The sequence below is a fragment of the Podarcis melisellensis genome (genome assembly GCF_964234715.1).
Source record: "Podarcis melisellensis genome assembly, chromosome: 7".
Classification (NCBI taxonomy): Eukaryota; Metazoa; Chordata; class Lepidosauria; order Squamata; family Lacertidae; genus Podarcis; species Podarcis melisellensis.
Window position 1 is genome coordinate 59,498,959 of NC_138539.1, and position 72,089 is coordinate 59,571,047.

At 42.6% G+C, this 72,089-nt stretch overlaps 2 long non-coding RNA genes across 3 annotated transcripts; one reads left to right on the forward strand and one right to left on the reverse strand.

Moving 5' to 3' along the window:
• The first annotated feature begins 811 nt into the window (after window positions 1–811).
• Window positions 812–50,219, forward strand: LOC309374599. The gene is made up of 3 exons (XR_014170643.1): window positions 812–852; window positions 13,085–13,174; window positions 50,176–50,219. It is a non-coding gene; the product is annotated as an uncharacterized lncRNA (long non-coding RNA).
• On the reverse strand, window positions 21,628–57,197 carry LOC309374598. 2 transcript variants are annotated; one of them, XR_014170642.1, is made up of 5 exons: window positions 57,039–57,197; window positions 48,510–48,682; window positions 27,321–27,445; window positions 23,244–23,326; window positions 21,628–22,416 (listed from the first exon to the last, which is right to left on the reverse strand). It is a non-coding gene; the product is annotated as an uncharacterized lncRNA (long non-coding RNA). The 2 variants fall into 2 exon arrangements; XR_014170641.1 differs by lacking the exon at window positions 48,510–48,682.
• Between the last annotated feature and the right edge of the window lie 14,892 nt (window positions 57,198–72,089).

Sequence of the window (72,089 nt, forward strand, 5' to 3'; positions counted from 1 at the left end):
AATGCTCCTTTCTAGGAAGGTATACCTTCAGTATCGGCAAATTTCTGAATTGATAAATAAGACACTATAAGACAGAAGTGAGGTAACGAAATATTTTTATTGTGTGGAAATTAAAAATTAATGCAATTGTATCGAAATGTTTACAACAGATAACACGATAAAATGGAAGATATATTGTTATGTATAAAACAAGTCAACAAATTGCGGAGGTTTTGGTTACACAGGGAATGCAGTGCTTGGGAGATGGGGGAAGTCCATTGGATCTACGGAAATATGTATTTGAAAGTGGAAATTTGTTTATTAAAAACCTAATAAAATATTTATAAAAAAAAAAAACAAAACCTTGAGCAGGACTAGGGATAGTGGAGGCATCTACAAACTTGGATTCCAGAAGATCTGATCAGGGCACATCAGGGCCTGCAGCAGATCATGGAGTACAATTTAAAATATAGGGTTCTGTGGATCACTTTACCAATCCAAGGCTTGCAGCGCTGTTTGCTTCTTCTTGTGAGCAGCTGGAAAAGTTCTGCTAAAGCTTTATAACAGATTTTTTTTAAAATAGATACTGTCTTATAAGTGCTTTTGTTAACATTTGAATTTCTGCACTAAAATCTGCACAGAAATGCAACAGGATGACCTTAGGCTTGGTGGGTCTGTTCATTCCTAAGTAGGACCCATAGTATGGTGAAAATAATACACATAGACAGTCCCAGATTTAGTTCTGGCATCTTCATCTGAAAGGATCTCAGAAATAGTTTCCCTTGAGATCTTGGAGCAGCTGCCAGTGTGAGTTTATCAGAGTGGGCCTCATTGACTACAGACTGGCTCATTATGAAGCATTGCTATTTCAAGGTAAATATTGGAAACCTCCAATGGGATCTGGAAACCAGGAGTCTACTTGCCCTGTTGTAACATCTGGAGAAAGTGAAGAAGTGAGGTTGCTATTTCCCCCTCATTTTCTCCCTGTTAATCCTAAGAGTTTTCAGTCAGAGAAAAGGTAAGCACATACTTAGAAAAACAGGAGAGAGAAAAGAAAACTCCCAGGGTTGTTCACAATATTTTTCAGTGTCAGTAGGGATATGCGTATTTATACATTTTGGTTTATCTCAGTTTCTCATTTTTTAATTCAGTTCTACACATAGGCACACCGGTTTGCAATTTTTGTAAGCTTTCGTGAAAATTCATCAGCATTGTATTGCAGATTTCTCCTAACATACACATGTGAGCAAAGCAGTTTCCCCTATTGTAATGCGCTTGGATACCTTTTTTAAAAAAGAGGTATATTTGCATTTATATGCACAATTTAATCTGGATTATGAATTTTTCTACATTACTTGGCTAGAGAAGTGCATTGCAAAATTCAGAGAAGTGTGAATTTTGAAGGATGGCTGTGTTTCAGTCCCCATCTTGTTTTGGAAATTGTGAATTCAGGAAGTTCACCTGAATAGTGAGCCAGATCAAATTTCTCCCCATCCCTAAAAGGCTCATATTGAAACAGTTGCTTGTGGCACTAGCACAGCAAACAGTCACAAAAGCAAGACTTGAACAGTTGTGGTTGCTCACATCAGAGTTGCCACTTTCCAGCTTCTTGGATTGGTGCTTTGAGTTGTGATAAACAGTGATTTCTCCACAGTGGGAAGATTATAACCGGATGTTTCAGTCCCTCTGAAGAAACTACATCTGGAAAAGCCCTTAAATTGCACCATTTCCTGAAACTTAGTTTCTAACAATTATGATCTATCTTCCTCTTAATGAAAACCTGTTTTAAACTAATACAATTATTTTAAAAGAAAAGGGGGGATGTCTGTGATCAGAGGGACTTATTAAAAAGGGGAAATGTGTTTAATTATTACTTTTCATGCACAGTGCTCAAATACAAAACTGCAGTATATATTCTCTGTGGAAATGATGTACCTCACACAACAATATTTTGTGTCTTTTGAGCAAAGTTATACATTAACGTATTTCTAAAATGATTTCTGAGTAATTTAAATCACAAATAAAACTGCTGGATGCCTTCAACATTTCAAACCTAATAACTTTAGTATGATACTGTAGGGTACCTCATGCTGTGGAACTAAGAACTCTTAGATTGTTCAATCTTAGCTCCTGAATTTCTCCATTTTAAGGTCATGTTGTGGTGAAAAGAGTCTTTCTTTTAATGAAATAAATATTTTCTGCTTCATATTTCAGCACTCAGTTTATCAAGTAAGCCTTAAGCTTTTTTACCAATTAATGCTACAGCCCAAATCACACAGATATGTTAGTTCCTGAGGCAGTATATTCATGCCTGATACATTTTCCAGTCTAAATACTGACTAAGCCTAACTAGGGAATGAGATGATGGCTCCAGTCTAGGAAAAGCAGGGACTCATAAAAATGACAAATATATTATTTTTAGTTTTCTTTTTGTGTTTTTCAAGCAGCAGTTGAAGGATTCACAACTATCAGACATTGCGTACCTCCAGACTGTCACTATTTTTAGGTAGGATTCAATCACGTATCAGCAAATTCAGGTTAAAGCCAACTAGGAGGTTTTGCACAACAAACCCACTTCTGCAAAAAAAAAAAAAGGATTTATTTATTTATTTAGCAATAAGGAAAGTGTTTGGGGAAATGCATAAACTGTGGTAAAACACTTGCGTTGCCTGATCTGAAAGCAGCCCTGTATCAGTAAGTTTTTAATGTCTGCTGTCTCACTGTGTTTTTATATTATAGTATATTATGTATATTATTATTTAACATTGTCTAGCCTCCTTGCAAACAAATCAAGATGCTCAATAGGTTCTCTGAAAATGTTTGTTCGGAGCATTATTTTACTGTCATATTTGCAGCACACTTCTAAGCATATTTACTCATTAGTAAGCCCCAACATGTCCAGTGGGATTTGCTCCCCATTAACTGAATTTAGGATTGTAGCTCTAGTCCCAGATAATGGGAATCCTGATGTGGCAGGAAGTGACATCACACGCACCATGTGATGCTGCACGTCCATGTTGCGGCTGCAGGCTCCCACAATCCTTAGGGCGAGATGGGCGCCCCTGGTAGGGTAAAAATAAAACAAGAGCACTTTGAAAATCCAAAGAGCTTTGTGTACATTGATAAGTAATCCTCACAAAGTTAGTCAGTGCAAAATTAGTCACTTTAGACAAGCTAATGACTTGTCTGATGCCACTCAGGGTGTCCATGCTTCATGAGGCCAGAACGTCTTAGTCAACATGCTTATAAAAAATAACCAAGTCAGAATTAACCTGAATAACCTTATGTATTACATGTTTACCTTAACCTTCCTCCATGGACTTCAAGGTGAAGTTGGTGGGTTCTTCCTCCTGCCACATTGTGTCCACACTGTGTGGTAGGTTAAGCCGAGAGATGGCAATGGCCCAACCAATGCCTCATTTATTGAGCGTTGTGGCCGCAAAGGAATTTGAACCTAGAGCATCCCACTCCCAGTCTAATAACACTCCAACTGGCTCTCCCCTCCTATGGACAATTCCCTATACCTTTGAAGGGTGCAACTGGAAGCTATTTTGCACATCCCATGCATGGGTACATATACCACATCTCAAAATATTTCCGACTAAAAACTTGCATTTTAATCCATTTACCAGGCGGGCGGGAAATAGCAGTAACTTGGTTGCAACACAGCCTTGTTTTCCAGCATCAGATCGCCTTTCTCGGCTTGCCTGGCCTCATTGTGTATGTGTGCCTGAAGCCAATTATCCTGGTGCCAAGGGAAAGTGTGCAAAACCGTATTGGAAGCTAATGCAGCACAAAGGGGTCCTTCATCCCGTTTATGCCTCTGGAATGTGTGTGGGGGGGAGTGTGTGTGTGTGGGAATAAGGAGACAACTTGACTCATGGAGCCAAGTGTAAGTGAGTAAAGGTGTTGTGGCAATGATCAGAAGAACATCTCATAATCTTTAAATGAGGTTTTGTGCAAAGCATTCTCAAGCCAACGAACTACTCATGTTTATTCCGATAGAGAGCTGTGAGATGTATTTCATCCATACTATGTTTTGCATTAATGTTTTTTAAAACAGAGTGCCGATGGTAAGAGGTTCTGTTTCACATGCTACAGATTCATATTACCGATTCCAACTTCTCATTTTGTGTTGAGCCTAAAACATTGCATTGTGCAACATGCAATGTCTGGCATCCAAACACTTACAAGCCAAAGAATAATGAAAAAAAGCTCTCTGGATCTGAGCTCACAGGCTGCACCATCTGCCATAAATTTTAAGAAGTCAATTAAAAAGTTCTTTAGCCAATATCAGTAATGGGTAATGGGAGCATTTACGTGATTGCTAATGGCTGGATTTACATGATGCCTCAAAGTGTTGGTTATGAGGTTTGGCAGCAGTACAAAATTAGCCCTGTGATTATCACTACAAATTAAGTTTATGTTGATATAATTAGCAGTTGCAGGATAAAGAAATATTTATGCTGATACTAAAAAACAATAACGTCTTGATGAAAATGTACTTTCAAAAAGACTAAGCAGCCTGTGTAATCTGACTCCAGATGTTTTATTGTCTTTCTTCCTGTACATAAAACATCTCCTAGCAGCCTTGCATGGACACCCTTCAATTCTTACTTTTCAGAAGTGGGGTGGTTGTTGATCCACATCCTTGCCCATGCTCAACTGTCTGATAACATCAGAATCAGGCAGTTCGTATGGGAGGGTCTAAAGCATGCCATGTGATTTTCCAGAATCACATATTGCCAAAGCGGCCTGGGATGCAACGGAAGACAGATCTAGCAAAGAATATTAGCCATGACACGCCAAATGGAGCATTCATGATTAGAGCATTATACCTTTCTGTGCTGGATGTTGGGGGCTCTGTGAGCTTTCCCCAGCATATAACTGGCCACTGCTGGAGTACTGGAATAGACTAACTCTTGATATGTTCTGGCAGGGCAATTATTATATTCCTGGCTGTGTACCTGTTCCCGGTTACTCTGGCTGTTCCCGGTTACTCTGGCCCCCCACTGGTGTTCAACACACGGCATTAGCCACAATCCATAGGTATCCTGTAGATTCTTGAGAAGAACTCTTGCTTGTTGTGCTTTCCCTCATATCAACTTTCATCCAATTGCAAAAGGAGGCAGCGGTTAAGCTGTGGTGTGTACATTTCAGGCAGCTGTTGCACATGCTCAGAGGACAGCCTTGGTGAATTGGGAGTTCATCGCAAGGAAACAAATCAGGTAATGAGCATCAGGCGAAGATATCCCTGAGGGAAGAGATACACATATTTTGTGCATACCTTTTCAGACGATTCCTTTGCCCAGCATGACATTTCCCCACCAAATAATTCTGAAGACATTTTGAACATAGATTTATTCAAATGCTGGGAAGTGCTTAGGAACATGCAAAAGATGGGGCATTGTTGTATCTTGCCTGCACCTGTGTCTAATTAAGTCGAGCTGAAAGTTCCTGAAATGGAATAGGTTGCTGTTCTGATTTCTGTCACCCCTAGGAATACTTTCTAGTGAACCTGAAATAGTTTCAAGAGCATCCAGGTGGAGAGCCACAACATGTCAATGATATGCGAACTATTTGTTTTACTTTGGGCTCCCAGAGCAGTGGTAGCATCACTTTATACAGGCTTAATTTATCTCTTCCCCACTCCTACCTCTAAGCTAAGTAACAAATGGTGTACAAAGTAAGGCTCTATATGGAGAAATTGGATAAAGAGAAGTTTTTCCTCCTTCTCGCGTGACACAAGATCCAGTGAAGCAGAATGGTGGAGGATAAACAGGGCAGACAAAGGAAAATTGCTTTTCATAAAGCTCATAGTTGAATTATAGGATTTGCTGCCATGAGAGGCAGGGATGACCGCCATCTTGGATGGCTTTAAAAGACATTTGTAAAAGACAAGGCTATCAGTGGCTACTAACCTTGATGGTTATGTTTCGCTGTTGATGGCAGTATGTTTCTGAATACCAGTTGTTGGGAATCAGAAGTGGTGGTGGTCGGCAGTGGCGTAGCGTGGGTTGTCAGCACCTGGGGCAAGGCAAGTAATTTGTGCCCCCTAACCCATGGATTTGTGCCCCCTAACCCTAACCCCCAGATGTTGCGGCCGGTGCGGCCGGCCCCCCCTGCACCCCCATGCTACGCCACTGGTGGTGGGGAGTGCTGTTGCACCCAGGTCCTGCTTGCAGGCTTCCCACAGGCATCTGGTTGGCCAATGTGAGAACAGGATGCCACTGGCCTAATCCTGCAGACTCATCTTATGTCCTTACGGCTAAAATGTTTTTTCCTCGTCAAGTGTGCAACCCTTTGCTCACTTATTATTTGTTATGCAGCCTAGGACCGAGGTATCTAGGACCGCCTCTCCTGGTATGCCCCACGAAGGACCTTAAGGTCCACAAATAACAACACTTTGGAGGTCCCAAGACGCAAGAAGGTTAGATTGGGTTCAACTAGGGCCAGGGCCTTTTCAGCACTGGTCCCGACGTGGTGGAATGCTCTGTCACAAAAAACTAGGGCCCTGCGGGATTTGACATCTTTCCGCAGGGCCTGCAAGAAAGAGTTGTTCCCACCTGGCCTTTGGTTTGGACTCAGTCTGACCTTTATGTTTCCCTTCCCTTATGGTCTTGAATTATCAGCTACTTTAAAATGAGGCTACATTTTAAATTACATTTTAACCTATATTTTAAATCCCCCCCCCCTCTTCCCTATTATGTTTTTACTGTGATTTTATTGGAGTTAGCTGTCCTGAGCCCCGCTCTGGCCAGGGAGGGCAGGGTATAAATAAAATTATTGATTGATTGATTGATTGGGCTTATTACCTACCCTTCATCATGAAGGCCCTGGGCAGATTACAACAAAACAGTGGTACAGTTGAGAATCAAATAAAAAAAAGCCACAAAACAACATAAAAATGTCTATTTAAAATGGAGAATAAAGGTAGAGCCTAAAACATATCTCAGCAGCTAAAAGCAAAGGGGAGGAGTAAGTAAGTCCCATGGAATGCAGTGGAATTTACTTTCAGTCAATTCACATAGAAATGGGCTATTAGTGTTACTTCTCTACCCATCCAATTTCACAACTGGTTCCTATTATGTTAACAGTCTTTGCAAATCTCAGGATGGGAAGCATCAGTAGCAGGGGAACTTAAAGGATGTGTTAAATTCTGCAGGAGCCAGAAACACTGTGAATAACAGGTCATTCTCTGTGAGTTGGGCTGAAATGGAGAGGGCAAGAAATTGGGCAGCTGCACCAAGTTTTTTTTCTTTCTTTCTTTCTTTCTTTCTTTCTTTCTTTCTTTCTTTCTTTCTTATTTAAAATATGCTATGCCACCTCTGAACAGACTTGTGTGGCTAGCAAATCAATAATTTAGAAAACTCACTAAAAACAAGTGAAATCCCCCAAACTCACTGTGCATTGGGCCCAGTCAGGAAGGGGGATCACTGTGGGCCTCTTTTCCAAATATCCCCCAACCTGTAGCCAGCAAGATATTTAAGATATTTAAGACGCCCAGTTCCTAGCTGGTGGAGATTCTGCATGACTCTATAACAGTATTCTGCCATTTATGCCTTAACTTTGTACTATTTTATTCTTGCTGAAAGCAATAAAAGCACTATCTGAAAGCAATAAAAGCACTATTTCAGACAGAAATTTCTCCACCAAACAAAGCAAAAACAAAGGAAAAAGGACAGCCCGCTCAGCTGTTTCCGAGGTGCAAGAGCTCTAAAGGGAGCCAAGTCAGACTAGGTTGGCCATTAAAATGGCCAAACTAAACAAGCCACAATTAGAGAAACTGCTTCCAGATAGTCTCCCTCGGATTGCCCTGGTTGTGGAGTTAAGAATCTGAAGGGCTGAGTCATCATAATTGTCTCTTGTTTAACCTGGCCAGTTATAAACACTGGGTTGTATCCTGTGCTGTGCCAACAAGGTTCCACTGGAGCAACAGGGCTTCAGTTTCCTCTCCTCCCTCTACACACTCTCAAGGGGTGCTCCAGAAGATCCCCAAACTAGTGAAACTGGCTTTGAACTGCACGCAGGGCAGCAGGAGGAGACAGCAGAGGGAGAGGAAGTTACATCGCATGTGCAGAAGTTATTTGCGCCAATAGAACTAAAGGCAGAAACAATCATATTTCTCTAAGGAAGTTGAGGGGCCTGCACTGTAAAGGCCCTGTCCTATGTAACTGTGGTGGTGGCCTAAAGGGCCACAATAATTATGATAATGTGAACCCCTATAAATCCTTCAGTGTGCTTCTAATAGAGAAGTTATGGTAACCTGTTGCTTTACGAAACTGAAGATTTTGCAAGTTGCTGCCCCCCAATGGGGCAGAAGTACAGCTAACATGTGAATCACAAAGATACAGCTCATAAGCTAGAACACGAATTGATACATGGTGCAAATGGCTACGCGTAACACAGGTTCCCAACATGCATACTAACACAATGTAACAGAAATTTGAAGTTTAACAGAAAGCGCTGGGAATCAGAGCTGAATCAGCAGAAATTGCTAACGTTTATGCGCATGTGTATTATACATGAAATGAGGTAATGATGTAACATGATTGGTGAAAATTGAAATGCTATAAATACCACCACCCTTGGGTGGGGTTGCAGTTTTGCGAAACAATTCGACTGTAACCTATTGCCTAGCAATAAACAACAATAGACTCCTAACTCCTCTTGTCTCTGAGTTTTATTGGCGTAAACTGAGAAGATAAGTCATCTTTCTCTCATAACATAAGCACCCTCCTGCAAGCCACACCTTGTAGCAGCTCCACAAATCCCCCCCATATGCAACCAAGTTTTGAATTTTGTCTTTCTGAAGCTGGGGGTTTCTGAGGGTTGTGATATATATATATAATGTGTAATATCACCCCTATGGTATATGAAGCCAGAGCCCATTTCCAGGTATGTGAAGAAACCAGCCTAAATGCAATATGCAAGAAGCTGTGGGTTACTGAAATCATGGGGTCCTAGCCAGTGTTAATCCTACTCAGTGTAAACCCATTAAAATTAGTGGACATGACTAACTTAGGTTTATTAATTGCCATGAGTCTGTTCTAGATATCATTTAGCTGGATACAACCCACGGGCTGTTAATCCTGCTGTTAATTTGGTCCAGTTTAATTACCTGAGCAGTCTTAGTCTACTCAGATCACCTTACATCAGGCCAGGGAGATGGAAATTGTTCATTTCCCTGGAGCAGCTATGTTTGCAAACAATTTGCTTTCTGCGAGAGAACCTCAACATTTCATTTGTCATGCTTCCAGTAAATATGACAGAGTTGCCAGACCTGCGTATGTAAATCCTAGCAAAGCTGTATTTCCAAATTGAGTGTTTTCAAAGGTGTGTGTGGGGGGGTGAGTAGGTGGGTGGAAATAGAAAGCACTTTTTAAAAACCTTGTTAACACGGCTCTTATTTAATTCCTTTTTGCAGCAGCGTGTATCTTGTAGACATTTGTATGACAGGATGTAATTAATGTTTTGTGGAATTAAATGATCTTTTTGGGGGGTGGGGACAGGGAATAGGTTATACATAGGTTTTCAGTTAAATAACAATTAGGCCTCATTAGGAGACTTTCCACTTGCTGGTACTTGTTTTAATCTTGGTTCCAGAAGCCATCATTTGTTGTAAGATGAAAAAGCAGATCCTGTGAACATAAGTGCAAATTGGAAAAGGTGTGTGTGTGTGTGTGTGTAAAAAGAGGAGAGAGATAATGAGCAGTTAAATGTTCTACAGAGCCCAAGCACATTTATTCCTTGCAATTCCATATGCTCAAGCTGTTCCTATTTACCTTATTCTAGAAATATACTGTCTAGAATAGGTGGCAAGGTGCTCCTTAAAGATGTCATTAACGTGGGCACTCTGGTGGATGCAGCCCAATGTCTGAGCGGTGAGAGATTTTGGGGTTTCGGCGCTTAGCCAGGGTTTCCTTGGAATTAAGGTCACTGCAGACTGTGGTGCCTTTCGGATATATGATTTTATTTACATATCTGTGCAACCTGCACATAATTTTATTTATTTAATTTCTCTACTGCCCACCACCCGAGGATCGCAGGGCGGTTTAAAATATAAAAACACAAAAATGAGTAACATAATGACGAAAACAATATCCCACCCCACAGTTTAAAAGGCTGTAGATTGATAAATTAGCCAAAAGCCTGGGGAGAAAAGGAATGCATTTGCCTACCATAAGATCGCTGTAGAGGTGCCAACTTGCGAGGGTGACGGGGAGGGGGGGATGTTGTACAAGCAACGCATGATGTCATACCATGATGTCAGGACATTGGGAGGAGCCAGGGGTTGAACCCTGTGGCAGCATGGCTTCAATAGTCGGTGGCTCCTCCTCTCAGACGTTCAACCTCCTCCTCCTCTTCCCCTTGCAACGAAAGAACCGGAAATAGATTTGCATATGAAAATTCCTGCTCCAGTGGTTCGCTGAGGAAATCATGTTGTGCATGGAGCTTGCACGCAAGCAACACTGTCTTGACTCATAAGTGAATGAGAGGCCTTTTCTTGCAAAAATGAGCTCTGTATATGCCCTGGAGCTCCTGAAGAAAGTTGTCCCAGCTGTTAGAGCATTATGAAAACAATAATCAGAGGCAATATTCCAGATTGCAGGTTTGCCTTTTCTGGTTTTGTTCTAGTACATTTAGATTTCAAAGATAAACATGGTAAAACGAGCTGCAGCTGTCTGGAGCGTGTATGTAATACCCATCCTATGGGCTTCTAGGGAACTGTACTCTTTTAAACGGGGAGCTATATTCTGGTAATCAGAGACATCTTGGTACCTTTGATATATGTTACATACAATATAGGCTCTCGGGGTGTTGTGTGAGAGGCCACGGCAAAATTCCCTGGATTTAACAAAAGCCAAAGTAAGCTCCGTGTGCAGCACAGCAGCTGGGGAAATGCCTGGATCAGTTCCCAGCGATGGGGAAGCGGTGCAAATTATGCCTTTGTGCCAGTAGCAGGATTCTCTTTACGCAGGATCCTATGAGCTGGTCTTGTTGAAAAGTAGCTCACAGGATTAAGTCTTAAGGTACAGCCACAGCTTCACTTTTCAGGGGAAAGGAACCTCTTTTCCTTTCCAAGGCACCATTCCTAACTCTGACGACTCAAGGATTAGCAGGAGAAAGAAAGCAGATTGCATAATGACATGTGCTGAGTCACCAGAATGCTATTACATTTTGGAAACAGGACAGGCCAGGCCAGTTTTTAAACTGCAAGTATGCTTATTTCTCTAAACAAGAGGACCACGCAAAACATAATATCCATGCCTTTCTTGTGTGGTATCTGTTTGTTTTGCTCTGTCCTCTTGCATATATTTTTTTTTCATAACTCCAAATGTGAAGCTGAGCTTCCAAGACCACCTAACGAGAGACTGAAATATGTGCCTTAAGTGCTTTTGGCCAAGATTTCAGAAAACACTGGTAATAAATAACTTGGAGCTGGTGTAGCTAACAAATTTGCTCAGTGTCCTTGTAATTTTGTGTGTGTGTTACCTCTGGCACGGTGGTCCTGTGGTTGCATATTAGTTAGGGCAATAAGCCTTCCTTTTGTTTTTCTCTCCCCATACACATTTGACCATTTCCTTTCGCAGAACAGGCCACACTCTTCAGTGTCCACAGGTGCTGTTCAGCAAACCATTACATCCTCTTTTCAATTTTGAAAAGCCAACATTTCTGGTTCAGCATACAAAACAGGCCATATTTAATTACTTTTTCAGTGTTCATACTGAGTTATATTTCAAATGTACTATGTGTATACACAAACACACACACACGCTGCCACTTTATATTTCTCTGGAGTATTTTGTTTGCTTGAATTCAGGATTTATTTTCCCATTCTGCTTATGTAAATTGTTTGTGCATCTGTGCATTCTGAATTCATTTTATTATCATATTCGAGTCATCTTTGTTTATTTGCTTCATGACAGGAGGAGTAAAATATTAAAGACCTATGCTGAAAACAACTGGTTTATCGTATTCCTGCACTTCTAGAGCAGATAAACCAATTATCAGAGCAGTCACATGGGGTAGTATTTTTGCTAGGCTACACAATTTCAGACTACGGTGGTACCTCGGGTTACATACGCTTCAGGTTACATACACTTCAGGTTACAGACTCCATTAACCCAGGAATAGGGCTTCAGGTTAAGAACTTTGCTTCAGGATGAGAACAGAAATCGTGCTCTGGCGGCGCACCAGCAGCAGGAGGCCCCATTAGCTAAAGTGGCACTTCAGGTTAAGAACAGTTTCAGGTTAAGAACGGACCTCCGGAACGAATTAAGTACTTAACCCGAGGTACCACTGTATAGTTGAAGGCCTGTGCGTTTGAATGCTCTCCCCTGCCTATAATAAAGAACCTTTCTGGGAGACGTTTGTAGACGTATCTCTCAGGGCCGGCTCTACCATTAGTCTACAAGGGGGCTACCTAAAATGGTAGCTTCTAATGGCACAGCCAAGAGCAGCAGCAACCTACTAACTCCCCCAGAACCCACTAAACTAGTATGCTGCCCTATGGTGCACTGAAGGCTGATGTTCCACCCTAAGTGTCAAAGTAAGATTCAATTGCCTGTACTTTTGACTTTTGCATTTTTTGGGGGGGGAGGGGCACCTTGTCCTTTGCCTGTATGTGTATAGATATTGTATATATAAAGGGCCATCAAGTTTTCTAGGTCCATGGGCACATAGAGCTGAAAGAAGAAATGGAGGAGATGACCATTCTTTCCGCTGCCTTCTTCAACTCTACTTTTCAAGGGATGAAAGAATCATAGAATTGTAGAGTTGGAAGGAACCACAGGGATCATTTAGTCCAACCCCCTGCAATGCAGGAATCTTTCACCCAGCATGGGACTTGAACCCACAACACTGAGATTAGGAATCTCATGCTCTAACGACTGAACTGTCCCTCAGAGTAAGCACCATAACCAGTTCACAACCAAGAGGGCAGTGAGTGGTTGGGCTCACAGGCTTCGTGAGTGCTAGGAGAAGACTTCAAGGGTGGCATGGAACTCATGGTACTCCTGCTGTATATCGGTGTGTGTTGGGGAAAACAAGGGGACACTAATCTTCCACTCCTATGCCTGTCACTTGAGACACTTCATTATAGGCTCAGCCCTGCTATTCAGAAGAGAGACTGGCATTGAAGCAGCATTCATCAGTGACAGCCCAGGTCTTGACCATCACTGGAATGAGGAAGGTAAAAAATGTTCTTTAAAGTTGGGAAAGAGCCTGCAAACGCAAAGTTCACAAGACATTGCCAAGTGAATAACCAAAATATTTTTTTTAAAAAAGAGAGTGTTTCAGTACAGCCCATTTTAGCCTTTAAAAACAAATCTTTACACTTTTGTTCAACCAACTGCTGCTACTTGTGTGTCAGGCAAGGTTCACCTTATTTGCAGGTGACGTGGATGGGCTTGGCAGCAAGCCAGGACAGAAGTTGCCTCAACATTGTTATCACCGTTAAAATGTCCAGAATAAAGTTCAAGTAGGTTTAGCTTGGAGGGCTGATTTCTAATAACTTTGCAACAAATCTTTTTTATCCTCTTGATTAACAGTCTGTACTCCCTACTCCTCACCCTGCAAAGCAGCCTTTTCCATTTGCCCAAATTTGTTACAGGCACCCTATAGATCTGCTCCAAATTTTGACATTTGAACCATTTCTTAAAAGTGGCTTATCGGATCATTTGAATAAGAGGAATGAAATTACAAAGGCTTAACCCCCCCCCCCCAAAAAAACCCCAGCATAGCTCTGCTGGAGTGCAGGCAGCACAAAAGGATTTCAAAGTCCCCTCAGCATTTTCTCACCTCATTTCTAATTATCTGACACTCAAACACCAGAAAATCTTCAAATAGTTACAACAGGTCTACAGAAATGTAGAAAGGGGCCAGAGGAGAATGGGCCCAATCCTTTAATAGGACCATGAATTGCAGATCATTTGAGAATGATTAAGAGAATAAGAGGAGCCTTTCTGGATCAGACCACAGACCCATCCAATCTGGCATTTTGTTCTTACAGTGGCTGGAAAAAATGCCCTTGGGAAGGCTACAAGCAGAACCTTAGGGCAACAGTGCTTTCCCCACTTGTGGCATCCCATTAACTGGTATTCAGAAGCTTTCTGTCTGTAACACTACAAGTAGAAAAAGAACTAATAGTCATTGATAGCTTTATCCTCCAGGACTTTGTCTAAGCTCCTTTTATAGCCGTCAAAGCTGGTGGCCATTACTATTTGTGGTTGCGAATTCCATAGTGTACCTATGTGTTATGTGAATAAATACTTCCGTTTGTCTGTCCTGAAACTTCCAACATTCAGTATCATTGGATGGTCGCAGGTCCTAGTATTATGAGAAAGGAAGAAAAACTCTGTATCCACTTTTTCCATGCTTGAATGATCCTGAACAAGAAAGACCCTAGACATACCTTTGCATCCGCAGAGATCACTGGGGTGGGGAGGGGAATAATTATCTTATAGTCCAGATCATGACCATCTTAGATCTGAAAGAGACTTTGATTGATCAACATGTTTTATTAACAGTGGAATATTAATTAAATCAGATTTTAATGGGCTGTTGAGGCTGTGAAAGGACATTCATTGTTCGTGACGTGACATTTGAAAACAAAAAACAAACAAAGTCCTAAGTGCATTTCTCGATTCAGAGAGGAGCCCTGTTCCAGAGTTAGGTGCATGTTGCATCAGTGTAAAGAAATGGGTGCCCCAAATGGCTCCCTCCAGCCAAATGAGTCTCTGTATGTATAGGAGTTTCCTGCATACGACCACAACCCCAGGACATGCTATAAAGATGGATGGAAAATGTTCTCTTACTCTGTTGTACATGAATATTTCGCTTCCATTCCTGGTTGTCCTCAACACCTTGTCATTTTGCCCAAACCATCATTTCACTTAGTTTCTCACCAAGCTTTTTAATATCTTTGTTCTTTTATTTCTTCCCATATCTTGTTTGTTTTGTTTTGTTTTGATTCTCAGTCTGCTGCCTTCCAGCATCCTGAAACCGATGCAGAAGCAAGACGGCTTCTATATATCATACGCTAAATTAAGAAAGGCCAAGACCTTCAAAAGCACATTATGCTGCTTGCATATTCTCTCTTTAAAATATATACTCTGAGAAGTTCCTAATTGCTAATTTAAACAGTAGCACTCTCTTTTTTTGTCAGTCTTTTTGCTTCTCCCACGCTCTTTAAATAATTAAATGGCTAATTCCTCTTCTCTCCATCCCTGCACAAAAGGAAAGAAAGGAAGGGAACTTTTTACTATTTATGTTACAAATGTCTTTGGCTGCCAAACAGTTTGCTATTAGGAAAGCACAGAGGGTTTTGCTGATAAAAGCCAGGAATTTCACAGTTCCATCTCACACTTCAGGTTGATAATAATTGGTTTTAATTTGCACCTTTTTATTTCTGTTTGTTGGCACAGCAGTCCCAGCTAAGGTCAGGGTGTCAAGCTAGACTTAAGCAATAACTGTCTCTTTGTTTTTGTGAATTCTTTACTGGAACCACCCAAGAGTGAATGAGAATGCATGTTGCATTATTCACTGGGAAGGCTCTTCACCGTGAATGGACGCAACATTGAAAAATAAGCTGAGTGGTATTGGTATACTGCACCCATTCCGAAACTGTGTGTCATAATCCATCCTCACAAAAGCAAGCGCTTCCTAGTTTGATGAAAGAACCTATTTCGGTGGTAAACGCTTTCCTGCAGGAGGTCCCAAATTTGGTCCCTGGTAATTCCAGGGAACCTGAGGCCCTCCATGTTAAGTACAGCAATTTAATTTACTGAAATTGAGAATTCTTAAATGCATTATTGTGTGTTTAATTCTGGATTTTTCTCCAGTAACTCTCGTGTGATTGGTTAAATCTGGTCACATGAGAGGTATCCTATTCCATTTGTTTCAAGGTTTAAGGAAGAAGCTGTAATCTTCAACTAAGAAAAAATAAGCCCATGCTTGGATAAGGATGTGAATGCAGATACTTTGCATATATTCTTCTTTAGTTATATGTTCTGCAAGGAAAGGTTTTTTGAATGTTTTAACAAGTGTTTGGGCATTGTTTTAATTTCAAGAAGAGTCAGTATTGCACAGGGTGTTGGCTTCCTAGCTGAATGTGGCCATGTTATCTGGGACTGATGGGAGTTGGAGTCCAACTATATCCTGAGAGCCACACATTCCCCAACCCTGAGGTAAAAGAATCAGGAAGTAGGTGATGGGGGGAAGCTGCTGGAGGTTATAATAGACAATACTGGACTAAGTAGACCACAAATAGACTGACCTCAAATAAGGCACCTCTCTATTTAGCACAAGGGATCCAGGGAGGTATAAATGGTTTTCTCCCCCCGCCCTGCCCCACCCCTCATGGAAACTGTGTGAACCAGGCTGTTTCAAATCAGTCTTCAGCAGGGGATAGGATGTTCCTGTATCTGGTGTGAGGACTGGATAATTCAATTGCTTCCAGTCCAGATATACATCACAGTAGAGACCCACACAAAACAGTTGGCTCCTCTGTCTGAGGGCAAGTAGTGCATCATTCTGCACACTCCAAGCCTTCAAATGTGCATCTCATGTTAATACAGTGGTACCTCGGGTTACATACGCTTCAGGTTACAGACGCTTCAGGTTACAGACTCCGCTAACCCAGAAATAGTACCTCGGGTTAAGAACTTTGCTTCAGGATGAGAACAGAAATCGTGCTCCAGTGGCGTGGCAGCAGCGGGAGGCATCATTAGCTAAAGTGGTGCTTCAGGTTAAGAACAGTTTCAGGTTAAGAACGGACCTCCGGAACGAATTAAGTACTTAACCCGAGGTACCACTGTATGTATAGGGAAAAGGGTGCATCAGAAGTCTGGGAAACACTGACATTTCATGACAAACAGTGTTTTCAGGGAATCGTATAAGCGTTTGGCAGAACTGTTAAGGCAATGCTGAGCCTGAGGGATTTTTTATTTGCTCTACATAGCCATTTGCTGGATCGAGGTTCACTGTGAACCACTTTGAATGAATGCTTCATCTGCTGACATTCCAATTCACACTGACCCACTTTTTTATTTTTTACACACATACATAGGTGTGTGCGTTAGTCCGAAGGCATGCATTCTGAAATACCTGCTGGTCATTTTTTCATTGAATCAAGACTAACCAATGTTATGTTTATTGATTGCCTTCCAGTTCCTAAGTCCTTGTACGAAGGACATTTTGCAAATGCAAATGTGATTGATGGACAGACACATTTATATTCATGAAAGCTAAGCAGGTTAAGGTTATTGTACACTCTGATGTTGTCAATAATAATCAGGAAGAGGAGGGATTAATCAGAAAAAGTGTAAATGAACGAAGCCCTTAATCTGATTGTCTCACTTCAGTTCCACTAAGCAGACAATAAGGAGAAAAAGTTTTGTCCACAGGCAGAAGTAATCTTCTTCTAATTGTTAATTTTACATTTCTTGCCAGAGTAACTCTGCATACAAGGCAGAAACCCTTGTTTGGTCACTGATAATAGGCATCATTTCCTCAGTTCAATTTTTATTAATTACAAAACACTATCAGGAAGAAATGAAAACAAATTGAATTTGCTTTTGTTACCTATTTATCACCCAGACGCTTTTCAGGGGACACTGTAGGTCCTCTTGGTGGCTTCATCCTGGCAACAGTCCTTTTATTTTTCCCAGGAAAGCCCACCACATGATTCAACGGCCTTCTGAAATTAGCTCAGGGAAAGTTAAAAAAAGAAAACGACACCCGTGAATTAATTTTATTTCATAAATTGTTTTATAAAATTTATATATGGAAACAAAAACAAATGTGGGTAATGAAATGAATGTGCTTCTGATGCACGGAGCAGAGAAACAAGCAAGGTCTCTAATAATGAAAATGAAAGTAGATGTGAAACACCCTCCTCCCCCACTTCCATATCCTAATGGTGCAGAAAAGTCGTAGTTAGTCAGTGGTGGGGCAAGTGAATTCCACATGTAATCAGAGTCACCCTTCTTTACTGTTGTTTCATATGATCCAGAGTAGAGCTGGGCAACCTATGCCCTCCAGATGTTACTGACCATTGTCCACGTTGGCTAGGCATGATGGGAGTTGGAGTCCAACAACATCTGGAAGCTCACAGGTTCACCATCCCTATTCTAGAGCCAGACACACCTAGATTATTTTGCCCACCTGGCCAGTAGCATCTCTATGACTGGCAAGGGCTCTCTAGAAGAGAGCAGTGGTGGATTTATTGTCTGCAGAACCCTGCATACAACCTTTATTTTGGGGCCCTATTCATTCACCTAAATAAATGCACCTGTGTCCAAAAATATGACATGCATAAGAATGGTTTAGTTAATAACATGGCTTGTCTTTTTTAAACAAGGCTTATATTATTATTGTTTCTGGCTGGAACCTCCCACCACTCCTCATCGTCCAGCCTGGCCCTGTCACTATGTGGACAAAATATTTCTTCTACGAAGGCACCCTAAATGCTCAACCTGGGATCTCCGAATGACAAGGATGGCTCTGCACATCAGGTTGAGCAGCTGAGTTGCCAACTGACCAAAAAGAACCCAAATTACCCAAATTACAAAGAACCCAAATTACAGCCTGCGGATTAAGCTGTTGTTTGAAGCACTGGAGCAAGCTCCGACAAAGAATCTGGCAACCTCATTGAACAGTTACTCCACTGCAAATGCAAGTTCTTCCACAGAGAAGAGGTGGAGCATCTGAGGTGCGGCAACAGCCTCTGTGGCTTTGTCTGCCTGAGCTCTTCTAAAGCTGCAGTCATTCTGAACTGTTCCAGCCCCGCTTCTGAGGAACAGTTTGCTCTAGTCTGGAAGGTGCTGCGTTAGCATTCCCAGGTGCCCTGCCTCATTTCAAGAGGAGCTTGGGGGTAAAATGAAGGAAGAAGAAAAGGCAGGGAGCTTGGGGGAATAGAGGCTCTTGGGTTTCTTCAAACTCTGGTTCAGATCGGGTTAATTGTTTGTTAGATGAACAATGATCACCCCAACCACTTAATTCATTGTTTAAAATTTGTTAACAAAGGAAATTTAACGATATCTTAATTGGGAAGGATTTCTAATTTGCATCAAGGGCATGTTAGACAAACAAGACACAATTCTCCCTTTTGTTTCCCAGCACTGCGGCAAGAAAGATTACATGATATGACACAACATGTTCCACATTTGCCATTTATCATTCTATAGCCTTTACACACTTGTGCTGTATAATTAGTGCCTTGGCTAATTTTACCTGTGTTGTTGTTTGCCCTGTAATTTAGAGAGAATAGGCTGCGCTGACGCTTTGTGATTTAGGCTGGGGCAATCAGCTGGCATTTTGCCACAGGCCTGTGGTGATATCATGTGACTGCGATGAAGTACATATGCTGCAAAAACGCAGGGAGGCTTTAAGGGCCTTGATTTAGTTAATTACACTGTGCAAGTTGAGTAGCTCCCCTCAGTTTCCTTTTCCCCCCTTTCGCTTTTCACTTCTTTTTTACTAATAAGTGAGAATCTAACCCTCTCAGGCTCAGGCCTATCTCAAAAGCCATTGTACATCACTGGAATAAAACCCTCACATTATCTATTACTTAATTATTTAAAAGCATCTACTCTGTTTTCATAAATTATCTATGTGTCACAGACATTGGCATACAAGCATGTCAGGAAGGGGGAGAGAGGGGTGGCTGCAAAATGTCACCAGTCTCTCAAGGGACTCTGTGTGCGCACATGCTAAGAGACCATAATTTAAACCAAATATATATATTTTCAAAGCCATTCAGCATTGCAAAGCACAGCCCCAAGCACTGGAAGTTTTCTCCTAGATATCCCACTGACTGAGTTGATGCCAGACCTGGAGCACATAGCCCAGGCACCTCATAAAACAGGACTTATCGGGTAATACTGGCGAGAACAGTCTTACTGTGAAGGAACATAGAATCATAGAATTGTAGAGTTGGAAGGGACCACAAAGGTCATCTAGTCCAACCCCCGGCAATACAGGGCTCGAAGCTACAACCCTGAGATTAAGTCTCATGTTCTACCAACTGTTATTCTAGCAAACATGAAGCAACAGCTTCAAACATCAAATACTGAAAGAAAACTCATTAAGGTGCCTACGCTTTCTGGGTGCTTCCAGACAACCTGATTTTTGAGAATTCGTCTAGATTTGCTTTGCACAGAGGTTGGGCAAAGTTAGCTATTTAATGAGCATTTGTTTGCAGGGAAGCTAGATGACATCATGCCAAACCAAAATGCTTTCCAGAGCATTTCCCCCATCACTTTTGTTATCACAAAAAGTTCAGTCTTCTTGGTGAAGTGAGTTTGTTGCACAAAACCTCCTATCAACTATAAGCTGAATTTGCTGGGTTGTGATTGAATCTCATTCAAAAACAGCGAGAGTCCAGAAGTATTCCCTCCCTCTCTCTAGATCCCTCCCCCAAACCCCTTTGTGCTCCGTTTCAGAGCAGTACTGTGCACTACTGCTGCTTGTGAACAATCAGGGGAGAACATTTTGACTAAAAAGGTTGGAAGGCCACTTCCTGTAGGCAGGCAAACCCACGTATAGCAACTCAGAGCGGAAGAGAGGTCACTTTACTACAGTGAGCATACAAGCCCACCGGGTACCTGTTATCTATACTGCATGCCCAGTATACTGCATTTAGTGAATAAAAGCATACCTCTCTCCTTACCCCTTTTCCCACACATTTATCCTATATGTGGATATGGCCTAGCACTAGTTTTATTAAAATTAAAAAAAAACCTGTAGTGCATTATTTTATGAAATGGAATTTTTTTGAGGCAATCTCTGTCTGCACAATTTGTTCCCTTTCACAGAGACAGAGAAAATTGGTCAGTGCCCATATTAGTAAATAATAGTTAACAACAGTTCATTTCAGTTAGTTAAATGCCTTCCCTTCCTCGGTCTGAGTGCAAGGGTTATAACTTCCTCCCTTTACTCTCCTTTACAAAGCAGGTCCCAGAGCCTTTCTAGCATTTTCTAGTCTCCTCTAGTGTCCCGGTTCTCCTCCCTGGTGGTAGCTTTAAATCTCATGTGGGCTGTCTCAACATTTCATCCTTGGCTCTTTTCCTTCTGTCTGCTCATTTGCTCACTCTAGGATACCTTTTCACTGCCTAGCCCAAGTAATGATCATGTCACTCATTTAATCTTCGTTCCCAATTCCAAATAGCATCATCAAGTATATAGGGTTCCCTGAGATACATTAGGACTGTCAAGAAGGACTCTTTGCTCTGCTTCTGATGTTACCATTTTCATTCATGGGAATGAGCCCATAAATGATTCCCATGGAGAAAAATGTAATGTTAAACAAATTCTTCCCCTCATGTCTGCTGCTGCCAAGACAGAAAATATGACTTTGCCTTGTGTTGCCTGTTATTGGGACATTTACATGGACAATGTTAAGTGCCTTCTTGCATATGCCGTTTGGGTGGAAATGAGAATGCTTCTCATGCAAGATAAGTCACTCTAAATTCTATCTACTGATTTTCCATTCAAATTGCAGGTGCAAAACTTGTATTGAGCGTTCGGTGTGAAAATTGCACAGGGCCACGGGAAGTTGCCTTATGCAGAGTCGAACCTTTGGCTCATCGAGTCCTGTATTGTATATACACCGACCAGAAACAGCTCTCCAAGATTTCAGGCAGGGCTGGTGGGACAGAAAATAAACAAGAATAAGGACACAACTCTGGAGCAAAAGGGAGCCAAAGGCATGTAGAACATGTGCTGCAATCCAAAAGAGGTGCTTCTTTCCATACATCTGTTCACCAAATGACAGGAATCACTTCAATTTCTGAAATTCCAAAACTTGCATTCAAAACAGAAAGGGCAACAGGTGAAAATAGTGCCCATTTCAAATATTTGCAGGTATTTGCTTCTGGTTGTCTCACATAGTGTTGCCATATTTCAAACCGTTGCCAAAGTTGTTGAGCTTTTTTTTCTTCCACCCAGACACTGCTGCAGACTGCGGTGTTCTGGATATTTCCGGGAAAATCCAGACAACCCTATCTTACAAGTGCTCTGCTCTGTTCACACCAAGTTTCCACGATCGTTCAATGTAGTAAAAGCAAGAACAGAACAGTGTTGTGCTTCTTGAAGCTATATGTAGACGTATTTTCAGGCCATTGAGCTGTAGCGCAGGTCAGGTTGACCTTCATTGCTGCAGCAACTGTGAAGACATTCCAAGACATCTAGCCAGATACTTCGTTCCAATGGAAGCTGGAACTGAATGAAAAGGAGCAGCGAGTTTACTGCCAAAGGACCCAACCTTCACACTTTTATCAGCTCATGGCTGCTTCTAAATGGAAGCAAGAGGAATTTACCCTTGTAAACTCTTGAGTATCTGTTGCAAGGGAAAATGTTTTCCTCTACACGCATCCTCACAACTCTCTTCAGAAGGAAAAAAAAACCTGTTCCTGATGAGGCAGCAAATGTTTTCTATAGGAGAAAGAAAATTATCAGTGCTGTTTTGGAGAAAAGCAAGAGTGAAGAAATGCAGAAGAAAAATTGATAGAAGATAGTTAGATATAGATGATAGATAGATGATAGATAGATAGATGATAGATATAGATGATAGATAGATGATAGATGATGATAGATGATAGATAGATAGATGATAGATAGATAGATAGATAGATAGATAGATAGATAGATAGATAGATATAGATAGATGATAGATGATAGATGATAGATAGATAGATAGATAGATAGATAGATGTCCCCCTCCCCGTGTTTTACATGCCAAAAAGGACTGACTATAAATTGTGTTTCTGAGATTCATCCCAGAGCCACTTTAAAAGCAGCCCACAGCCTCATCAAGGAGACAGTAAACACTAAGTCATAATTACCTCATAAAAGCAGGGAGCCTGTGTTTTCTGAATACACCAAATTTGGTCTCATCTCACTGAAATAAAGTCTGTTAAATCTATTATGTGCTACCCTGGTTTGTTTAAACCCAATTAGTGCTTGTGTTAAAAAGAAATTAAGCCAAGGGTAGGAGCACCAAAGCTTCTCTTTTCTAACTTGATTGTCTTTTTAGCAGAGGTATGAAACGCTGAACTTCAGCTCTCATTAAAAGGACCGTTCATTCCAGGACAGCATGTCTTGTGGTAGTGAAGGCTTACACTAACAGTGAACTGTGGAAAAATCTCTCCCCTTTGGCAGCCTGCATTAACGTTTCTCCAGCAAAGGGATTTCTCTTGAACTCAACAGTGCTCTATGAGTTACTGTACAGTAAAAGAAAATATTTTTCAACACGATCTCACCTTGGTTTTAATATCCTACCAGGTGACATCTGACACCGTGCTGGGGAGAATAACGCCTCTCTAGGTAGTCTTTTCAGCATCGCCTGAAAATGAACAGTCTGTGCCATTAATATGGCCAATGTAATTAGCAGAAACAGTGCGAGCCATGTTTAAAAATAAAGATGCTGCCAATGTTTCCTAAAGCATTTCCAGCAGCTAACATTGCATCTCAACCATTGCGGCTGGTCTTATTAGTCGGCCAGAGAGGAAATGGAATGTGATGCGGAGATTTACGGAGTGACGGGCACAGTCGGAAGAGTCCACTCCATCTGAGATCTGGCAAAGAATGTTGATTCCTTCGGATGACAGCCCTGGTTTTAAAATCAAGTATTAAGCCCTCATGGTTACTAAGCCCAGCTTTGCAAAAGGACAGAGCAGGGCTTTGTTTCCCTGTTCTTTTGTTCACAATCTCAAAATCATATACATTTGCCAATACACTCCTATTTCCCCTTATTTACCTGTACCCTTTCTTATTTGGCCGTACTGACCCTCAATAATCATTTCTGTTTACATTTTTAAACATACTAACTGCTTTACCAATATTACTTCATTTATTTTCACAGCAACCCTTTCAGATAGGCCACTATTCTTCTCATTTTATGGATGAAGCTGTAGGGCTAAAAGAGAATGACTACTAGCCAAAGGTTTGAGTGTTTATGATTTTGAAGCTACCTACCCTGGGATTTAGCTGAACATAGTACCTTTAGTCTGCAGTAAAAATCAAGTCAAGAAATTACATAAATCGGGTCCTCCCTTAAAGAGGGCACATATTGCAGTGAGACCTGGCAAACCGACACCCTGTATTGTGGGTGGGTACGATTGGTCAGCCACAACACCCGGTTGGTAGGTCCCTCGAAGCTGGGTACAATCTGGCCAATGGGACGCAGTCCAAATGGTTTAAGGGACCTTTATGCCCATGCACGTGACCCAGAGATTCCTTTTTCGGCGGGTGCATTCAGAACATCCACCCACCTCTCCCTACTTTTAGGGCTTTGTGCTTGACCTTGCTATGCCGTCATGTGTCGTCTGTCATTGGGACAGGGGCACGGCAGGAATTTTCCCCACTTGGCTGATTGACTGTTGCCATTTGGATTTCGCCTGCTGCATAGCAAATCGACACAACTTGTAAGCTTGCGGATAGGCCCCATCAGGTGATAGGGATGGGAGAACGCTTTTGCCATCCCTATGTGACGGGTATTCCGTTAAAGGAATCTAAGGACTCGATGGTTTGGCCAACCCCTGAGAGGGGGTTGTGCCCGTGCCTGAGTCCAGGGGGACATTTGGGTGGCGGAGTTAGCCCGTTCCTGGATTTCTGCTTATCCAGATGTTCACCCTTGGCTGACCTATGCTGGAACCCTGGGTCAGCGCTACCTGCAGGGAGCTAGTCAAACCAGAGCCTATGCAACCAGTCACTTTCTGTAATCAATAAAGGTGTGGCCTAAATTCTGCCAAAAACCAAACCAAAATTTTGAGTCATGTGTGAATTTATTTAGGGGGGAGGTTTCAGGGTCTGAACACGTAACAACAGTTCTTTTCTTTTCTTTTCTTTTCTTTGCAAGCAGATGGAATCACTCATGAATGTAACATTCAAGCAGAAACTCTGGGCGTTCCTGCCATTGTGCATTCCAATCGTAGCAAGTTTGGCCTGAGAACTGACTGTGAATGCACAATATATACAATACAGAATAAGTAGAGAACTCACTTAAAAGGAATTTTGCCAGATTAATTGGCCTGTGCTAGAGCAAGAGTCCCAGCTGCACATAAATACGCATGGAGTCAGAAAACAAGTGCCATAAATTAAGACGAGAAAACTGACATGATGGGACTATTTTGGAGAGTGGCTGTGGACATATTTTTGCCTATAATAGGACTGAATTTGGCAGCCACATAGTGAATTCATTATGGAGCGCTGAAAGGAACTAGATTTTGATGACAATTCCCGCATGTGCACTGTGTTTGACCTAGCTTGCTTCTAGCAAAGGGAATCGCCGAGGTCACGGTGCAACGTACAAAGAAAGACTCTGAAAAAAGCTGGTGCAATCCAGAAGAGATGGTAATTAGTGCTGAAATAGATTTGCACTCGCAGATGTTTCCAGGCTTGGGTGTCAGCTCTCCGACACATATTTGAAATTCAGTATTTGGCATCTGATACCTGATATCCAGTATTTGTTAATCCCGTGAAAGAGGAACCTGCTCCCAACAGCAGTGTTACACCACTTTGGGGCAAGCGCAGCCAGGACATCCTTGTTCTGCCTACGAAATGGTACTGCCGTGGAAGTGCTACAATAGCAAAAGCCCTCCAGGCAGGCCTGTGTAACCAAGTGGCGATTTTAGGCTGTGTGTTTTGTGAGTGAAGAAGAAGAGTTTGGATTTGATAGCCCGCCTTTCACTCCCTTTAAGGAGTCTCAAAGCAGCTAACATTCTCCTTTCCCTTCCTCCCCCACAACAAACACTCTGTGAGGTGAGTGGGGCTGAGAGACTTCAAAGAAGTGTGACTAGCCCAAGGTCACCCAGCAGCTGCATGTGGAGGAGCGGGGAATCAAACCCGGTTCACCAGATTACGAGTCTACCGCTCTTAACCACCACACCACGCTGACCAGGACTGAAATAACCATTGTGTTGTGTACATAGAGGAGGGCAGGGGAAGGGACTGCAGCCCAGTGGCAGAACATCTGCTTTACACAAAGAAGGCTCTGGGTCCAATCCCTGGCATCTCCCAACAAGGCTGGGAAAGGCTCCTGGCTGAAAACTTGGAGAGCCACTGGCAGTCAGCTGGATAGTCCAATGGTACAGTTCTGTACCAAGGAGCCTCCTGTGTTCCCTAACCAAACTGAGTCCCTGGCCTTGTGTGTGTGTTTTTTTCAATCCTCCAGTGGGAAAAGTATGCCTACCATACAACCTTGACCCCAAATTCTTTCAAATTCCCGAAGCTCATAAAATAAAGGTCGCCCACTTATTTATTAAAAAACCAGGAGAGTGCTGACCACCACACCCCATTCTAGGAGAAACAGATACTCAGACTCTGTGCCATACCAGACATGATGCTAGTCACATAACCAGCAATTCCATGGTTGTTTGGTTTTTTAAAGTGAACAGCGGGTATTGGGGCCCCAATCCAGACCAGAACCCTAGGAAGTATACAGGTAGGAGGTTTTAACCTTTTGTCCCCTGCTCTGATCCTGATCTGGTTCTCCAACCTCTCCAGCGCTTACTTGCATTGGAAGGGCAGCTTCTGCTGGCATGAAAGGGAGCTTTCCTTCCAATGCAAACTGGCAAGGCCCCAGTTTGGATTAGAACCCCAACTGAAGACAAGAGGTTGAAAACCTCCTACACCCCTACAGCTGGATTGGGCAACCACTCCACCACTGCTTGCTTTTAAAAAAGGAAGCGTTCACAGAATTGCTAATTGCATGAATGGTGTCTAGGGTGGGGTGGACTTCTGCAGGGTAGGACTGCCACCAAAACTCTGAATCCTGCCAGGAGGTGGACTAACCAATGACCATCTGAGACAGTGTCATGATTGCCATGAAAGCCTGGGCTGGCCCTAAGGCAACCAAGGCATAGGTATTGAAGTCAACCAGGATGAGAGTCCTAGGTTCCTCCAAAACCACATCAAAGACCGCCTTGGCCAACTCAGTCGGGGAGGCTGTAGGGCAGCAAGGTGAGTGGTGCACCAACAGTACCCTCAACCTGTCTCCATGACCCCATATCAGATGCAGGCCCTGCAGTTCAGGTCATTATCATCAGTTAGCAGCTCCAGTTCTGGCCTTGTGATTAATCAATCAATAGCTGCTTGAGTAGTAGAGGCAACTGGATCACACACACACACACACACACACACACACACACACAGAGAGAGAGAGCATGTTGCAGTCCAGAGGTTTGCCGAGCAGCTATTGATGTTTATACAATGATCTGTACATGACGTCAGACAAATGAATGAGTTATTCTGTCTCTTAAAAAAGCTACTCAGAAGAACCAATGCCCAACAAAATTTTAAAAAGAACAGGAGTTATAAGCCAGTTTTCCCATTCTAACCTTAGCGCAAACGTTGCTTTACTCTGGCTTGTCTTCCTCTGCAAAGGTGAGAAAGGAACTGGCTTGCTGTTGTTTTTTCCCTTTTGTTTTCTATCTTTGATGCTGTGGTTGTGCAGGCCATTATCCTGTAATGGAGAGTTTAAAGCAAACTCTTAAAGCAAAGGCAGTATTGAATTCTTTAGGAAGAGCCATAATCTCTGTGCAGTAATTGAGGCTCATTCCACGCTAAAGTGACAGTCAATTATGACCTGAAAATGTTGTAAAACAGCCCTGCCAGCAGTCACAGTATGATTGGCTATCAATTCTATAAATGGCCTGTTTACTTGATTTTGGCTGTATACCTTTGCATAATCCTCAAATGAGAGGTTTTTTAATATTTCAGAGCAGCATGTATTTATTTATTTAAAGCATTTCTTACCCGCCATTCATTGCCAGAGATCCCAGAGTACAATAAAAACAAACAGTGGCACCTATCAGCGCAATAATACCATAAAACAAGAGTAGATTTAAATAAAAAAAAATCAACCAACAACAATAAATAAAAAATACTATAAAACCTGATCTAGAACATATGACCTACAAATGCATCTGTCAGTTTATTACCATGAGATGAGTTTTTTTGTCATTATCATTAGGAGCAAGTTCACATATGCATGTCAATCATTTGATGACCGCAACATTGTGATGACTTCTGTGTGTGAATGCTTCATCACAGAAAACTATGAAGACATTTACTCTGGTTGTTCAAGACCAGGTCTTGAAGATCCATAAGAAGCAAAACATCACCAGGATGTGGTAAATATCATATATATTAAAGGAATACCTTTTGTCATGCTAGATAGAAATAGATATGTACGCTAATGCCACATTGCGTACGAAAAATGTCTTCCACATTCATCACTTTCCACTGTCCAATTTAGCAGGAATTTCTTCATTGTTCATCTTGGGACCATCTCTGAAGTAGAGTCTGGCAGACATTTAGGAGGGAGCATGTAAGTGCCTCCGTGTCTGACGCAGGATGATTTAGAATACCATACACTGGAAGCTGGTCTTGCATTTAGGCCCCACTTGTGGGCTTCACATAGACATCTAGTTAAGAAAAGGTTGCTTGATTAGACAAGCCATTTACCTGGTCCAGCAGGCTCATCTTATGTTGTGTGGATACTTTGCATGGGGATAGCAAGATTTTCTAGCTGTATCTATAAAATGGAGCTTGGTTTTTCCCTGGCCATTGATAAATCCCCAGAAACTTTGCCTAGATAACCACCGTCCAGATAATGGAAGGAATTTAATGTAGTGCTAAGGAAATTGTACCACCAGTGCAACCATGGCAGCTTGCCAGATGGAATGATCTCTCTCTCTCCTCTCCACCCTGTTCTGCTGGTTCCCCAACACACACTCTTAAGCAAATTTGGATGGCACAGGACGGTCAGAAAGCTCCACTGCACCAGTGGAAGATGTTGCGCTGGCTTTCTATAGTGGGACTCATTAGTTGAATCCAGCCCTAAGTCTCCACACAGAAACATTGCACACACCAGATTGTCCTGCACACTAGCTTTTAAAAGTCTAGTCATGATTTCCAAATATTAGAATAGAAAACGGTCTCTTTTTTAAAAAATAAAAAAATAATGAAAGCCCTCGTGAGGTATTAGACTTAAGATTCACATCAACAGAGATAGATGCAAATAACTACTGATTGGACCCAATTTTCTGTATGAGAAGAATTGTGTTACTCCGTTCAGTCTGATCATGCAGTATAGCAGGATTCAATGGGCTTGAGGACTAGGAGAAGGAAGGAGGAATATCAGATTTTTATTGTCACTATTATGGCAGAATTAACTCTAGACGACAGTTACTTGGATTAGAATATCCATTTCACTCACAAGTATGCGCTGAATAGCAGCCTAGGGCACCACCCTTGGGGGGGGGGAGTTACAGAGTATCTAATTTGCACTAAATCATCTTGAAGTTTTGCTCTTTGGGCTCATCTGCCCTTCGGCTTTCCCCAACCCTTTCTTGATTCCGCCTCCTTCCCCTGTTCCATCATCGAGAGGCCCTTCCCACATTTTTGCAACTGGTTCCATTTTCTTTCCTGAATGCTTCCTGTAGCAAGTTGAATAGGAAACAGCAGTAAATAATGGTACCTTTCATAAATTTATCTTTCTAGTACAGCTAGCTTCGTGACCAGAAATCCATATTGGCTATCGAGCAAGCGGAACAATCTGCTCCATCAAGATGACTGGACATTGTCCATAATTGATGGCACAGAAAAGCATGACAGATGGAGAGCTGCGAAGCAATAGCTGGCTCTCTGTTGTTCATGCCATCTTCTGTTTATGAATCTACTATCTACTGTCTGGAATATTGCAGGTGTCAGGGTCCTCTAAATAGATTCTGATATATCCATAGGAAGCAAGGGCCTCATGTGATCCCAAATGGCAACTTCATCTCACCCGTCTGTTAAACGAGATTCTTAATCCTACTTTCTTTCTACTGAGGGATAGAACAAGACGGCTTTGAAGGTCTGCGCCTTTGGCTAACAGAAAATATGTCAAGGTCACCAAAGGTCATATTATGGACAGCTGTTTTATTAATTGCAAACAAATGGGCCCAGTATTAATGATCCTCGTGTGTTCTGGTAGCAAATGTGATGGCATTTTACTGCAGTATTGTAACTACGTGAGAACCTCAGCTCAGTTGCTCTCAGGGTTTTTCTATTTGTATTTATGTGTTTGTTTATCTTTTTGATTGTTCATATTGAAGATGTAATCCTGAATAGACAAAAGGCACACCAGCAAATTAAATATGATCAAACTTTTATCATTCTTCAAATGAAGTTGAAATCCTTGGGTGCCTTCACATTATTATTATTTTTTAATGCTAGGCATTAGGCGGTATATTTCTGCTTTCCTCATCTCTGTGTTATCTTTTGATTAAAAACTTCGGTAAAGATCAGGACAGAAACTTCCCCTACAACCCACCAATCCTACATGATTCACCTGTCAAACATTACTGATGCTATGTAGGGTCCAATCACAGAGTACTGGAAACCCACTTTTTACTGGTTATCTACGGATTGGATTGTTGGCTTTCCAGAAAACATAGAATCAGAGATCTGGAAGGGATCTTGGTTGTCATCTAGTCTAAGCCTACCATCCAGGATGCAGCTCCAGTATGCCTGACACATGACTGCCCAGCCTCTGCCTCCAGGGAAGGTGAGTGTATCAGCTCCCGCGATGGTCTGTTTTGCTGTGAATGGCTCTTGCTATTAGAAAGAAACACTTGCCTAATGTTTACCCTAAATCTGCATTCCCACAATTTCTACTCATTTGTTCTAGTCCTGCCGCTGGGGCAACAGAAAAGGGGTTTGCTGCATTTTCTATGTGACTGAAAGCCCTTTCCATATCATACTTCCCCTTAATCTCTTGCCTAGGCAGTTTCTTCCCCATCTGAGCGCTTGCGGTGGAAACCAATGCTTATACAGTTTTGCATACATTGAAAGGGTGCACTTTTTTTTTCTGGAGCAGAGATTAATCTCTGTGTGACACATAAGAAACAGATCTTAGCAGATGGATCTTCCACATCTATTAAATTCCTTCCAGTTTAGATTTTGAGCAGCATGCGGATGATCTCTCCAGGACACACACGGAAAACTGCCTTCAGCAGGGAAGGACAGGTCAATTGAGCCAAGCATCTTGGGCCCAAACCCATTAAGAAAATCCTGGTTTCCATTTGAATAGAGGAAGGCATTCAACAGAAGGAAGAGACTTCGGTGTTTCCAAAAGGTTTAGGGCCAGGGTGTTAGTTTCAAGGATTCTGCTAACGAGGAGGCTTATTTGAACTTGGCACCAGCATGGATCAAAAGCAAGGAAACAAGCTCTAAGCAGCCGGATGAGAGGCCACTGGAGGATTTGGGCCTGGCAGATTTATGGAAACTTTAGTTCAGTGTGGATCAGTTCTGCTGTCTCCAGGGCTCCTATAGCAGCAATCAATGAAAAGACTACCCGCTCTGGCAGATGTCTGCCTGCTTAAAAAATGTTTTTACATTGAGACTAAGTAAACATATATAGAGGACTCCAGTGGGTTTCTCGCTCACTAGCCACTACAGGATTCAGAGCCCTATACTTGTGGAAGGAATCAAAAGAATAATCTGATTTACTGTGTTATGGAAACAGTGACAATCCCTGCATGAAAATAAAAGGAAAAACATCTGGAAGGAAAGAGAGGAAGGCAGGGGGAGAGCATCATTACTGCTATAGTTCTTTAGTAATACTCAGGCAGATTTACACTGAGGGCGGGAAGTGGGGGCGCTCTTGCCATCCTGTTTTCTACGTATGTAACAGCTTGCCACAGTACATCATCATGAGCAAACGTGGCAGAGGTGAGAGCCATTTCTGTCTCTGTGATGGATACTCAGTTTGTAAAAATAATTAGAAAAGTAGATGGAATTATCTATGTAACTAAACATTCCCCTTGCCTCCCTCTTCCAGCCTGACCAGATGTAAACATGGATGAGCTAGATGTGGATCACCGCCATGGCAGATTGGGGGCATACTTCAATGTTTACTGTGGCTGCAAAAGAGGGAGCAAGGGTGCAGAACAGCTTAGAGTGCAACAGTATTGGGAGAGACGTAGCAAGAGATCTATAGCAGGGGTGGAGAACCGTTTTAGCCTGTCCGGTCAGACCTTTAGATCACTCATCCCTGGTGGGCCACTTTGACAGGTGGGCAAGGCCTCCCAGCTGTCAATCACCTTCTGTGCCTACCTGTGAAGCAGGCCTGGCCTAGGCCTACTTTCCACAACTGCCAGCACAAAAATGTCTTAAAGCTACTTACAAAATATTTAAAAATACTAAAAAAAGCTTGTCAACCATTGAAAAAAACCAGATACATAGGGTTTTACTCAAGAGTATATCTATTGAAATTAATGGACCTAACTTAGTCATGTTGATTAACTGCAATGGATCTATTCTGAATAAAACTTAAACTAGACTTGCCATACATCAGGAAAATCCCTGACATGCCCTGGTTTTCGGGTGTAAAAATGGCGGCGGGGGGAATTTTGCCAAAATGGCAAAATGTCGGTGAAAACTCGGATGTATGGCAACGCGATGGAAAAAGCAGCAGAAACAGCTGCTTTTGGTGGTTTCCTTAAAAAAAGCTGAACAATTTTGTGGGTGTTAGGAATTTCACTTTTTGAAATATGGCAACCCTAATTAAACGCACAGGGGTGTGTGTGTGAAGGACATTTCTAAAGGTTTTCATGCAACAAGAAGAATGTAAATAGGCCATAAATCATACTGCAGTATGATTTGAGTTAAGAACCAAAAGCCTGGTCAGTTTCAGGTTAAGAATGGACCTCCAGAATGAATTAAGTTCTTAACCCGAGGTACCACTGTATCACTAACACCCAGCAATGTGGGTACTTAGAGAGATAAGCAGACAGACATCCAGACAGATAGCTACATGCATGAAACAGGAAGTGAATTAACAATAGAGAAGCCAATTTTTGACTACCCTCGCCATTCCGCATATGTTTATGTTTGCATGATAGATTTGCCTCCATCTAAATCAAATATTTGCAAATAGGGTAGGGGCCTTAAGGGTTCCAAGATAACCCATGTGTAACCAAAATGTATGAGCTTACATGCAAATGTTGTATAAGTAGCATATGTTTTACATAATGGCAAGAGCATGGGTTGACCAATCTGAAGCCATTCATTTTCATATGTTGCTCTTTAAATTGCAGACAACCTGCCGTGACTCTTCGAGATGCCCGTGGGCCTGTTATTTAGGCTTGCTGCCGTTGCAAGCAGATCCTTCCCAAATATATTCTAAAAGCATTTATTATACTCTTCCAAGGCTCTTGACATTTTAAAGTTATTCAGGGCCCGAATGCTAGAGAGCACATCTTACTTATTTCAAAGGAAAATACTACCAAGTAAGTTTAGAATTGCAGACTAGAACTTTGTGCCTAAATGCATACATTCCCTGATCCATTGGATCCCTGATCCAATTCCCTGATCCATTGGATCCATTGGCCCAGAGACAGTATGAGCTTATTTGCCCCAGCATGTTGGGCTTCGGATGGAAGTAGGGTGAGGCCAGACCTCTGCTCCCTCTCTTGAATGGTTCATATTGTAATGGTCTTTGGCCAATAGAATAGTGTTTTGTTTTTACGAAAGATGCTCCACGCACAAAGCGCTGTCTCATGATTTGGAGAAGGGAGCCATCTGAGCAGCAATTTGAAATTTCTTTTCTTTTCCTAATCCTCATGAAAATTCGTCAACATTTTAGTTTGCTTTTCTCCATTTTAGTGTGGTTTTTTTTATATGCAGTTTTGAGTAATATGAATATTTTACAAGCAGTTTTCTCTATTATAATGCATTTTGAATGTAATCTTCACTGATGACCATTTTTATGAACTCTCCCTTCCACAGTATATGCATTTTTGGTCATACTGTTTGGTTGGAGAACTGTATTGCAGAATTCGGAGAAATGAAAATTTCAAAGAATAGCTGGGTTTGCGTTTGCCTATTGGTTTGAGATGTCTGAATTAGGTAGTTCTCATTAAAATGCAAGCAAAATCAAATTTCTCCTCCATCCCTACCTGCAAGTAAAGATACCCTGAGCTAGTTTAAACATATTCACCGGTCCACACCTAAGGGCTTGGCCACACTTATGACCCATGCATGAGAAGTAGCAGTTCTTCTGCAGAATCTTCCACACAAGTTGATCCAATTGTGTACAATGTTAGTGTACACTAGCACCAATTACCTCTGCAGGACAATCATATGCGACTGCTTCCTCATTATCAACATCATAAAGTGCTTAAGCGTCCTAGAGACTTGTACAAAGATTTAAAAACAAATCAGCCCTTCACTGCAGGCTTACAATCTAATAGACATGATACACAAGGAAAATGGCATGAAGAGGGAACAGGAAAAGATGCACACTGAGCCCCCAGTTTTTCAACTGTTGAATGACCAGGTGGAACTTGCATTGAACAAAATATACACACAAAAAGTCATTATTTTTTTTAGCTCCCTCTTGAATCATGCAGAGGACATGGTGAGAATCCAAAGACTGTGGCAGAGGGCAAAGCCTAGGCAAATGGCATTGAAGGCCATGCTGGGCAAGAAGACTTTATAAAGGTTTGATAAAGGAATATCCAGGTTTTCCATACCGGCTGCTGTCTTTGCATGTGAATTGGTCCCCCTGAACCACCGCAATCTCCTGGATGACTGTGGAGGAGATGATGGGGTGTGGAATCCATGAGGTTATTATCAACACCCCCAGAACAGGCCAGTTCTCAAAAAGCATAAGAGAATATTCCTCAAGGCCTCTGCGCACAATATTGTTTCCTTAACCATGAACACATTTGCCAGAAAGGAAAATCATGTCCCAACCTGGGAAGGCCACGTGAATGTCAGTGAGTCAGCCAGATGGCCAAATGTATTTTAGGAGAGTCAGTATTCACTTGGGCTTCCTGCAGTCTTTGTGGCTTGCTATACTAATGTTGAGGGGGAAACCAACATGTCTGAAGCAAACCCTTCCTTGGGAGTGTTTTGTGGTGACTGAGCTGGGTACTCAGGGTTAAAAATGTGCTTTTTGCAAAAAAAATATTCTGAGGGTGAAGTCTATTCTTATTTCGCCTGGCTGACAGGGTCACAATACTTTAGCCTCTGTGGAAATTCATTTCCTGTGGGTAGAGAACTCCTTTAAACAAAAAACACAACCCATGGAGTGTTAAACCCACATGAGGTTCATCTAGGTAGCCACAACCAGTATAACACAGCTTCTCCCTATTTTCTTTTCTGGTTGTGTCTCAGATATAGCCTCATGAGCCCAAGGCACTAGGTAAGCAGAGAGCCTCTCTTTCTGTTCTTATTACACAATACAAGTTCAGTGGGCCATAAAGTCTCCGCCATTCACACTTTAATAATAGATGATCCTCTCTTCTTCCTCCCCCATCCCTTGCTTTGCATGTGTAACCAAGCTGTGGTCAGATAATGCAGCTGGCCCTTTGTTTGACACATTTGGGGAAGAATGACCTCGGGGACGGGATGGAGCAGTGTGCAAAGCTCTGTTACTTTCAAGCGCATTTCAGATACGCGAGGATTAGAGTTGCCAACTGACCTGGTTTTGTAAGGCAGAACAAAATGAAATAAATTTCCATTATGTTCTGAATCAGAAAGCCACTTCTTTCAGGACCAGGAAAGTTATTGTGCTTATAAGGTGTATGCAGAAGAAGACGTGACATAGTGGCTGAATTCCTTAAAAACCCAAGGTTCTGGGTGCTACCAGCATCCGACTGTCAGCTGAACACTGTGTCACTTAAAGTTACCTGTTAAATTTTTGGATCTCTGCCATTTCCGCAAGACATGGGAGCAGCAACAGAGGCTGCACGGGACACACATCCTCTTTCCATGCTTTAAGAAGGCTTGCTTACCCGTTGCACATCACACATTACACTGGTCAAAAGTAATAAAAAGAGTATGCACATTTTGATTTATGCATTTCAGGTTTTCTATACACAAACTCTTCCCTCATTTAATAATTGTATGAGTGTAGAGCTCATCAATTTGTGTACACAGACTACAGACCAAGGCTTCCCAAACTCCAGTTCCCACCATCTAAAATTCTACATCATCCCTGACCACTGGTCCTGCTAGCTAGGGACGATGGGAGTTGTAGTCCAACAGCAGCTGGAGACCCAAGTTTTGGGGACTCTGCTGCAGATTCACTGAATGTACCTGACTCTGGGATCAACATCTGGAGAAGGTCATCACTTTCATTCTCTCCTTGTGACCAGCCAATCATCTTGCTGGAAACTAGACTAGATAGCTATCGGTCTGATCCAGTAAGGCATGACCAAATAACTTGATCTGCATTCAATATCACCACAAGCACTTATTCAGTCTAAATAGGCTTTAGGCACCTAGCTGACCAAAATTGTTAGCAAACACCCAGGTTAGCTGTTGGAAGAAATGTCTTAGCATGGAGTTTTCAGTTGCTTCTAAGCAAGAACAAGATGAGTAGAAATGGTAAGAGGCCAGGGAAAACAGCCACCGCCGAATCCACTCAATTCTATTTGCACTTGAGAAAGTGGCTGTCGCTTTCTGCATTGTAGCAAATGCTCCCCAAAGAGTCTTCCACCCATAAGGTCTAGACAGAAATCTTTCTTGAGCTCCTTGCCCTTTGTCATTCTAACCCCCGGAGCTTCAACGTGCAACGAAAGCTATTAGGTGAAAATGGAAGAGTACAAAGTGCAGCCTTCCACTGCCCACCCGCTGCTGTTTGCGCTGCTTTTGGGAAAAAATACCCAGGCATCTTATCATTGGATATCAAAGAAAGGGTTAGTGCTGCTCCCCCTCCCACCCACCCACTTGCCCCCGCCCTGCCCGTTCTCCTGGGACATGGCATATGGCGATGTGCAGAAATCATTGCACTGGAAGAATCTGCATACTGAATGCATCAAGAAGCAAAGTTAATGAGAGAGACCGCAGCTATAGACTGAAGCACTTGTGGGGGTGGGGGGAGATTGCTTAATAACAATAATGTGAACATTACCAACAACATTCTTTTCAGGAGCTGCCATATTTTAAAGACTGGAATATGTGCTTAGATATCAGCATGTTGTTTTCCAGCAAAATCACCTGGTTTAAAATAATTTCCTGTACGTAAAATAACAACCTGTTACGTCCTTTCGTTAGGCAAAGGTTTAAAACTCTGCCCAAACTGTCCGATTTTATAGATAGCCTGTGTGACTTCCAAGACTGGCTAGGTGCAGATCATCCATTAGATCATCCCAATGCCTCACTTTCTCAAAACAATGTCCGACACCAAAGAAGGTACCCAGAATCATCCTCCACAACTGATTAAGGCAGCTGTTTGTGGGGTTTCGCCTCCTCCCAATGTTCTCAGGACATTAAAGACTGTTCTCACACCATCAAAAAACTTAACAAGAGCAAGGGAGGGGGAAGGATCAGAGGCAGAATGGGTAACCTTGTCAGATCACTAACTCCTCCATACATTTTGGTCTTCGGGGTGCATTTCCCATACAAGCTCCTCCGCCTTCTCCTCCTCCTTCTCCCCACAGCCAGCGAGGCACCCTCTTCCAGGGGGGGGGGCTCTCGGACTCTGAGGCTGCCTCTGCCTCTGTGTTTGAGCCCCACCAGAAAAGGGTGCCTCACTGACTGGCTGCAGATGGTGGAGCTGAACTGCTTCTCTCTTGGAGGCAGTGGGGCTGCCACCTGCCAGCTTTGCTGATTCACTTTGGGGATGCCTGGCCCCCACAATAATATTACTGTGGGTGCCCAAGCACCCATGGCCCCCTGGAGTTGGCTCCAACAGCCTTGTAGAGTTGGGACCCTAAGGATCATCTAGTCCAACCCCCTGCAATGCAGGAATATGCAGCTGTGCCATCAAACCTGCAGCCCTGGCGAGATCAGCGCCATGCTCTAAGCAGCTGAGCTATCCGGGTTCTCATATGTGAGCACACCCACTACACTAGAAGCATCACAACGCAACTCTGAACAGCGATGAGTTGCAAGTGACAGAGGTGGGTCCATGTCGTTAAACGCAATCTGTAGCCATCATGCGTAAAGCGGAATGGGTTGCAAATTAAAATAGGTGCATGTATGGGAGATTTTTCACCTTCCTCCCTATTTTTCTCCCTCTCCTCAGCTGCCTTTCTCTCAGCTGAGCTATCTTTTGCTATGTGTCTTAGATTGAGGAAGAATGACCCTCCACCCATCCATTTTAAATCACACCTCCACCTCCACTCCAGTCCACACAATTCAAGACACAACCCCACCACTATCACTTGTAGTTTGGCTGTGAATTCAGTGGAATTTTTCAGCAGAGCAGGAGCTCACTGTTAAACAGAACAAAATTTTTAAAAAAACTAACTTGCATTTTAAAAAAGGAAGCCTTACTAAATTAATCACTGACCTAATTCTTTAATATCGCTCCCCCTCCCCATTTCCTTTGAAGAGCTGTGGAATTTTGGCACCTGAGCAGAAGAAGCTGATTGCGCTTCAGATACACAGACGCTGGCACCAAACTGTCCAGCCTGTGCACAAAAGGAACATGAAAAGGCAGGCACGTGCGCGTTCCAAATATAGTTTCTCCCAGTAGGTTGGCATTGGAATTTAAAAGCTGTTGCTAGCAACAAGTCCTTCCCAAAGTGTGCGAGCGGCATGCCTGGAACGGCAAACAAGCCATGAGTACACTGGCAAGGTAAAAAATAAGAGGATGCTGAAGATGTGGGGAATATGAAGTCTTGGGGAGTGAGGGAGATAATGGCCATCTGTCAGGGCCGGGGGGTGGGGAAGAGTGGTAGACACCCAGGAACTCCCCCACCCCCCCCCCCACTCCAAAAAACCTTTACAACAGAAAACACAAGTTCACAAGGCATGGTGCTATACCAGCTGCACTGGCTCCCGGTGGAGTACAGGATCAGGTTTAAGGTGCTGGTTTTAACCTTTAAAGCCCTATACGGCCTAGGACCCTCGTACCTACAGGAACGCCTCTCCTGGTATGTCCCACAGAGGAACTTACGGTCTTCAAACAAAAACTTCTTGAAGGTCCCAGGCCACAGAGAGGTTAGGCTGGCCTCAACTAGAGCCAGGGCTTTTTCGGCTGTGGCTCCGATCTGGTGGAACGCTCTGCCACAAGAAACTAGGGCCTTGCAGGACTTGACATTTTTCCGCAGGGCCTGCAAGACAGAGCTGTTCCACCAGGCCTTTGGCCAGGGCACAGCCTGACTCCCTCCTTCACAGAACTCTAGCCCAATGGTTGAGATCAATTTGATTTGAATTAATTTTATAATGAAATGATTTTAGAATGTTGTATTAGTTATTGTTGTTAGCTGCCCTGAGCCCGGCTTCGGCTGGGGAGGGCAGGATATAAATAAAATTTATTATTTATTATTATTATTATGGCATGTTCTTCAAACCTAAGAGATGCTTCTGTGCTTTAAAACAAACATCAATACATCTGTTCAAGGCTGATGTCCTCCTCTTTCTCAGCATCCCTCTCTGAATCTTTATTCAAATATCACCTTCCTGCAGCAGTAGCTGTCGTGATCATTCTCTGTGTGCTTGCTTTCGTTCGTAGGGTAGCTTGCGAACCTTGAATTTAGTTTAGTCTAGGCACTTCCAGGTTGTTGCTGTTTAGGAGCTGGATTCAACTGAAAGTTCAGGTTGCACACTTACAGTTGACTGTCTTGTGCAACACACCTGCTTCCCCAAAAGGTGGGGATAAACATAAAGTGATAAGGAAAGGGATGGGGAAAATGCACACTAGAAAGTGCACAATGACCCTTTGACACAACGTCGTCTAATCGCCTTGCAAACAAATCAGGATGAATGCCCAATGAACAAGTTGTCTGGAAGGGTCCTACAGTGCAGGGACAAAATAGCCATCACAGGCTAGTCTCATCTTGCTTTACAGTAGTCTGTTTCAGGGAATCTCAGTGAATGTCTGCACTGCTCTGATGTGGATAAGTCTTCAACCATCACCATTCTGATATTCTCATTGCTTCTGCTGCCAAGGTAGGTTGATAGTAGGGATGAGTGAATCTGTCAGTTTTGGTTTTTCTCAGTTTCTCTCCCCCCCCCCCCAGTCTTCAGCTCAGCTCTCCACATCAATTTGCTTTTTTTAACGTTCTCGTGAAAATTCACCAGCATTTTAGTGCGAATTTCTCCTAATAGATACATTTTCACAAAGCAATTCCCCATAACATGTGTTTTTGTATGTTATTTTCACTCATATATGCATTTATATGCACATGTTACCCTTTTTGTAGACTTTGCCTGGCTAGAGAAAAATTCCAAACAGTGCAAATTTCAAAGAATGGTTGTGTTTTGGTTGGCATATTGTTTCTGAAAGTGTGGATTAGGTAGGTTTACCTTTAAATACAAACTGAATAAAATTTCTCTCCCATCACTAGTTGAGAATTTCAGCTATGGAACAGAAATGTGCCTCAACCACCACCTGTAAACCCTTTTCTGCATAAAGATTAAGGGCCAACTGCATATGACATTAGTCAATTATATAAACAAGCGTGCTTATCTTGGCTGCTTTTATTTTGGAGGGAAAACTCCCACAGGCCCCTGGCTGGAACATGCACCCCAGTCTTGATTCAGGTCCTAAGTCTGTTTTTTCCTGAAATATTCCCTAGCTGGTTGCTATTTGCTCCAGAAGGTGCTATTTAGACCAGACAGCACTTTCAGAGTTAAAACAGCAGCAGCAGCCAGAAGAGAGTGATTTTCAGCAGATAACCAGTACAGGGCTCTGTTCCAATTTTAGTTTTAGTTTATTTAGTTTCTATCTGATTTCAATGTCTTTTGTGTTTTATTTTTAATGTGTAAACCACACTGAGACACTAGAGCTCAAAAATGTTGCTAAGGTTGTATACACACTCCTCTTTGCTCTCACTGCTGGTTTGGGAAGTGCCGTACACACTTTAGCTACAATCTGTATTTATCCTGTCATTTCTTATGAGATGCTGCATTTTGGTGCCCTTTTCACCAAACCAGCTTTGATCCGAATCGAGGAAAAGAACAACCTAGCTGTATCTTAAGCTGGCAACGTGTACACAGCCCAATATATTTAATCAATAATCAATAATCCAGATCAAAAGTGCACTGCAGATTGGGGCCCCGCAGCTACCTTTCCTCCAAAATAAATCCACTCAGATTATGCACGTTTGCTTAAAAATGTCGCGAATGTCATCTGCAAGTTTGGCCCAGACACTGAAAAATTCTCTGTGTTGACACTGAACTGTCATCTTCATTTTAAAAAAAGGGGAGGGTACCGATTGCTAGCACCTTCCCTAATGTCCTTCCACAGCACATGAGCTTGTGACATTTTCTGCACTCTTTTTTATTATTTAGTCCATCTTATTGTTGCTCTGTTATCTTGAATTGCTTGGGAGAAGACATTTATTCTTCACTTGATCTCTGGGTGTCCTCCGGGCGTTGCTACTCTCGGAACATGTTTATTAACTTGAGTGGCATTTGTAAAATTGCAACCCCATTAACACAGCAAGTTATCCAATACACGAAGCTGCTCATCCATCGTTTAATTGGGACATGTCGCTCCCCTCCCAGATGTTCCCTTTCAGCAGATACTATTGTGCATCTCAAAAATTTGGATAATTATAGGCCCTATAAATGTAGTGCTGTAGATTGGCTGGCTTCAGCCAGCACATCCTCTCTCTTTCTGTAATGGCTTCATTGTACAATAAATCACTCAATTCACAGTAGGAAGGAACTAATGTCAAACAGGAAACTTTAGAGTCACTTCCCACTATTGGCTTAGTAGTAGAAGCACTTATGATAGTCCAGCATAGCAACATTTAGCCTGTTTTAGCCTGTATTCCCAACAACACACACACACCAATCTTCAATAGAAATAATATCTGAAATATATTGACTAAATAGTGGATTTATAGTGTTATTAATTTACTTTTTTAAACCTGTCAGGAATGCCACAAGATGACAGTTTCTGGCAAAAAAGAAAAAAAAAGCGTCCCTTTTGTTTATTTATTTATTATTTATTTCATAAAATGTATACGCTACTTGATTGTGGGGTGGGGAGACCTCTAAATGGTTTACAAAGAGAATAAAATAATCACTGAAAACAGCTAAAAACAACTATTTAAAACTTTAAAAAATAAATTAAAACCAGCAATAAACAGATTCAAAACACATATCTACATTCTACATGGCCGAGTAGGCTTTTCCAAACAAAAACATTTTCAGCAGGGCCCAAAAAGAGTACAGTGAAAGTGCCTGCCTGGTGTCAAGTGGCAGGAAGTTTCAAAGTGTAGGTGCTGCCATATTGAATGATCGATTTCTAACAGCTGTCTAATGCCAACAATAAAATACTGTACACATCGTTTCCCATTCCCTCGTACTGGCACGAAAGCCATCTGCTGCTGCCCTACCACAGAAGGCACAGCTGACCTGCTCCACCAGGGGTGAGGAATGTGCACATCCTTCCAGATGTTGCAAGACTCCATTCACTAATGGAAGCTGGAGTGACACTACATCTGTGTGTTTTTTAAATAATTTTTATTCATTTTCCAAACACATAATAAGAAACAGACAAAACACAAAACAAAAACATACAAAACATTTAAACATGTATAATTTCATAATCTTATTTTCGTGCACCTTCTTTCCCCTGACTTCCCCATACCTCCCTTTCGCTGCATCCTTATTTTACAATTCTTTAGCAACTCCTCTGGTCAATTATCTATTTAATTCCCGTTCATTAAATTTTCTTTAATTTGTTAGTTACAGCTGTAATTCTCTGATTCTTACCCCTTGACATCTTAACACTCCTCAACTTTACAACAATTTTTAAGATATATTTTAAATTTCTTCCAATCCTCTTCCACTGTCTCTTTCCCCTGGTCGCGGATTCTGCCGGTCATCTCTGCCAGTCCCATGAAGTCGATCACCTTTGTCTGCCATTCTTCCAGAGTAGGTAGTTCTTGCATCTTCCAATACTTTGCCAGTAGAATTCTTGCTGCTGTGGTGGCGTACATAAAAAATGTCCTATCCTTCTTTGACACCAATTGGCCAACCATGCCCAGGAGAAAAGCCTCAGGTTTCTTAGGAAAAGTCCACTTAAGGACTTTCTTAATTTCATTATAGATCATTTCCCAAAAGGCTTTAATCTTTGGGCAGGTCCACCAAAGGTGGTAAAAGGTACCTTCAGTCTCATTACATTTCCAGCATTTATTATTGGGCAAATGATAAATTTTTGCAAGCTTGACTGGGGTCATGTACCACCTATAAATCATTTTCATTATGTTTTCTTTTAAGGCATTACATGCCGTAAATTTAACGCCAGTGGTCCATAACTGTTCCCAGTCAGCAAACATGATGTCATGACCGATATCTTGTGCCCATTTAATCATAGCTGATTTCACCGTTTCATCCTGTGTATTCCATTTCAACAGCAAGTTATACATTCTTGACAAATTCTTAGTATTGGGTTCTAACAATTCTGTTTCTAATTTTGACCTCTCCTTCTGAAATCCTATTTTCCTGTCCTGTTTAAATGTCTCATTTATCTGATGGTAATGCAACCAATCTCGAACTTTGGACTTTAATTTCTCATAACTCTGAAGTTTAACCTTTTCACCATCTTGTTCTAAAATTTCACAATATTTTGGCCATTTAGAATCCATATTAAGTTTTTTCACCTCCTTAGCTTCCATTGGTGACACTACATCTGGAGGACCCCAAGTTCCCCACCCCTGCGCTAAACTGTAGCAAAGGAGCGCAATCACCGTTGCACCAAGTGCATGAGCTCAATTAGGGCTGCCATACGTCCGGATTTTCTGAAAGGCGGTGCTGAAAAGCCATGTTTTGGGGGTCTTCCTATAAAAAGCTCAACAAATTTAGGGGTGTCCTGGTTTTTATTTTTTTAAATATAGCAACCCTATGTGCCTTGTCCTTTGCGCTGATGCTCTAGCACAGAAGTGCTGTTTAGACAGGACAGAGCTTCCTGGTCCTTCACTGTTGTGTGGCTTTCTGCCTTTATTTGAGAAGGCCTTGCTATGCATTGTGCAACACATTTCAAAAACAAACAAGTCCCTACCAGCAATCTGAAATCGGCAAATAGGATAGGAAGGTGTAAGAAAGTGAAAAAAGGGGAGTTGGAAAATATGAGAGGGAACACAGAACTATTAGATTCCAGGTTAAGATTTCTGTCATGGAAGCAAGTGAGTCTCAAAGCAGGACATATGGTTCCGATTAAAATGCTAGTAGTATATTTTAAAACACTATCTAATCCTGTCTGAGGATTTTAGCAGTGACTAGTGGCTGTGCATGGATCGGATAGCGAACGAGGGATATGCACTGCTCCACAGTTTAGTCTTTGTGAGGCACTCCTGGAAAAGGTCGTACATATCCAATCCATTTGTAACCAGTGGGGAGGGGGATACACTAGACTCCATACCTAGTGGAAGACTTTCATCTTAAGTCTGGATGATATACACTTCAGCACACAAGGAGGGAGGGCACTCAGCCTCTCAAGGAGGGAGTCACATGGAGCTGAAACTGACTTGTCAGGCAAGGTCTGAAGAATTAACCTCAGCAGTGAGTTCAACCATACACTCTCAAGGCAAAGTATGAAAGCATGCAGCTGCAGGGTTATACTGAGAAGAGGCTTCTCCACCCATGCACAGATGAGTTTTTAAAAATGATGTGGGCATGGCGGGGGGGGGGAGAGGAGATTTGCCTCTCAACATCAGTATTATAGGCACTCATCAAATGCATCCAACCTCATCCCAGACCAGATCATACCTTCCCCACTAATATAGTGTATGTCTTCAGAATTATATGTACAGGTATCTCCCCATTCACGTGTGTGTGTGTGTGTGTGTGTGACATATCTGGGTCCCGCGCACATACTGTTAGATGGGGAAAGCCTGCGCCCTTTCGTCTGCCAAACTCCACCACAAATGATCCCACCAAACCTCCTTTCTCAAACTCCAACTCTCCACAGGCTTCAGAGGTCGGTGCAAAGGCTCATGGGATTGCAGTTGCAAATCCTCCTGGGGTTGCTAGCTGTTTCCCCACTCTTTGGCAACATTTTTGCAGTTTCCCCACTCTTCGGGGGTCTTTTTTTTGCCCTTTTCACACATTTTTGCAGTTGAAATAGATTTATTTAATTATTTACCACATGTGAGTTGGACGTGTATAAGCAGAGAAGCACCTATACAAAGAAGTATACCTTCTTTAATTACTGTTGGGGATTTAAGCTGAGATTTTAATATCTTTGCAAGATTTATTGACCCCTTAATGTGCATATCTGTTGCAATTTGAATTGAAGGATTCATTTCTGTGGCTTTGCTTAAGGGGCAGAAATGGTAGCAACTGACTGGGCAGGGCAGGACGGCGTGGGGCAGGGCAGCTCCGCTGGCTTCCCAATGCTGGGGTTGCTTCTAGTTACCAAGATGGAGGCCTTGAGAAGGTTGGTGCAGTGCTAGTGCAGTGGTGGAGCTGATCTAATGCTCCTGCCACTGCTCCAACACCGCACCTACCTCTTCTCATAACCACCAGTAACTCAAGCATTGGGAAGCCAGGAAGGCAGTGAAGTCCAACCCCACCCTACCCCATGACTGCTACCAGACAGAAGTCATGGTTTATCATTACATGAAATCTGAACCAACAGAAGCTCATTGTCCCTTTCTGACATTTTCTCCCACTTCTAGTGGAACACTTTCATTCTGCAAGGGGGACACAAAGACCTCATCATCCACTCCACGGGCCTCTGCTGAGCCAATATATGTAAATAACCCATCCAAATCAATCTTTAAATTACCATTTAAAATTATTAAATGTAGCATGTTTACTAGCTAACGCAATTGTAAACCAGAATTGTTTGCTTTATAATCCTACGAGATCCAATTACTCATCTGATCGTCTTCTTCCAAAAGAAACTTCTCCATATCAATTAAGGTAACTAGATCCATGCTCATATCAGTATGAACGTTAGGCTCTCCTATTAACACAGAATTTGCGTCGCAATATTCACATTGGGATATTCGCAGGCTTCGTAAGTAATCTTCCAATGATCCCAAGGTAAGGGATTATGTGTAAGGGAATGCCAGGGTTTGGATAGCACCCCAAACTGTAAAGTTGCCATTAGCTGGGGAAAGGCAACTAATTTGAAAGCTGCAAAATGCTGCTGCTTGAGCCGTGATAAGCCCCAAGCAGAAATACTTCCTTTGTTGTGTTAGCGCTGTGGAGCCTACAACCAAATGAGAAGCATCTTGAATATAAACTGCTTGTCTGAAAAGGTCCAGTTTCTAATCCAATGAAATAAATGCCATCTTGTATTCATTCCTGCTGTATTGCCTGCATATTCCTATACAGCTTTTTTTGGGGGGGGGGTGTCATTGGGCAAAGACCCTTAGTTCATGCTCTCTCCTTGTGACTCCCAGTCTTGCATTTATATGCCCTGTTCTAGAATGAGCACACAGCTTTGCCACAAAAAGGACACTTCATAAATGAAATATTCATTTCAATAGGAATCAGACCAACCACAGAAGAAGTGATAGTAAAATAGGTTATGCTTCCGTTTTCGAATGTACTGTAGGTTCAAACAATTTCAGTTCAACTTTTTCCACATCAGCCTCAAGCCACAGTGCTTTCAAACTGCGTGCAAGTCCCAAGTATTTCACAGATGAGGTGCCTTACAAGTGCCTTGGGATGCCTTACTTAACAGTAGCTAACTAAAAGGAAAATCAAATAAAGAAATACTAAGCTTGCTCATTGTAAGCTTTAATGATGGTTTTCCCTCAAAGGCATACATTTCAGAATGCTTTTGTTATACCCACATTTTACACACATAAGCCTCTGGGTTTTATTCCTTCTCAAGTCATACTCCCTGACCAACTCTATGGGTGCTACCAGCCTGGCGTTTATTGGCCACATTCACATCATATATTTAAAACAACATGATACCACTTTAAACTCTCATGTGTGACAGCGCGACGGCACTTTCCCCCCTGGTGACGTTGGGCCCGCCCTCACTTAAATACAGTGCACCCACCTGACAGAACACCAATGCCATGAATTCCTACAAACTACCCAAGATAGTAGGGGGGCTTGTGTGAGGGACGACTTAATAATTTGGAGTCTCAGGCAGGATTTGATCAAATTAACAATAAAGATTTTATTAAACAAAGGAAGTTTATGACACAAGTGGGTAAAACATAGGATACTTCAGATTATAATGCTATTTCACTTCAGTTCTTTCTCAGTTGTTGCACAGCTGTTGCCATTTAATACTTTGGTTCTTAAATAAGGTGGTACTCCCTGTCAGTTACACATCCCTTAGACAACCCTACTCCTGAGGTACTCCAAGTAACAGACCCAAGGGATCTCCACACCCCTCTTAACTGGTTTGGGAGTCTTCTCTTTTGGTAGAAGAATCTCTCCCCTCCTGACTGGAATGAGACCTAAGCAGACTGTTATCTTTCCAGATTCTACTTCTCCTGGCTCAGCCTCAGTCTCCCAGTTAATTCCTGGCTTATTACTCTTACAGGACACCACACATTGTCCTTCACACAAAGCTCAGAGACTCCTTTCTCTAGTTTGTGATATATTCCTCAGAGTGGATGTTTCTACCCAGAACCAACTCTCTCTCCTCTCACTCCCTATCTCCCAACCTGACTCCTAACCTATCTCCCTACCTCAGTCCCAACTACTATCCCAACCTAAAAAACTGTCTCTCCAAATCCTCTCCTTTTCAACCCCCTCTCCTGGAACCCTGGCCAATCAGAGGCTGCCATTCATTAACCATTTGCTGGCAGGGAAAAATAAAAATAAAACACTTGGGGACCCAACCTGTCCAGCAAAACAAACTTTTCCATCACATCATGGCTTCCCTCAAAGAATTCTGGGAGCTGTCGTTTGTTAAGGGTTCTGAGAGTAGACACCTATTCCCTTCCCAGAGCTACAATTCTCAGTTCCTCATGGAAAGGGCTTGGTTGTTACACCACTCTGGGAATCATAGCTCTGTGAGGGGAATAGGGGTATGCTAACAACTCTCACCACCCTTAAAAAAACTATAGTTCCCAAGATTCCTTGGGGTATGACTGTGCTTTAAATGCAAGATGCATACTCAGCCTATAAGTCTGCCCTAATGTGAAACAAAACCTTCCTACTTCCTTCACCTGCTCTTTCGTACTTCTAACAGTGAATGTCCTTTTGGCATCAGGTGTGCTGCAGAAATGAGAAAGAACTGGATGTGCCTTAAAAATATATTTTAAAACCCCTCATCATTCTCTGCCCAGGTGAGCTGGCTGTCCAAGACAGGATTCTGCAACAGGCAGTACATTGGCTGTGCATGGAATCACTTTCCCTTCTGTCTTACCACATTTCCAGATGTTAAGTTACATTGTGCAATAAACACACGGATTTTGTTCATTTGTTGTGCATGAGCCAAACCTTCTTTCTCAAAGCGGGTGCTTCTGATTCAGCAACTCAACATTTCCCCCTAAATATTTTGACAGAAAATATGATGGTTCCTCTGGCCTCGCTCTTTAACTTTTTAAGCTGTCTCAGAGGCTGCATGTTCCCACCCTTAAGACCTTGATCCTATACACACTTACTTGGGAGTAAGCCCCAGAAACCTCCATGACGGGACTTACTTTTGAGTAGGCAAGTCTGGGAATTCTGCTGCTAGTCATAGAAGCTGAACAGCACTCACACAATGTTCCATACAAAAGAGCAGAACTGAAAGACAAGATCGCGCTCTTGAAGGGCACTGCTGTTGGGATGATTGCATTGTTTGAACGGCTACAGGCATCTTTAGTCCCAGAGACTGAAAGAGATAAATTAGACAAGGTCACACCTTTTATTGTGGCAATTTCTGCCTACAAGAGACGGGAAGCTTTCGAACAAACAAAGAAATTGCAGCGTAGGAAATAACCCTGAAAAGGATGATGGAGGAGGACTGTCCTCAGTTAACAACCATTCTTCAGATCCAACAAGTGATAGCATCTTTGGAATTTCTCAAGGGCTTCATTAATGAGATGCCACCAATGTGGGCACACTGTTTTTCAGGCAGCCCATGGGCTTATCCACACCAGAGCTTGCTTCTGCATGCAAAGTCATGTGCTTTGAACTCCTCTGAACCAGGGCAGCCTGGTTGTCACGAGGAGCGGAAGACCTTCACGTAGGAAAAGAAAGGCTTGCTACAGTTATGTATCAGTGTCATTGTTGATCGGCCTGTAGGAAAAGATAAATCCTCATTTTTCCAACTATACTTCCAGCCCCATTTCTGCATCCATTTGCAAAATTTGCACACTTCTCCTAATATGTACATTATTGTATGCAATTGTTTAGTGCTTTTTTCTAAAAAAAATGCTTAGGGGTACTCTCATTTTGACTTGAGAAAATCATCATTTTATAGTTCAAATCGGGGAAAATGAATACAGTAAATGGACAAAAGGCCACCATCAGAGGTAGCAACGGAACTGATGATTCCCCGTGATAGAGAAGAAACTATTTTTTTAAAAATAGTTTCTTCTCCCATCAGATTCCCAAAATGTTTAGGGGTGTACATACCCCTGTGTCTCCCCAGAAAAAAAGCACTGCAATTGTTGCTGAATACAGGCATTTTTGCAACTAAATAAAAGCATCTTTCTGTATTCTTGTCACTAATGTATGCATTTTTGCATGCACTTTTCACTAATAAACTCATCCTCATATGCATTCCTTGGCTGGAGAACAGCATTGCAAAGGTCAGAGAAGTGCAAATTCCAAAAAAAGAGGGTGCTGTTTTGATTTGCCAATTGTGATTTTGACAGGTAAAGCAAACAAATTTCTTTCCCATTCCTATCTGCCTGCGTGTGTGTATACTGTCAATCTTTTTTAAAAAAGCATGATTTATTGGTCAAAGATGTCTGAAGCACACAAATATGGCTTAGCATGAAAACCACCAGGTTTGTCTAATTTGGGGTGCTCAGCGAGTTTCTCTGGTGCTTATCATGAAAGCATCGTTAGGGCTGACTGAAATAACTCCACCCAAGCCTTGCCTGGATGAGTAGTGCTATTTGTTTCCTTCAGGTGACATTTTGGTAGTTTGCGCCTTCAAAGGGTACATGCTTCTGCAGCCTCTGTCAGGAAACTGCGTAGAGCATAAAAGCATAAGCTCTAGGCAGGGACCGTTTAGCCCTCACGCGCCTCGCAACCAAAGGACTCCGATATTCTCATCTCATTTCACAAATATCTGACTGTTTGTTCTCTCTCTCTCTCTCTCTCTCTCTCTCTCTCTCTCTCTCTCTCTCTCTCTCTCTCTCTCTCTCTCTCCAGGCATGTGAATGTGTTGAGAGATACTATCAAGAGGAAAGTGTGGTCAAATTATTTATAGCTATTGTGGTTTCCAAGATAGTATATGGTAACTGAATTATGTGAAACCAAGAAATGTTCTCCACTGAAGAATGTGTGTCAGATTCTGTTCTTCCCCCCATGCTTCTCTTGAAAAAAATATATAGACAAGGAACTAGCTGACATGAATAAAAAGGAAAAACCTCTCCTCCTCCTTGGTTAGGTAAAATTATGATTTTAGGTTAATTGCCAGGGCAGAGTTTCAAACAAATATCAGTTCTCCAAAGCCTACATTTCCAGAATGTCTCAGTGACGTCTATGCTGTCTTGGTCATGTCCACAGAATGGAAGATAGCAGGGTTGCCAGCGTCGTGCTCTAAGGGGAGCTGGCTTCAGGCACCAGGCCCATTGGCAGACTAACTCTATATTACAAAGGTGTCTGCAAACATGACATGAAGTCTGGCAACATCAACTCCGCTGTGTGGGAATCCCTTGCGGACGACGGCAGTGCCTGGAGGTAGACAGTGACCAGAGGAGGAATGACTGCTGGGAGGAGCACAGAGAGAAGAAATGCCATGGTGCACCTGTAGCAGCACAACAGGATGCCTTCATCTGCCCCAGCTGCAACAAAACATGTCTCTCCCATATCGGTCACTACAGCTACTGTAACTCTCCAATGGTTTGAATTTACCCTGAAGGCACACTCTCCTGTTGTCTCCCGAGGCTGATGTATGCCAACTGCTCTTCTGCAGTAAAACAGGCACATTTCTTTAAAGATTACTTAACTTTAAAAGGTAATATTAACAAGCGGAACTTGCATAGACTGTTACAGTGTGGAGTGCTTCTGTTCAGGGTTCTAACTGGTAAGCCATACCCTGTTCCAGGATATCCACTCCATTCCTCTTTCTTTCTTGTTTTCCCATGTTTTTCTCCTCCATCTGTCAGCCAGCATTCCATGGCCACTGAGCATGATCATTCTCATTTCCAAAACATCACCTTCTTAGCTTGCACATGTTCTGGCTATTGCTTTACATAGTGGTTGCCATCTTTTAAAATTTCTTAGTTTGAATACAGCTTAAACTTAAGGTTTGCTAAGCAAGACACAACATTATGTTGGCATTGCAGCAATAGTATTCCAGCCAAAGGAAGCGGCTTCGGTGTAAATGCTTTAGGAACAGAGGGTCACACAAGGACTGAGGAACATCTAAGAGTCCAAGCAATGCATTTAAACAGAAGTTACTTACAGGTGGTTTAAACCAATGAAGGTTTCCCTGGTGAGTTCATGCCTGAAAATATGAAATTTCAATGGTTTGTCTTTGTTTAGAGTGATTTGAATACCGTGCACTCAGTTTGCCTCTGACAAGATTACATTTTGCTACACGTTATATAAAATATTTATAGCAAATGAGAAACGTAGACACCTTTTCTGTATATTAAAACCAGCATACCATGAGGGAAGCTGATTCAGTGCTATTTTTCTAGAAAAAGAGGTGCCGGAACTCAGTTCCGGAGAGTTCCAGCTGAAAAAAACCCTGGGTGTAGTGATATGGGTAAGAGAATAAGGCTGTCATCCAAAACCCCTTTGTGTGATGTAGGGGATGTTTCCATTGGGCAGAGGTATCCCTCTGCCCAGTTCTGCTGCCTCCGCCGGTGGCACCACAAAACATTATGCTACCATGGAACTCCCCATTCTCCCTGCCAAAAACACAGGTGGACAAGAACCCACAGAAAGCCCTGAAATGGAGCATTCTGGAGGCAGAGAGGGGCTGAAATGGCTTGGAACCTGCTGGATCCTGAGCCAGTACAGTGATTTTCCTGGCACCTCCTTCCACTCCAGCCAGTGAAAGGACTGCAGACTGCTGGGAGTATATCTCAAATTCAGGCATGAACTCATCAGGGGAACCTTAGGCAAGCCACCATCTCTACCACCTGCAATCTGTAATATGGAACTAATGGCCCCGGCTTACCTAACAATGTTTTCTTGAAAGCATCATTGAAATAATATTATATAAATCACTTAAGAGCACTCAGAAAAAGTGCTCTAGAAATATAACAAGTATCATCACTAGGCACAATGCAGCAAAGTAGTAAGCATTATTTGACGCCAAATTTATTTCATTTGGAGAGCTAACCATTTCTTAAACTGCCTGCTATTGAAAGCAAGGAAATTTCAAAAGGCTTTATATTGGCTGGCATATGTCTTACCGAATGAAGAGATTTTTGGCTCTGAAGCTTTACTCTTTGGATAATGTTCATGGTGGGGGAAATAGGGGGAATCTTGAGCAAGGACAGGCCTGAGTTTTCTGCTAGAAAAGAAGTTTTGTGGTTGTTGAGGGACCCTAGATTTGCTTAGATTACCACAAATAAAAACCGTATTTGGGGATTCATCTAAGGCAGGGGTCGGCAAGGCTTACTGGGCATGGGCCGGATCACTTCCACGGAGATCCTCACAGAAACGATTTTCAGCGTCTGGGCATGCGCAGAAGCTATTTCCGGCGCCACAGACATGCACAGACGCGATTTCCGGCGTCTGGGTTAAGCGACACTCATGGGCTGCTTCTGGCCCATGGGCCTTAGGTTGCTGACCTCTGATCTAAGGATTCCCAATGGGCTCTTGTCCCACACATTATCACAAATTGATTCTGTCAATAATAACATCACCCTCTGTTAGACAAAACAAGAGTAGGGAACCCCAGGCCCCAGAGGTCAAATGTGGCCCTTCAGTTCTCTGTGTGTGGCCCCCAGGAGTCAAGCTAAGTCATACCCCTCATTGACCCTGCTCCATATTCTCCTGAAATTCTTTTGCCTGGGTGGAATGTGTCTTTGAACTCCCATAATGCCTCTTGCTTGCCTGGAAGGAAGGGTGTGTGTGTATACAGGACCCTCTGAATTTTGTGTGGCTGAAATGTTGTACGTGAGGGTGACACATCCATTGCTCCACCTACTTTTCCTTCTGGTGCTTTTCCATACTCCATTAGCCATGTGGAATAGTTTCTACCATTCCTTCTTGAAAGGGAAAAGGCAGCTGAGAGCTTGCCCATAAGAGGGAAAATTATGCATATAATTTAACTAAAACTTCTGTAATACTCAGCTAATGTGAAAGGAGATATATTTTTCTAGTAAGTCGTGTCCTCTGTGGTGGTGGTGGTGGGAATTCTTTTGCCATTGGCAGGGACCCCAGAAATTCCTGGCAAATCGCAGAGTTTAGGGGGGTTATGAGCATAAAAGCATTTTTCACACATCCAATAATTCTCCCCCCCCCACCCTGCGCCCAGCACATCCTCAGTGGCCACTCCAAATTGCAAATGAAAAGGAAACAGACATTCTGCCATTTGAATGTACTGGCACAATTCAGTTGGCTTTCAAGTTTGCTTTTTCAGGAGCTTAAAGAAAATAATACTAATAAAGACCAAATCTGCTCTCCCCAATGAATATGACCCTTTTAAAGAAAGGTATTTGGGGAGGGGATAGATCTGTCTTGGCTGGCTTACATGTTATCCTCTTATGAGGATAAGCTCTCCTTTCACGTATTTTTATTTTGTCCCTCACCAGCTGTGAGTAGCAGCACAGGCAGCAGCAGCTGGAGAACAAGTCCCTGTCCCTTCCTTGGCCCTGCACTCTAGGTAAGAAGGGAGCCACTGCTCCTTACACACACACAGGCCCAGCTAGGTCAATTTGCCCATTTTGGTTTCTCCCAGTTTCTCACCTTCCTAATTTTAAGGTTGGTTCCCCATGTCTCCACTCTGCGGATTTTTAGAGGGTGGCATCTCCCAGAAAATTTATCAGCATTTTCGTGTGAAGTTCGTCATCTTAAGAAGGTTTGTCCCAACAGCTGATCTTTCATAACCATAAAAGTTGCCTATAAATGAACTGGCTTCCAGCTGTTTTATGAACTGCTTGGGTTGTTTCCTTTTAAGTGAGTTTCGTTGGATATCTCGTGTCGTACGTTTTGTTTGTCTGCCATCTGGAATGCATGACAGACTCACAACATTTCTTAAGGAAAGACAAAGGGATCACTGTGAACTAACTCTCAGCACTGAGTGCATCACATGTCTAGGGGCTTAATTCAGTGGAGGGGAGTCTGCATTCCAGGCGTGCCTCCCCATCTGGCCCACCAAGCCATTTCAACCACGCCTACCTGGCCTCCGCCTGATTTCTTACATGCTGTGCCTTTGACGTATGCTGTGCTATGATCTGCAAGTGCTGACAGTCAGCTGATTGTTGGCTGTTTTGACTGCTGGGTCTTGGGGCTTGCAAATTGAGATGCCCGCACGATACAGTGAGAACATCCACTGCACCTAGTATACATGGAGAATATGTGAGCAGCCATATTTTACCATTCTCCCACTTTACTACAATAATGCAGAGTGTTCTTTTTAACGCTGAAAGGCATACAAAGGCCACAGTGTCTTCCTATCCGACACAGCAGAGGTATTTAAAGAGCTTAATATCAAATCCAGGGGATTCCACAGAGGGAGAAACTGAGTAGATAAACCTGGGGGAGGGGAGACTGCTTTAACTTTGGCTGCATTCAGATGTGAGGTTTCTTGCAGGCATGTCCAACAGGTAGATCGTGATCTACTGGTAGATCACTGGACATCTGCAGTAGATCACTGGTAGATCATTGGCTCTCCCCAAAGAAGCTGAATAACTGTGGGTCCCCTAAAAAAAACTCAGCAAAAAACCTCCCTGAAAAAACCTCAACAACTCCTTGACCCGAACCCCCCCAAATTATTGCATTAATTTCACTGGTTCCTTTTGCATTGCAGTACCTGTTGCATTGGGACACGGGTGGCACTGTGGGTTAAACCACAGAGCCTAGGACTTGCTGATCAGAAGGTCGGTGGTTTGAATCCCTGCAATGGGGTGAGCTCCTGTTGCTCGGTCCCTGCTCCTGCCAACCTAGCAGTTCGAAAGCACGCCAAAGTGCAAGTAGATAAATAGGTACCACTCTGGGCGGGAAGGTAAACGGCGTTTCCGTGCGCTGCTCTGGTTCGCCAGAAGCGGCTTAGTCATGCTGGCCACATGATCCGGAAGCTGTACGCCGGCTCCCTTGGGCAATAAAGCGAAATGAGCACTGCAACCCCAGAGTCGGTCACAAGTGGACATAATGGTCAGGGGTCCCTTTACCTTTACCTTACCTGTTGCATTGTGGAACTGTAGCTTTTCACTCATGTTAGTGGTTTGGTGTGATGCAACAACAAACTCCCTCGCCCTTTCTGGACATGCACAGTTCTGTTCCCCCATGGTTCACTAGGAGGTATGCCAAATTATAGCCCCAAAATTTGTTACATAAGCAAACCTGCCCCCAATATTATGGATTTCCAGGGTTGCAAACAACTAACATGGAAATGAACACTAAATTGCCACTAGATTCCACTAGATTTCCAGAACTGGATTTTACATCATGAGAAAGATCACATAAAATGTGAAAATTAACAGGTACAGAAATGCCAGGAAGAGGGAATAAAGCACCGCCTGAACACAGCCTTTGTAGTATAACTGTAAAACAGAGAGAAGCTCTGTTTGCTGCTGAGTTGTCACTCAGACCTGCTAGCATTTGTTAACATCCCAAGTCTGCCTGCCTAAGCCCCCACTTCATTATCTCCATCCTCCTTGTGCATGACAAATTGCAGAGCCACTCCTTAATCTCTGCAGAAGGAAAGCAGTAATAATAATGTAGAAAGTTCAGCCTCTATTGTCTGCTCCCACATGAGTCAATATGACACGTTTCGCATTCATCTGTTGATTTACTGTTCACCATCAGCACAGGCCAGCAGTAAACTTTTAACAGGTTTCTGTAATAGCCATGGTGGCAACATTTGGGCGCAATTAAGCAGGCAAGATTTTCCCTGGCGTGATCTTTTGAGGGGATGCACACTTTTACAAAGGGCCGAGGGGGTCACAGATGCTTTTGTGAATTCTTCAGGGGCGCCCAGTCAGGTTAAAGAGGTGGGAGTGGTGCGAGAGAAGGGAACCTTGGAGGTCTTTTTTGTTTATCTGGAAAAGGCTCTTCTCTCCCCCTTCACCCCTCCTGCCCTGTGCTCTCTTTGCTGAGATAAGACTTTTTAAGACACTGCACAGAGCGATGGATTTCCCCTTACATTTCCACAAAGCACTGGTTTTGGGGAGGGCTGCTTTATTTAGCCCAACTTCTTCTTTTTAAAAAAGAAGCTAGCAGCGCATCAATCACCCCGTGCTTATTTGCAAAGCGTGTGTAAGATGAGATAAAGGCAAGACAGTTTGACAAACTGCTAGCATAAGGGGGAAAGGAGCAGTTTTTTCTTATAACAGTTGAGAGGGAAGGGAAAAGGGGAGGAAGGAGGAAGAGCAAGGGAAGGAAGAGGAGAGGAGAACGATATACGGAGTGTGGCCTTCTTCAAATGATGTCATAGGTTGTACAGGGTAGAACAGCATCAAAATACATATATTCCTAAACTTCCCCCTCCCCTTCCAGGTCTGATTACTGCTACATGCACTGAGTGCCTAATGCAGCACATGTAATAAATGTCCCAGTCATGGAGAGCATTGCGTCAGTTTGGGACAGCAGCCAGAAAATCTCTCTAGCCAGGAGATGAACTCAGACTCTAAAATATTTACATGATAGATGGCCAAGCCCAGGAGGAAGGCCCTGTTATTACAGAATTTATAGTCTTCCCACAGTGAGCTGCCTTTTCTGCTCCACAGTCCCCATGTGGTCGGCTTTGCATACATAGACAGTGATGCTGCTTTGCACAGGAACTAAAGCAACTGGTGCCATTAGTTGTCTGCTTTTAGTCCACACAGCAGGGTGGGGTCCTTGGGCCAGGAAAAAAGCCATGAAATGCTGAAAGACTGATTCACACCTACCCCAATTCAAATCAAATTAGGCTTGGTGCACAGCCACTTCAGCCACAGGCTGCCATTTTCGATGGAAGATCGATATAGTTCCATCTTACGTATGTTTACTTTTTGCAAGTCATTTTCAGAGCTCTAGATTGAAAGCAGCATGTTGAGGCTGAGCACGAATGATTCTGGATTGAGAAGAAAACTATGTTTTTGTGGTACAAGCAGGTGAGTTGCCTGCATAGCCTGGTTCTGGACAGTTCCCCTCCTTTGATTTTCAGGAGTGGCTTTTCAGAGGAAGGGGCAGCATTAGGACCAGGGACAGGGAACTTATCTGCTCTCTTCATGCCGGCTCGAGAGAGGGAGCAGAAGGATGGAAATGGAGAGATGTGAGGAGTTTGACCAATACTTTGTGAGGACCAAGCTTTCCTGGCAGAAGTGGTTGCAAATATTGTGATACGTCATTCAACACTCATGGTGTCTAGAGAAAGATTTCATTCTACAACCATTGTACAAGGCCCAAATGGACTCTCCTCAGTTCCAGACAGGTTCCAACTCTTCCATTTGATAGAGGCCTCATCATTACTGGGTATTAGCAACCACAAAAGGGTCTGAAGCTGTAGAGCAGAGCAGAATGGAAGTTGTAATTTTGATGGGAAGCACCAGAGCACTAAAACATTATTTGAATTAACTGATTTTCCTGCAAAGAACATGAATGTATATTAGGCCTTGCAAATCTTATCTTGCATATCATAGCCTTTCGAAAGACATAAATGCTTAGTAAGACTTCAGATTTAAAAAGCAATCCAGGCAAAAGCAAACTTACAGGTACCATATAGAAAAATGGATCAGAGTAGATGGTGACAAAGTGTTTGAACTGTTCAAAATTGGCTGGTTAGGTTTGAATGAACAATACCTATACTCCACCAGAGCTATTTATCCCCTTGCAACTGGTAACATTGGCTGTCACTGTATACATGCATGAGCTCTGTAAGACGCAGCATCTTAGCTTATCTCATCATCTGACAGCCTGGTTCATTGGCCAGTGTGCTCTGTGAAGTTGTTGCCAATCTCTTATCAGCTTCAGGAAAGAAAACACCAACATCACTCATGATCATCTTGTCAAATACACGTTGAATGGCTTAAGAACAAAAGTGATGGATGATTCTGTTTTGAGTTTTAACATGCTTAGCTGTTAGTGGTGTCTGCCTCAGAAATGAAGAATGAACTATAATTGAGGGCTGAACATGAAGGGGAAAATCTTTGGTAAATGATAGTATAATTATAGGGATGTTCATTGGCTGCATGTTTTGCCTGATGAATTATCTAGGTGAATCTGTTTGCCTTGAAAAGGAAGAGTTTGTGGGTATTGAACTTGGAATTTGGGATAATCTCTGCTCATTCCCAAATGAAATGCAAGCTTTCCATGGTTGTTTTTAAAGTTGCCAACTATTTCACTGCCCCCCTGCTACCATTGTGCCATGCAACTTTTGCCTGCTGATTTCTGCAGAACAAGCTACAGTTATGCAGCAACTAGAACAGACCAGGCTGGATTTTTTGCTGGTCAGTTAGAAAGCCTAGCGGGTTCCTATTGTTAACAACAAGCAAACTAGAAAACCATGTTTTCTGTTGAGAGTTACTATGCTTAAGAAGAGCCTGCTGGATCAGGCCAGTGGTCCATCTCACAGTGAGCTCTTCTCACAGCAGTTGCCCAGATGCCATTGGGGCTTGAAGTCATTGATAGCCTTCTTCTCCATGAATTAGTCCATTCCTCTTTCAAAGCCATCATAGTTCATGGCCATTACTGCCTCCTGTGAAAGCAAGTTCCATAATATAAGTCTGTGCAGCATGAAGAAGTACCTTACATTATCAGTCCTGAATCATTCAGCTTCATTGCATTCTGTGAAATACGGAGAGTAAAATCCAGAGTAGAGAGGACTGAGAGGTCACATTGCTGACAAATAAATTCTCTAGGATTTCTAGAAAGACAAGGATATTCAGGATACAATCCATCAGGGCTTTTTTCAGCTGGAACTCGCCAGAACTCAGCTCTGGTATCTCTTAGGTGGGCGCCGTTGCCATAATAAGAGAACGAGGGAGGTGTTCATGGTGAGTTCTGGCACCTCTTTTTCTATAAAAATAGCACTGCAATCCATCCATCATGTTACCTGATCCCACTGAGTTATATGGGACTCAGTCTTGAGTGAGCTTCCACAGGAGTCAGGACTGCAGCTTTAAAGTCTCACTGATTTCAGTGGGGAAAAGTTAAATGCATGCTTATATTTTCATTGAAAACAATGGTAATTTAGGATGGATTGTGTCCTCACATCACAACTTATAGTCAAAACAAAAAAAATTCCTTCCAGTAGCACCTTAAAGACCAACTAAGTTAGTTCTTGGTATGAGCTTTCGTGTGCATGCACACTTCTTCAGATACACACACAACTTATATTTTCTACATCCCTTTCTTGCTCACTGAAGTCTTTCTCTCCTTTCTCTCCTGGCTATCTCTATTACAGATACCAATATCAGCCACTACAGTGCTACCTCGGTTTACAGACACTTCAGGTTACAGACTCTGCAAACCCAGAAATAGTACCTTGAGTTGAGAACAGAAATTGCGTGGTGGCGGCAACAGGAGGCCCCATTAGCTAAAGTGGTACCTTGGGTTAAGAACAATTTCAGGTTAAGTACGGACCTCCAGAATGAATTAAGTTCTTAACCCAAGGTACCACTGTATTAAAGGTAAAGGGACCCCCGACCGTTAGGTCAAGTCGTGGCCGACTCTGGGGTTGCAGTGCTCATCTCGCTTTATTGGCCGAGGGAGCCGGCGTACAGCTTCCAGGTCATATGGCCTGCATGACTAAGCCGCTTCTGGTGAACCAGAGCAGCGCACGGAAATGCTGTTTACCTTCCCGCCGGAGCGGTACCTATTTATCTACTTGCACTTTGAGGTGCTTTCGAACTGCTAAGTTGGCAGGAGCAGGGACCGAGCAACGGGAGCTCACCCCGTCACAGGGATTCGAACCGCCGACCTTCTGATCGGCAAGTCCTAGGCTCTGTAGTTTAACCCACAGCGCCACCCGCGTCCTTACCACTGTATTACTTTGTGCTTATCTGTTTCATTCTGGGTTTATTTAAAGCCATTCAGGTGCATTTTTTATGTTCTGTGTCTGTTCATGACACAGTCCTGGGATCCTTGGATAAATTTAGCTTAATTTCGATACCAGGTTCTTGGGAGTTGCTACAGTTAAAATACCTCCCTACATCAGCCTCACTTTTGACAGGCTTTTAAAAAAATGTATAAAAGTTTCCAAGTCTCCACCTTGGCATCAACAGCAACCATTAATTTTGTCTGGATCAGAAGATGTATTCCTTTTGAGCCAGCCTCGTCTATTTATCTCTCCTGCTCACTGAAGGATCTCAAACTGTGATCCACAGACCATCTGTGGTCTGCAAGCTAAAATCAGGTGATCTACAACATGCCTCTGAATTTGTGGCTGAAGATGGGAGAGGGCACATCCATTGCATTAAATATTTATATTGATTTTAATTGTATTTTTATTGCTTCTTTTATTTCTCATATGGGATGGAATTCAATGTTGTGCTATTACGAAGACTCAATCTGTGCACGCATATCAGCTTGTAACACCCAACGATCCCTCCCTACCCTGTGTGCTGCTCTGGGAGCTTTAGGGACGCGGGTGGCACTGTTGTCTAACCCACTGAGCCTCTTGGGCTTGTCGATTGGAAGGTCAGTAGTTCGAATCTGAGTGATGGGGTGAACTCTCGTTGCTCTGTCCCAGCTACTGCCAACCTAGCAGTTGAAAAGCACACCAGTGCAAGTAGATAAATAGGTACCACTGCGGTAGGAAGGTAAATGGCATTTCCGTGCACTCTGGCACTCGTCACAGTCCTCTGTGCATCAGTAGCGGTTTAGTCATGCTAGTCACATGACCTGGAAAACTGTCTGCGGACAAACACTGGTGAAACGATATGTGGGGGGATGATTTAGACTGAATCCTGGCATATTTTAATCTGGCTCAGTTTAACTTCTTGTGTATAGGATTGCCTTGTAAATCTGTTCAGGGGTCCATTTATTGTCATATATACCATTTGCACTGCAGTGCTCTTTGAGCAATTTACATGTCACTTTAATTTATCTTTTTAAGTCAATTGTCCCATTACCCACATAATTTCTGTCTCATATTTATCATTTGCTAATACAAAAGAAAAAAGAAAATTACCTCCAAATATTTTGATCAGGGTTCTTTTCCTTCTTCAAGGGATCTGACAGCTCCTTTAAAAATAATCTTTTTTTAAAAAAACAAACGCTTATTAACTCTGAGAGCAGAAATACAGCAGTATGGCAAGATAATCTATTGGAAGGACTGGAAAAATATAGATCGTTTAAAGATGCTAGTGTTTAAACATGCATAAGAACAACACCAGTTTAGTGAGATTGAAAACAATGACAATAACAAAAAAACCACAACACAGAGACACTAATCAGAAATGTTACAAACCATAAAATAAAAAATGCCTGTGAAATTCCTGTGAGAGGCACTAACAGTGAGATTAAGTGGATTAGTCTACTGTACAGGAATCTGTGGAATGTTGTTTGCATGTGCTTTTGTTGTGGATTACGCAGAAGCAATGTTATGGTTTTACATCTCCCAGGAACATATGGATGAGAGGGTGGTTTTGTGTGTGTGTTTTTCCAAGTAGCAGCAGGTAAAAAGTTAAAAGGTCAAGGACCCCTGGATGGTTAAGTCCAGTCAAAGGCAACTATGGGATTGTGGCGCTTATCTCGCTTTCAGGCTGAGGGAGCCGGCGTTTGTCCACAGGCAGCTTTCCGGGTCATGTGGCCAGCATGACCAAGCCGCTTCTGGTGCAACAGAACACTGTGATGGAGGCCAGAGCACATGGAAACACTGTTTACCTTTCCACCACAGTGGTACCTATTTATCTACTTGCACTGGCGTGCTTTTGAACTGCTAGGTTGGCAGAGGCTGGCACAGAGCAATGAGAGCTCACCCCATTGCTCTTGTTTAGACCACAGCGCCACCTGCTCCCACACCAAGTAGCCGCAATTCCCCAGCGAGTCATCCCACTATTCCAAGGCTACTGATTTCAGCAGATACAGAGCTGTGTTGTAGCTGAAAGGAAAACACCCTCCCCCTCTGCATTCTAACACACTGGACCATCAAAGGCTATTGAGAACTCTGGCTTTACTATGGTGTGTATGTGCCTGACTCAATTTTTTAAAGCTATTAATGATACAAGTTGAGGAAGATGCTCCCTCACCACCACAAACACTCCTCTACACTTTTTACATGAAGTTTGGTTAACTTTTTTAAAAAAGGTGACCATTTATTTGTAGTTTAATCAACATTATACTGTTTATTATGATTACATTCACATCCCACCTTCGCTCCAGGAACTCAAGGTCCTCTCCGTGTTATCCTCACAGCAACCCTGTAAAGTAGGTTAGAAGCATCCCCTGGCTATAACAACCAAAACTGGACTCGAAAGACCAATGACACAACTGCATAAATAAAGCATGTTCATATGCCACTCAGTACACACATGTCTTATTTGGATGTGGACAAAATTCACTTCTCCAAGTTTCTTATTTTCCCCAAACTGAAATTCTGTGCTCCACATTTAAACCGCATCATTTCCCCCCCAGTAAACATATTTTTGACATTTTTGAAGTATTTTCGTGTAAGTTATTTTCTGTAATATATGCACTTTTATGAAAGCTTCACCTTGGTATATGCATTACTTGGCTAGAGAATTGCAGTGCATTATTCACAGAAGCTGGAATTTCAAAGGATGCCTGGGCATCGATTCCTGCATTGTTTTTGAAAAGTATGGTTTTTGTAGGATTGCCTTTAAATGTGAACTGAATCAAATTTCTCTTCCTCCCTTAATCTCATTCTACATTTAGAAGGTGACCTCATTGTTTCTCCTGTTGCTTCTACTTAGTTCAAAAGAGTACACGCGATTAGGAAGCATAGGGGTTTTTCCATTCCTATGAGTGATTCCCATCCCTATTCCAAACTCTTATATTTTTAGAATCTACTCTTGGCTGCAGGCAATAAATTAATTTTGCTCCGCTGCAAGTTACAATCCTATACAAACTGACATGGGAGTAAGTCCCACTGAATCCAATTGGGCTTATTTCTGAGGAGACAGGTATAAGATTGTATAGTTAGGTACTTGCATCTGCTTAGTGTTTCTTTTTAGAATTCTTGAGAGTAGGCTATTATCATGATTTAATAACACAAAAATTGGAGTGATTTCTCCCCTCCATCTGGGAACTCAATTGAGAAAAATGGGGAGAAAACAAATTGTGTTTTATATTTAAACGGCGCACTGAAGATGTCTATATTACTATTTCTGAGAAAGGAAAATCGGGCTGAGTAAAAAAATATATACAGTAGTGCCTCAAAGAACTACTGATTTCAGGCCAGAATTAACAGTTTGTATTAGGAGTAGTAATAAATTAATACAGCCCTAGGAAATTTTAATGCCACTGGCATAGTATCGCTCATTTGGTTCTAAATGGAACTCCAGATAACCTACTTTGAGTAGTAATGTGTTCTCAGCATGTGGGAATTAGCTGCTCAGTATAATAAGTACTATTGACTGTCCCATTGCTGTACAGAGAAAGAGCAACTGTCACTAATAAAAAGAAAAGAAGGAAGGGAAGGAAACAACAACACCCCAACAGTAACAGTAACAAAATGTGTGTATGGTTTTTTTAAAAGTAAACAAACCTGCTTTTCATTACATCCTTTAAATGTTATAGGTTAAAATAATCTTAAAGGGCTTAAAAATAGCAATTAAATCTTTCCATGCCTGCTTTCCAAGACTACAGCTGAGAAAAACGAAAGCAGGCCTAAGTGCCACACCGCGCTAGTCTCACTAATAACTCTCTGTGAAAAATCTCATTAATTCAGTCTGGCTCCTCAGATCAGCCGCTAAGGCCTTGTATTGTCAGTCATCCTCTGGCCTTTTCAGAATTTCCATAGCCTAACTAGCAGTGTCTCCATGGAAACCAAGCAGCTATGCTTTGCACATCCTTGGAACTTTTTTGTTCTTGACAAAGCTTGAAAAATCATATGCAGCAAGGAGAGTTTAACATAGTGAACTAGATCCTGACCTGCACTTATAAAATGATAAACCCCAGCATTCCAGCTTTATTAGAAATGATTTCCTTACAAGATACTTGGTTAAGCTGGCAAACGCTGTAACCAGACAACATCTCGGGAACGCAGCTCTAGGCTAGAGAGAGGGGATGTAAGTAAGCAAATCAAGAAAGGGAAGGCACACCACTGGAAACTCAAACTTCTGGCTTTGACGAAGATGCCGAAGCACAGAGGAGAGCGAGTGAAAATGTGAACAGCCACATTTTCCTGGAAGTGCCGTCCTCTTACAGATCCCACTGTAAATCTCCTAAACTGCACGAGATGCCAGTTTGTGTATCTGGAATGCAGGCCCCCCTTCCCCTGCCAAGCCTGGCAAGCAGTAAAAGCAAGTAGAAGGGTCAGCCACTGATTTCATGCCAGGCACAATCCATTTCCAAGGCCTGGCAAGATGGCACGTTGCTGTTTGACTGGAGAGTTGCTCTTCAAAATCTAAAGCCATTGGCTACACCTGGTTGAACATCTTTCCTATATGGTGGTGGAATAACCGTAGCTGAAATAGCACCCTCATGTTAAACACCTTCATGGAAAACAAAGCAAAAGAAAAAGAAAAAAGGCAGGGGATTGGTGGTGGGACAGTGTTGAGTGGTTGGAGGGACAAGAGGGAAAAGGCTGGGAAGCAGAGGTGCCAGAAGCTGAAGAGATAACAGGGCTCAGTGAGCTGGGAGAGCCTGTGGCAGAGAGAAGTGCAGAATCAGAGGTAGAAGCTGAAACAGAAGAGGAGGGAAGCCAAGAGGGGAGAGACTTCATCAGGCAAGGCCTTCTTCCACCTGTCTTGCCCCACCCTCCGGTCTCTGCTTCTCAATTTGTATTGTATTATTTTATGCACTGTGACTTGCCATTGTTTTTGTTGATTATAGTTTAGAAATTATTTATTATAATTGTTAAGAGTGGATTTTTTTATTTTTATATGCTGACACTTACTATTATTCTATACTATTCTAATAGATCAGGCATAGGCAAACTTAGCCCTCCAGATGTTTTGAGACTACAGTTCCCATCATCCCTGACCACTGGTCCTCTTAGCTAGGGATGGTGGGAGATGTAGTCTCAAAACATCTGGAGGGCCGAGTTTGCCTATGCCCATAATAGATTGTTGAATATTACTTTATTTGATATAAGTTGCTTATTTTAAAGTTATGTTTTATTTTCACATTTTTGTATTGGATTAGATTGTTATAAGGTGTACATTCTTTGTTTCTTCTGCTTGTAAACTGCTTTGGGTATTGTAAAATAGAAAGACGGTATACAAATTAAAAGTGAAATGAAAAAATGAAGAGGCAAAGATGAGTCAGACTGATGAAGAGTCACAGGTGTCTCCCCTTGCTGCTGCAACAAGCTCCCCTACTCCCTGGTTTCCCAGGACCAGGAGGCATGAAGCGGGAGGAGCAAAGCCAGGCACGCAGGTGCAAGTCTCTGATTGCTTGGGGAAAACCCTGGAGAGGAGGGGACTTAGTCAGCTGCTTCATGGGGGCAAGAACTGCCGGAGATGAGTTGCTGTGCTTATTAGGCCTGACACTCCTGTGCAGATCATGATCTTGATAATAAAGAGTTAACTCCAACTTGCTCGGTGTGATTTATGCCTGGCTCACGCCTGACAATGGGCATGAGGCAGGGCAGCGGAACAGTCAGAGCTGTGCAGGCACGCCAGTGGTAGCATCAGACAGACCATTGGAATGGCTCTGCTGGTATGCTCATGGAGCCTTAACCTTACCACTGTCCCACCATGCTCCAGCTCTATCCAGATCAGTTGCAGTGATGCAAGTCAGCCTCTGCATTCATCTACCCCAGTATTTTCTATCCTGACTAGCAGCGGCTCTCCAGGGTTTCAGGACGAGGTATTGCTCCATCATATGCTTCTTGGTCCTTCTCACTGAAGATTCCAATGGGAGCAACCTTGGGACAGAATCTGCCTGCAGAGCATGTTGCTGCCATTGAACTATCGGTGTTAGCAAGGGTAAGAGGAGAGCCCATCTATAGATGATCAACACACAGTCCTGTTTTGAAGCCAGCAGCTTGTTTTTCAGAATTTGACCCTCCATAAATTTGTTTTGTTATTTATGGGTGGAAACAATTCCTCCTGACAGATTTTCACACTTGGGAACTTCCTTTAGTCACCAATAACAGCCCCGACTATAGCTATCTTTTCTACAAAAAGATTTCCTCAAGAACAATCTCATTTCGCCTGTCCTTTTTACAGTGGTACCTTGGGTTACAGACGCTTCAGGTTACAGACCCTTCAGGTTACAGACTCCGCTAACCCAGAAATAGTACCTTGGGTTAAGAACTTTGCTTCAGGATGAGAACAGAAATCGCATTGTGGCGGTGCAGTGGCAGCGGGAGGCCCCATTAGCTAAACTGGTGCTTCAGGTTAAGAGCAGTTTCAGGTTAAGAACAGACCTCCAGAACGATTAAGTTCTTAACCCGAGGTACCACTGTACTCACTTCAGCTGCAGGCATATTTTACTTGATCCCCCATTTCTGCCTTCAACCAGTTGTTCACTTAATGCTCTCCATACTCCTGTTAGTAAGCCCTTGGGGGCTGTTGCCTTTACCCCCAACTCAACCACTGTTTTCACCTGGGTCTCTAAGGCCAGTTTCTTACAGATATAGGAAAGCTGCATCTTGACAATTCTACTCAGGCATAAAAAATATCACCCCTTAGATAGCCTCCTGCAGAGACATCTTATCAGGAGGAATTGCGCCTTTAGTATATTGGCACCTCCCCTTTGGAATTCCCTCTCCTTGAATATTAGACAGATGCCATCTCTATTATCATTTTGGTGCCTACTGAAGCCCTCCCTCATTCAACAAGCCTTTTAAGTTGAACTCTTTCCTAGAATGCATCTGAAGATGTTTCAAACTCTTGCCAAAACTCTCATTGATAGGTGTACAATTATGTGAACCACAAAGCCAGCTGCAATGTAGTTGATTACTGTTAAACTCTTTACCCTTGCTGAAATTCTAGTTGATTAATGTGAAACTACATGGACTACAAAGCCGGCTGCTTTGTAGGCAGATGTGCAAAAGTTCTTTAATGTTAAGTTCTCGCTCCAGCTGAAACTCCCCTTAATTGCCGTGAACCATGAGACCAGATCACCGGATCAAGCAGCCTTTTATCTGGCAAGTATTCTCTCTGTTGGGGTCAATAGTCTTGATTGCCTCTTGCAAACCTCTTATACGGTTGCTGCCCCTCATCCAGATCCGAAACCTCTCTTTTGTTCCTTTGTATGTTTGTTCAGAGGGGTGGTGGTGGAATTTCCAATCAACTGTCCACTGTTGGATGCTACAAGCTAAAATTTGCAGGGGGTAGTGTGATAAAATGCATTTGTGTGCAAAAAAACCAATCACTAGAATTCAAAGAAATATATATTTTTCCAATCATTCTGCTGATGTTCATAAACGTTGACCAAATTCTGAATGCAGCTGAGAGGACTGGAGTTTGCCTCTTACAATATATTTCTCCAATATTAAGAATATGAAGGAGGGAGGGAGGGAGGGAGGGAGGGGGAGAGGGCGAGATTGTTAGTGTTCAGCTGAAGGAGCCAGGCCAGAGTAAGCGTCTCAGCAGTGCCTGATGAGACTCTATTGGCGTCTTCTGTCACTTTTTACTATAGTACTGGGAGTTGCAGTACCGTACTTTGGCCATCTGCAGTGATGCTGCTGCAGCACAACCAAGATGAGGCCAGAAAATCCGTCTGTTAGTAAGGGGTTATGGTGGCGTAAGGGGTAGGATGCCTGGGCCCCACGACCACAGTATGTGGTTTGATATCATGCTATTAAAAGGAGGTGTCCTGATTTAAGCTTAAATAATGGCATTATGACACAGGATCTTGAGACTAAGTGGGTGAAAGAATTGCTGATGATCGTGGTGACAGCAGCAGAAGGGAACATGGGAAAGTACTGAAGCTACTTATAGGGTTTTGAGCGGAGGAAGAAGGGGTTTTTAATTATTATTTTTTAATGCATTCTATATGTGTCACACATAAAAACAGATTTCTTATAAATTTCAGCATGGTATTCTTTCCAAGGCACTGTAGACATGTTTGTGCCTAGAAATCAAAACACAGCTGGCAGATCTAATTTTAGGCCTACCAGATCTGGCAGTGTCCATTTAGCAACTCCAGTGTGTATGATTTCCAAGAGGTAAAATCCTACAACAGCAACATACAATCAGGTAGTGTTGGCTGGAAGCCAGGGGAGAGTTGCGTGGTTATTATTGATCACATTTATCCCATGCTTACTCCAGTGTGATGGCCACTCACACACTGCCAAAAAAAGAGGAAACACACCCACAAAAAAGAGCACAAAAGGGTACAGATTTGTATATGCTAATTCAGAGGTAGGTAGGTAGAGCCGGGAATTCCAGGCAATGTTTCCAGCATCTGATTGCTGCTGAGAGCTCTGCTTAAGAAGGTTGAAGCCAGCTGGTTCACATCAGTGTCTTCTCCTCTGAGTCCTTGAAGGCAGATCAGCTGCAGGGGAGTCATTCCGCCTTTGTCCCCTTCAGGCTGCTGTTCAACAGTGAAGCTGATTCCTGACCCATGACACTCAGTCCTCCCCACCCCCCCCCGGTGGTCTTCATTCTCTAGCCACTGAGCATCCTAAGCCATCATTGGGCCATTTGGGTTTGTTTGTTTTCCCTTTATCCTTTTCATGCTTGGTGCCATTTTGGCTACAAAAGGGCTGGCAGTCTAAGACAGAGTCTGCTGGTTAGTACATATATATAATTTATTACACAGCTGACAACCAGGATACTTCATTTAATTAAACAAATTCAACAAATACCAGTACAGAAAAAATAAAGTAAAATAAAATTGAAGACCTGGTAATTGAAAAGAGAGATAAACGCATTGCAGGGAGTTGAACCAGATGACCCTCAGGGTCCCTTCCAACTTTTACAATTCTATGATTCTATGACAAATGGGTCTATGTGGATCCAATCGGTAAGAGAAACTGACGTATTTTGTACATATAATATAAAGAGGCTGCAACTACAGTATTTATTTTCATATTGAAAACTATGGATTGTGTCCAGTGCTGTGAGAGCAAAACTCACACAATGGGACTTCTCCTTACTCTCCCCTTCTTATGCCTTCTCCAGTACACCCACCCACCCCATATTTTTCCATCTATAAGATGCCCCCATATATAAAACGCCCCCTCTTATTGGGGACTCCAAATTGAGAAAATGGGGGGAAATTGTCCCCTATGTATAAGACGACCCCCATTTTTAAGCTTAATTTTTCAAGAAAATAACCTGGGCTTATACACAGAAAAATATGGTATTTTCCAGAGAGTTCCTCAACTCTCTGGAGCAGAGCAGATATTCATTGTGTGCAGGGGGTTGAAGGGGTGAGGAGAGGAAGAAGAAAGCTCCATTGCGCAAGTGGAAGCCTGTTTCCCGAGTGGGACAGCATTGGCTACAACGCCTCACCTGTATGCTATGCTGTGGACAACATGAATGGGTCTTGCGTGTAACTTTGCAGGCTATGTCTGACTTGCCTTAAACATGTGTAACAGATGCTTTTCTTGCCAGTACTTAGCCTGCCAGTTGACGACTTGCATGACTCTAGAGATAATCACTAATATATCACTCCCCTTTTGTTTTCTTGATCGCTGGAGTCATCCGATTGAATCACACATGTGAGAAACAGTCTGGGTAATTTATGGAAATAAAAATATCTACAGCGCTGAAATAAAAGACGTCGATGTGTGGCAACAGTAATGAAAGAAATTCATTTTCTGTCAGCATGTTGGCATTCTTCAGTTGTTTTTTAACCAAGACATCCTGAGTGCGTAAAAACATTAATTCTGCACACTAAAAGCAAATAAACCAAGAACACATGTACCCAGGCTCACCCAGATATTCCTGGAAGATTTCAAGGTCAAGTCATGTCTCTAGTCTATGAAACATAATGTTTTGTAATTCAGTTCTGTCCCGTACAGTTATTTCATATAACACAGTGAGTCAGCGGGCAAAACAATACCTAATAATTTGCTGGGGTTTGTTGCATTTCAGCTTTTTTCAGCATACATAAATAAAAAATGCCTAGAAATGATTTAATACTCCTTTTCAGCAGCTGTGGTTGTAAAACTTAAAAATCTGCCAGCCAACAGCTAGTAATGAAAAAATATTTCTTATTCTTTCTATTTCCCCCAAGGAGCCATCTCCCAAGCCTGACACAGCTTGTTGAAATCTATAAACAGTGGTGGTTCAGAAAGATGACTGGGGCAGGGTTGAGATGTAAGTTGTTTAGGCCTATTAATAGGGCAATTAAGGGTGGGGATTTTTTTTTAAGCTGTTCTTTGTCTCACACATGCAGGAATTAATGAAGAATGCAAATATACAAAGGCACCAATATTTTCACAGTTAAGAGCAGCTGTTTGTCAAAGGCTGGGCGCCGTAGGTTTAGAATAGTATTAAGCCAAGCTGATGAAGTTTACCTGGGAGGAAAGTGGAAGCTAGCCATATTAGCAAACGAATTTTCGCACAGTTGCAGAAGAAATGTGAACTGCTTTAGAAACATGGCCTTAAATTTGGCCGTGGGTTTTGAGCACATAATGATACATTTGTTTTTAATTGGGAACATGTACTTCTGAATGTTAACTTGTTGGTTCACAATGATGCAATGTCACCAAGACGGGGCTTGCAGTAATGGAGCATGCCGGGAACTGCCGCTATACAGCTGTGGGCCTGGCTACATACAGTGCAGCTTCCATTGTTGGTACTGTCCAATTATCCAACTTCATGTGCCAGTACACCTGATCTGGCAGCTATCTAAATAGTTTTAATGAATTGGAGGGTACCAAAGGGAAGGGCTGTCTCCTTAACATATGTGGGCCAGAGCCCCTATATTCATACACCAGGAGGCCAGTCTTGTATATATAATAACTGTATCAGGGAGCAGAGATGAGCATGGGAGGGGGTTTGCTCTCTCCTGTCTGCACCTACCTGTTTATTTGGTACAGCACCAAAGTAGGCTGTAGGATTAGGGAAGGGTGATGGCTGTGGTTTATAGGAATTTTGGTTCATCTCCAGGCTTCCCACCCAGACTCCAGCTGTGTACGAAACTGGAATGCTTGTGCCTTGCATTGTGCAAACAGGACAGATTGTGCATCAGTGGCACCCATACTTTGTTTTGGGCTCTTGTGCATTATACATTTGCGGGCAGGATTTCTCAATATAGTTTGATTGTATGCGATCCAGGGCTGCAAGGGCGCACTGGACGGAGCAGCAGATTGACTTTGCTGGAGCACCCATTCAGCTCCAACCTTGCCAATGCTATATGACAATGACACCAGCATCAATAGAGTTGCTTGGTGGCCCTGCTGCACTGTGCTGGCCACTCCTGCTTTTCAAGTTAGCAAAGGAGAGGAATACATACCTTAAGCAATATACCCATCGGCCAAATCCATCCCGTTCACAGTACAATGAGAACTATGTGTTGGCTGTATACCTTCCCTCCCTTCACAGTGACCAGCGGTATGTGGTCAGAGGACATAGGTAAGTTCCCTGGGTAGAACAATGAAGGCATTCTTGGCTATGAAGTCTTTGCATGCAGGTAAGCAGCCATCATGCACAAGGGAGGAGGTTATAAGTTGCTGCACAATTTAGGCTATACATTAGACTACAGGACACCTAAACAACAACAAGAAGAAGAGTGGCAGGACTCTCCCTTGGAGAATGGAAATAGATGTGTGTGTAGAAACCTCTGACTTTAGCATGGCAGAAATGCATCCTACTCTACAAAGATACAGGTTATTTTTGGTCATTGGTCCAACTTATTTGGCCTCCGGCCCTGTTCACCACTGGCATGTTGCCCTCCAGAAAGTTGCCCTATGGGGCAATTTGGTCCTT